The sequence below is a fragment of the Lemur catta genome, chromosome 6 (genome assembly GCF_020740605.2).
Source record: "Lemur catta isolate mLemCat1 chromosome 6, mLemCat1.pri, whole genome shotgun sequence".
Classification (NCBI taxonomy): Eukaryota; Metazoa; Chordata; class Mammalia; order Primates; family Lemuridae; genus Lemur; species Lemur catta.
Window position 1 is genome coordinate 70516710 of NC_059133.1, and position 72089 is coordinate 70588798.

A 72089-nucleotide genomic window follows, 5' to 3' on the forward strand; every position below is an offset into this window, starting at 1 on the left:
CCTCAACTACCAGGCAGGATTCTTATGCTAATGCGAGAACCCTGCTCAGGTTCTGAAAATAATGCTGAAACCACAAAGGAATAATGCTTATAAGAACACTTTCTTGGTAGTCTCTAGGACCAACTATTGGAAATGCCAAGATTACTGGGCCTCAGCCTGTTTCGTCTGTGAAGACTCTGGTATTATTAAGGATGCAGAGACCAACCTTATGACAATTACGGTGAAAAGTGCTTCGGAAAAATACCAAATAGTTCTCCTCTTAGCGGTTCTTTCAATAGTTGGGCCACACACCACTTGGAAACATCGAGTTACTTTGGCCTAGCCTTCGATTGGTCTGGTGAAGCAATCGCCATTCCTAGCTGATGAATCAAATGATTCTGAAAGGAACGGTGAAAAGTGCGGATCCTGTTTCAGTCTTTAGACTGAAACAGGATCCGCACTATTCACCTGTCCCACAAAGGCGCACTTCTCATGTCTGGCGCTAGTCCAACAAACCCAGGACTGACAGAGGCCCTGCACTTGCCACCCCAGAAAAATATCTCATCTCCAAAGAAGGATTCTTCCACTAACGGTTGAAAAGGGCTCCCGTTCTTGAAACAGTGGTGAAAGAATGGTGAAATAATGCTGAAAACAATCCTATCATCCAAGGCTCCTGTGCCAGCTATGGAAATAGCAAGTTACCTGGGCCTCAGCAGAGGTTTCTCTGCAAAAAGCATCATAGGCTTCAGGATGCAGAGACCGACCTCATGACTATTTCTGTGCCAAACGCCATGGAAATGCAAATAATTACCAACACACTGGTCATTTCAAAGTGTCAGGATGAAATCTGAAGCACGATCCACACTTTTCCCATCTCACGCAAATATGCACTTTCCAACTCTGGAGGTAAACAAATCAAAGGCAGGGGTGACAGAAGCCCCTCACTTACACCCCACCCAGACATCTCAACTACCAGGCAGGATTCTTATGCTAATGCGAGAACTCTGCTCGGGTACTGAAAATAATGCTGAAACCACAAAGGAATAATGCTTATAAGAACACTTTCTTGGTAGTCTCTAGGACCAACCATTGGAAATGCCAAGATTACTGGGCCTCAGCCTGTTTCGTCTGTGAAGACTCTGGTATGCTTAAGGATGCAGAGACCAACCTTCTGACAATTACGGTGAAAAGTGCTTCGGAAAAATACCAAATAGTTCTCCACTTAGCGGTTCTTTCAATAGTTGGGCCACACACCTCTTGGAAACATCGAGTTACTTTGGCCTAGCCTTCGATTGGTCTGGAGAAGGAATCGCCATTCCTAGCTGATGAATCAAATGATTCTGAAAGGAACGGTGAAAAGTGCGGATCCTGTTTCAGTCTTTAGACTGAAACAGGATCCGCACTATTCACCTGTCCCACAAAGGCGCACTTCTCATGTCTGGCGCTAGTCCAACAAACCCAGGACTGACAGAGGCCCTGCACTTGCCACCCCAGAAAAATATCTCATCTCCAAAGAAGGATTCTTCCACTAACGGTTGAAAAGGGCTCCCGTTCTTGAAACAGTGGTGAAAGGATGGTGAAATAATACTGAAAACAATCCTATCTTCCAAGGCTCCTGTGCCAGCTATGGGAAATAGCAAGTTACCTGGGCCTCAGCAGAGGTTTCTCTGCAAAAAGCATCATAGGCTTCAGGATGCAGAGACCGACCTCATGACTATTTCTGTGCCAAACGCCATGGAAATGCAAATAATTACCAACACACTGGTCATTTCAAAGTGTCAGGATGAAATCTGAAGCACGATCCACACTTTTCCCATCTCACGCAAATATGCACTTTCCAACTCTGGAGGTAAACAAATCAAAGGCAGGGCTGACAGAAGCCCCGCACTTACACCCCACCCAGACATCTCAACTACCAGGCAGGATTCTTATGCTAATGCGAGAACCCTGCTCGGGTTCTGAAAATAATGCTGAAACCACAACGGAATAATACTTAAAAGAACACTTTCTTGGTAGTCTCTAGGACCAACTATTGGAAATGCCAAGATTACTGGGCCTCAGCCTGTTTCGTCTGTGAAGACTCTGGTATGCTTAAGGATGCAGAGACCAACCTTATGACAATTACGGTGAAAAGTGCTTCGGAAAAATACCAAATAGTTCTCCACTTAGCGGTTCTTTCAATAGTTGGGCCACACACCTCTTGGAAACATCGAGTTACTTTGGCCTAGCCTTTGATTGGTCTGGTGAAGCAATCGCCATTCCTAGCTGATGAATCAAATGATTCTGAAAGGAACGGTGAAAAGTGCGGATCCTGTTTCAGTCTTTAGACTGAAACAGGATCCGCACTATTCACCTGTCCCACAAAGGCGCACTTCTCATGTCTGGCGCTAGTCCAACAAACCCAGGACTGACAGAGGCCCTGCACTTGCCACCCCAGAAAAATATCTCATCTCCAAAGAAGGATTCTTCCACTAACGGTTGAAAAGGGCTCCCGTTCTTGAAACAGTGGTGAAAGGATGGTGAAATAATGCTGAAAACAATCCTATCTTCCAAGGCTCCTGTGCCAGCTATGGGAAATAGCAAGTTACCTGGGCCTCAGCAGAGGTTTCTCTGCAAAAAGCATCATAGGCCTCAGGATGCAGAGACCGACCTCATGACTATTTCTGTGCCAAACGCCATGGAAATGCAAATAATTACCAACACACTGGTCATTTCAAAGTGTCACGATGAAATCTCAAGCACGATCCACACTTTTCCCATCTCACGCAAATATGCACTTTCCAACTCTGGAGGTAAACAAATCAAAGGCAGGGCTGACAGAAGCCGCGCACTTACACCCCACCCATAAACCTCAACTACCAGGCAGGATTCTTATGCTAATGCGAGAACCCTGCTCAGGTTCTGAAAATAATGCTGAAACCACAAAGGAATAATGCTTATAAGAACACTTTCTTGGTAGTCTCTAGGACCAACTATTGGAAATGCCAAGATTACTGGGCCTCAGCCTGTTTCGTCTGTGAAGACTCTGGTATGCTTAAGGATGCAGAGACCAACCTTATGACAATTACGGTGAAAAGTGCTTCGGAAAAATACCAAATAGTTCTCCTCTTAGCGGTTCTTTCAATAGTTGGGCCACACACCACTTGGAAACATCGAGTTACTTTGGCCTAGCCTTCGATTGGTCTGGTGAAGCAATCGCCATTCCTAGCTGATGAATCAAATGATTCTGAAAGGAACGGTGAAAAGTGCGGATCCTGTTTCAGTCTTTAGACTGAAACAGGATCCGCACTATTCACCTGTCCCACAAAGGCGCACTTCTCATGTCTGGCGCTAGTCCAACAAACCCAGGACTGACAGAGGCCCTGCACTTGCCACCCCAGAAAAATATCTCATCTCCAAAGAAGGATTCTTCCACTAACGGTTGAAAAGGGCTCCCGTTCTTGAAACAGTGGTGAAAGGATGGTGAAATAATGCTGAAAACAATCCTATCTTCCAAGGCTCCTGTGCCAGCTATGGGAAATAGCAAGTTACCTGGGCCTCAGCAGAGGTTTCTCTGCAAAAAGCATCATAGGCTTCAGGATGCAGAGACCGACCTCATGACTATTTCTGTGCCAAACGCCATGGAAATGCAAATAATTACCAACACACTGGTCATTTCAAAGTGTCAGGATGAAATCTGAAGCACGATCCACACTTTTCCCATCTCACGCAAATATGCACTTTCCAACTCTGGAGGTAAACAAATCAAAGGCAGGGCTGACAGAAGCCCCGCACTTACACCCCACCAAGACATCTCAACTACCAGGCAGGATTCTTATGCTAATGCGAGAACCCTGCTCGGGTTCTGAAAATAATGCTGAAACCACAACGGAATAATACTTAAAAGAACACTTTCTTGGTAGTCTCTAGGACCAACTATTGGAAATGCCAAGATTACTGGGCCTCAGCCTGTTTCGACTGTGAAGACTCTGGTATGCTTAAGGATGCAGAGACCAACCTTATGACAATTACGGTGAAAAGTGCTTCGGAAAAATACCAAATAGTTCTCCACTTAGCGGTTCTTTCAATAGTTGGGCCACACACCTCTTGGAAACATCGAGTTACTTTGGCCTAGCCTTTGATTGGTCTGGTGAAGCAATCGCCATTCCTAGCTGATGAATCAAATGATTCTGAAAGGAACGGTGAAAAGTGCGGATCCTGTTTCAGTCTTTAGACTGAAACAGGATCCGCACTATTCACCTGTCCCACAAAGGCGCACTTCTCATGTCTGGCGCTAGTCCAACAAACCCAGGACTGACAGAGGCCCTGCACTTGCCACCCCAGAAAAATATCTCATCTCCAAAGAAGGATTCTTCCACTAACGGTTGAAAAGGGCTCCCGTTCTTGAAACAGTGGTGAAAGGATGGTGAAATAATGCTGAAAACAATCCTATCTTCCAAGGCTCCTGTGCCAGCTATGGGAAATAGCAAGTTACCTGGGCCTCAGCAGAGGTTTCTCTGCAAAAAGCATCATAGGCTTCAGGATGCAGAGACCGACCTCATGACTATTTCTGTGCCAAACGCCATGGAAATGCAAATAATTACCAACACACTGGTCATTTCAAAGTGTCAGGATGAAATCTCAAGCACGATCCACACTTTTCCCATCTCACGCAAATATGCACTTTCCAACTCTGGAGGTAAACAAATCAAAGGCAGGGCTGACAGAAGCCGCGCACTTACACCCCACCCATAAACCTCAACTACCAGGCAGGATTCTTATGCTAATGCGAGAACCCTGCTCAGGTTCTGAAAATAATGCTGAAACCACAAAGGAATAATGCTTATAAGAACACTTTCTTGGTAGTCTCTAGGACCAACTATTGGAAATGCCAAGATTACTGGGCCTCAGCCTGTTTGGTCTGTGAAGACTCTGGTATGCTTAAGGATGCAGAGACCAACCTTATGACAATTACGGTGAAAAGTGCTTCGGAAAAATACCAAATAGTTCTCCTCTTAGCGGTTCTTTCAATAGTTGGGCCACCCACCACTTGGAAACATCGAGTTACTTTGGCCTAGCCTTCGATTGGTCTGGTGAAGCAATCGCCATTCCTAGCTGATGAATCAAATGATTCTGAAAGGAACGGTGAAAAGTGCGGATCCTGTTTCAGTCTTTAGACTGAAACAGGATCCGCACTATTCACCTGTCCCACAAAGGCGCACTTCTCATGTTTGGCGCTAGTCCAACAAACCCAGGACTGACAGAGGCCCTGCACTTGCCACCCCAGAAAAATATCTCATCTCCAAAGAAGGATTCTTCCACTAACGGTTGAAAAGGGCTCCCGTTCTTGAAACAGTGGTGAAAGGATGGTGAAATAATGCTGAAAACAATCCTATCATCCAAGGCTCCTGTGCCAGCTATGGAAATAGCAAGTTACCTGGGCCTCAGCAGAGGTTTCTCTGCAAAAAGCATCATAGGCTTCAGGATGCAGAGACCGACCTCATGACTATTTCTGTGCCAAACGCCATGGAAATGCAAATAATTACCAACACACTGGTCATTTCAAAGTGTCAGGATGAAATCTGAAGCACGATCCACACTTTTCCCATCTCACGCAAATATGCACTTTCCAACTCTGGAGGTAAACAAATCAAAAGCAGGGGTGACAGAAGCCCCTCACTTACACCCCACCCAGACATCTCAACTACCAGGCAGGATTCTTATGCTAATGCGAGAACCCTGCTCGGGTACTGAAAATAATGCTGAAACCACAAAGGAATAATGCTTATAAGAACACTTTCTTGGTAGTCTCTAGGACCAACCATTGGAAATGCCAAGATTACTGGGCCTCAGCCTGTTTCGTCTGTGAAGACTCTGGTATGCTTAAGGATGCAGAGACCAACCTTCTGACAATTACGGTGAAAAGTGCTTCGGAAAAATACCAAATAGTTCTCCACTTAGCGGTTCTTTCAATAGTTGGGCCACACACCTCTTGGAAACATCGAGTTACTTTGGCCTAGCCTTCGATTGGTCTGGTGAAGCAATCGCCATTCCTAGCTGATGAATCAAATGATTCTGAAAGGAACGGTGAAAAGTGCGGATCCTGTTTCAGTCTTTAGACTGAAACAGGATCCGCACTATTCACCTGTCCCACAAAGGCGCACTTCTCATGTCTGGCGCTAGTCCAACAAACCCAGGACTGACAGAGGCCCTGCACTTGCCACCCCAGAAAAATATCTCATCTCCAAAGAAGGATTCTTCCACTAACGGTTGAAAAGGGCTCCCGTTCTTGAAACAGTGGTGAAAGGATGGTGAAATAATACTGAAAACAATCCTATCTTCCAAGGCTCCTGTGCCAGCTATGGGAAATAGCAAGTTACCTGGGCCTCAGCAGAGGTTTCTCTGCAAAAAGCATCATAGGCTTCAGGATGCAGAGACCGACCTCACGACTATTTCTGTGCCAAACGCCATGGAAATGCAAATAATTACCAACACACTGGTCATTTCAAAGTGTCAGGATGAAATCTGAAGCACGATCCACACTTTTCCCATCTCACGCAAATATGCACTTTCCAACTCTGGAGGTAAACAAATCAAAGGCAGGGCTGACAGAAGCCCCGCACTTACACCCCACCCAGAAATCTCAACTACCAGGCAGGATTCTTATGCTAATGCGAGAACCCTGCTCGGGCTCTGAAAATAATGCTGAAACCACAACGGAATAATACTTAAAAGAACACTTTCTTGGTAGTCTCTAGGACCAACTATTGGAAATGCCAAGATTACTGGGCCTCAGCCTGTTTCGTCTGTGAAGACTCTGGTATGCTTAAGGATGCAGAGACCAACCTTATGACAATTACGGTGAAAAGTGCTTCGGAAAAATACCAAATAGTTCTCCACTTAGCGGTTCTTTCAATAGTTGGGCCACACACCTCTTGGAAACATCGAGTTACTTTGGCCTAGCCTTCGATTGGTCTGGTGAAGCAATCGCCATTCCTAGCTGATGAATCAAATGATTCTGAAAGGAACGGTGAAAAGTGCGGATCCTGTTTCAGTCTTTAGACTGAAACAGGATCCGCACTATTCACCTGTCCCACAAAGGCGCACTTCTCATGTCTGGCGCTAGTCCAACAAACCCAGGACTGACCGAGGCCGTGCACTTGCCACCCCAGAAAAATATCTCATCTCCAAAGAAGGATTCTTCCACTAACGGTTGAAAAGGGCTCCCGTTCTTGAAACAGTGGTGAAAGGATGGTGAAATAATGCTGAAAACAATCCTATCTTCCAAGGCTCCTGTGCCAGCTATGGGAAATAGCAAGTTACCTGGGCCTCAGCAGAGGTTTCTCTGCAAAAAGCATCATAGGCTTCAGGATGCAGAGACCGACCTCATGACTATTTCTGTGCCAAACGCCATGGAAATGCAAATAATTACCAACACACTGGTCATTTCAAAGTGTCAGGATGAAATCTCAAGCACGATCCACACTTTTCCCATCTCACGCAAATATGCACTTTCCAACTCTGGAGGTAAACAAATCAAAGGCAGGGCTGACAGAAGCCGCGCACTTACACCCCACCCATAAACCTCAACTACCAGGCAGGATTCTTATGCTAATGCGAGAACCCTGCTCAGGTTCTGAAAATAATGCTGAAACCACAAAGGAATAATGCTTATAAGAACACTTTCTTGGTAGTCTCTAGGACCAACTATTGGAAATGCCAAGATTACTGGGCCTCAGCCTGTTTCGTCTGTGAAGACTCTGGTATGCTTAAGGATGCAGAGACCAACCTTATGACAATTACGGTGAAAAGTGCTTCGGAAAAATACCAAATAGTTCTCCTCTTAGCGGTTCTTTCAATAGTTGGGCCACACACCACTTGGAAACATCGAGTTACTTTGGCCTAGCCTTCGATTGGTCTGGTGAAGCAATCGCCATTCCTAGCTGATGAATCAAATGATTCTGAAAGGAACGGTGAAAAGTGCGGATCCTGTTTCAGTCTTTAGACTGAAACAGGATCCGCACTATTCACCTGTCCCACAAAGGCGCACTTCTCATGTCTGGCGCTAGTCCAACAAACCCAGGACTGACAGAGGCCCTGCACTTGCCACCCCAGAAAAATATCTCATCTCCAAAGAAGGATTCTTCCACTAACGGTTGAAAAGGGCTCCCGTTCTTGAAACAGTGGTGAAAGGATGGTGAAATAATGCTGAAAACAATCCTATCATCCAAGGCTCCTGTGCCAGCTATGGAAATAGCAAGTTACCTGGGCCTCAGCAGAGGTTTCTCTGCAAAAAGCATCATAGGCTTCAGGATGCAGAGACCGACCTCATGACTATTTCTGTGCCAAACGCCATGGAAATGCAAATAATTACCAACACACTGGTCATTTCAAAGTGTCAGGATGAAATCTGAAGCACGATCCACACTTTTCCCATCTCACGCAAATATGCACTTTCCAACTCTGGAGGTAAACAAATCAAAGGCAGACGTGACAGAAGCCCCTCACTTACACCCCACCCAGACATCTCAACTACCAGGCAGGATTCTTATGCTAATGCGAGAACCCTGCTGGGGTACTGAAAATAATGCTGAAACCACAAAGGAATAATGCTTATAAGAACACTTTCTTGGTAGTCTCTAGGACCAACCATTGGAAATGCCAAGATTACTGGGCCTCAGCCTGTTTCGTCTGTGAAGACTCTGGTATGCTTAAGGATGCAGAGACCAACCTTCTGACAATTACGGTGAAAAGTGCTTCGGAAAAATACCAAATAGTTCTCCACTTAGCGGTTCTTTCAATAGTTGGGCCACACACCTCTTGGAAACATCGAGTTACTTTGGCCTAGCCTTCGATTGGTCTGGTGAAGCAATCGCCATTCCTAGCTGATGAATCAAATGATTCTGAAAGGAACGGTGAAAAGTGCGGATCCTGTTTCAGTCTTTAGACTGAAACAGGATCCGCACTATTCACCTGTCCCACAAAGGCGCACTTCTCATGTCTGGCGCTAGTCCAACAAACCCAGGACTGACAGAGGCCCTGCACTTGCCACCCCAGAAAAATATCTCATCTCCAAAGAAGGATTCTTCCACTAACGGTTGAAAAGGGCTCCCGTTCTTGAAACAGTGGTGAAAGGATGGTGAAATAATACTGAAAACAATCCTATCTTCCAAGGCTCCTGTGCCAGCTATGGGAAATAGCAAGTTACCTGGGCCTCAGCAGAGGTTTCTCTGCAAAAAGCATCATAGGCTTCAGGATGCAGAGACCGACCTCATGACTATTTCTGTGCCAAACGCCATGGAAATGCAAATAATTACCAACACACTGGTCATTTCAAAGTGTCAGGATGAAATCTGAAGCACGATCCACACTTTTCCCATCTCACGCAAATATGCACTTTCCAACTCTGGAGGTAAACAAATCAAAGGCAGGGCTGACAGAAGCCCCGCACTTACACCCCACCCAGACATCTCAACTACCAGGCAGGATTCTTATGCTAATGCGAGAACCCTGCTCGGGTTCTGAAAATAATGCTGAAACCACAACGGAATAATACTTAAAAGAACACTTTCTTGGTAGTCTCTAGGACCAACTATTGGAAATGCCAAGATTACTGGGCCTCAGCCTGTTTCGTCTGTGAAGACTCTGGTATGCTTAAGGATGCAGAGACCAACCTTATGACAATTACGGTGAAAAGTGCTTCGGAAAAATACCAAATAGTTCTCCACTTAGCGGTTCTTTCAATAGTTGGGCCACACACCTCTTGGAAACATCGAGTTACTTTGGCCTAGCCTTTGATTGGTCTGGTGAAGCAATCGCCATTCCTAGCTGATGAATCAAATGATTCTGAAAGGAACGGTGAAAAGTGCGGATCCTGTTTCAGTCTTTAGACTGAAACAGGATCCGCACTATTCACCTGTCCCACAAAGGCGCACTTCTCATGTCTGGCGCTAGTCCAACAAACCCAGGACTGACAGAGGCCCTGCACTTGCCACCCCAGAAAAATATCTCATCTCCAAAGAAGGATTCTTCCACTAACGGTTGAAAAGGGCTCCCGTTCTTGAAACAGTGGTGAAAGGATGGTGAAATAATGCTGAAAACAATCCTATCTTCCAAGGCTCCTGTGCCAGCTATGGGAAATAGCAAGTTACCTGGGCCTCAGCAGAGGTTTCTCTGCAAAAAGCATCATAGGCTTCAGGATGCAGAGACCGACCTCATGACTATTTCTGTGCCAAACGCCATGGAAATGCAAATAATTACCAACACACTGGTCATTTCAAAGTGTCAGGATGAAATCTCAAGCACGATCCACACTTTTCCCATCTCACGCAAATATGCACTTTCCAACTCTGGAGGTAAACAAATCAAAGGCAGGGCTGACAGAAGCCGCGCACTTACACCCCACCCATAAACCTCAACTACCAGGCAGGATTCTTATGCTAATGCGAGAACCCTGCTCAGGTTCTGAAAATAATGCTGAAACCACAAAGGAATAATGCTTATAAGAACACTTTCTTGGTAGTCTCTAGGACCAACTATTGGAAATGCCAAGATTACTGGGCCTCAGCCTGTTTCGTCTGTGAAGACTCTGGTATGCTTAAGGATGCAGAGACCAACCTTATGACAATTACGGTGAAAAGTGCTTCGGAAAAATACCAAATAGTTCTCCTCTTAGCGGTTCTTTCAATAGTTGGGCCACCCACCACTTGGAAACATCGAGTTACTTTGGCCTAGCCTTCGATTGGTCTGGTGAAGCAATCGCCATTCCTAGCTGATGAATCAAATGATTCTGAAAGGAACGGTGAAAAGTGCGGATCCTGTTTCAGTCTTTAGACTGAAACAGGATCCGCACTATTCACCTGTCCCACAAAGGCGCACTTCTCATGTCTGGCGCTAGTCCAACAAACCCAGGACTGACAGAGGCCCTGCACTTGCCACCCCAGAAAAATATCTCATCTCCAAAGAAGGATTCTTCCACTAACGGTTGAAAAGGGCTCCCGTTCTTGAAACAGTGGTGAAAGGATGGTGAAATAATACTGAAAACAATCCTATCTTCCAAGGCTCCTGTGCCAGCTATGGGAAATAGCAAGTTACCTGGGCCTCAGCAGAGGTTTCTCTGCAAAAAGCATCATAGGCTTCAGGATGCAGAGACCGACCTCATGACTATTTCTGTGCCAAACGCCATGGAAATGCAAATAATTACCAACACACTGGTCATTTCAAAGTGTCAGGATGAAATCTGAAGCACGATCCACACTTTTCCCATCTCACGCAAATATGCACTTTCCAACTCTGGAGGTAAACAAATCAAAGGCAGGGGTGACAGAAGCCCCTCACTTACACCCCACCCAGACATCTCAACTACCAGGCAGGATTCTTATGCTAATGCGAGAACCCTGCTCGGGCTCTGAAAATAATGCTGAAACCACAACGGAATAATACTTAAAAGAACACTTTCTTGGTAGTCTCTAGGACCAACTATTGGAAATGCCAAGATTACTGGGCCTCAGCCTGTTTCGTCTGTGAAGACTCTGGTATGCTTAAGGATGCAGAGACCAACCTTATGACAATTACGGTGAAAAGTGCTTCGGAAAAATACCAAATAGTTCTCCACTTAGCGGTTCTTTCAATAGTTGGGCCACACACCTCTTGGAAACATCGAGTTACTTTGGCCTAGCCTTTGATTGGTCTGGTGAAGCAATCGCCATTCCTAGCTGATGAATCAAATGATTCTGAAAGGAACGGTGAAAAGTGCGGATCCTGTTTCAGTCTTTAGACTGAAACAGGATCCGCACTATTCACCTGTCCCACAAAGGCGCACTTCTCATGTCTGGCGCTAGTCCAACAAACCCAGGACTGACAGAGGCCGTGCACTTGCCACCCCAGAAAAATATCTCATCTCCAAAGAAGGATTCTTCCACTAACGGTTGAAAAGGGCTCCCGTTCTTGAAACAGTGGTGAAAGGATGGTGAAATAATGCTGAAAACAATCCTATCTTCCAAGGCTCCTGTGCCAGCTATGGGAAATAGCAAGTTACCTGGGCCTCAGCAGAGGTTTCTCTGCAAAAAGCATCATAGGCTTCAGGATGCAGAGACCGACCTCATGACTATTTCTGTGCCAAACGCCATGGAAATGCAAATAATTACCAACACACTGGTCATTTCAAAGTGTCAGGATGAAATCTCAAGCACGATCCACACTTTTCCCATCTCACGCAAATATGCACTTTCCAACTCTGGAGGTAAACAAATCAAAGGCAGGGCTGACAGAAGCCCCGCACTTACACCCCACCCATAAACCTCAACTACCAGGCAGGATTCTTATGCTAATGCGAGAACCCTGCTCAGGTTCTGAAAATAATGCTGAAACCACAAAGGAATAATGCTTATAAGAACACTTTCTTGGTAGTCTCTAGGACCAACTATTGGAAATGCCAAGATTACTGGGCCTCAGCCTGTTTCGTCTGTGAAGACTCTGGTATGCTTAAGGATGCAGAGACCAACCTTATGACAATTACGGTGAAAAGTGCTTCGGAAAAATACCAAATAGTTCTCCTCTTAGCGGTTCTTTCAATAGTTGGGCCACACACCACTTGGAAACATCGAGTTACTTTGGCCTAGCCTTCGATTGGTCTGGTGAAGCAATCGCCATTCCTAGCTGATGAATCAAATGATTCTGAAAGGAACGGTGAAAAGTGCGGATCCTGTTTCAGTCTTTAGACTGAAACAGGATCCGCACTATTCACCTGTCCCACAAAGGCGCACTTCTCATGTCTGGCGCTAGTCCAACAAACCCAGGACTGACAGAGGCCCTGCACTTGCCACCCCAGAAAAATATCTCATCTCCAAAGAAGGATTCTTCCACTAACGGTTGAAAAGGGCTCCCGTTCTTGAAACAGTGGTGAAAGGATGGTGAAATAATGCTGAAAACAATCCTATCATCCAAGGCTCCTGTGCCAGCTATGGAAATAGCAAGTTACCTGGGCCTCAGCAGAGGTTTCTCTGCAAAAAGCATCATAGGCTTCAGGATGCAGAGACCGACCTCATGACTATTTCTGTGCCAAACGCCATGGAAATGCAAATAATTACCAACACACTGGTCATTTCAAAGTGTCAGGATGAAATCTGAAGCACGATCCACACTTTTCCCATCTCACGCAAATATGCACTTTCCAACTCTGGAGGTAAACAAATCAAAGGCAGGGGTGACAGAAGCCCCTCACTTACACCCCACCCAGACATCTCAACTACCAGGCAGGATTCTTATGCTAATGCGAGAACCCTGCTCGGGTACTGAAAATAATGCTGAAACCACAAAGGAATAATGCTTATAAGAACACTTTCTTGGTAGTCTCTAGGACCAACCATTGGAAATGCCAAGATTACTGGGCCTCAGCCTGTTTCGTCTGTGAAGACTCTGGTATGCTTAAGGATGCAGAGACCAACCTTCTGACAATTACGGTGAAAAGTGCTTCGGAAAAATACCAAATAGTTCTCCACTTAGCGGTTCTTTCAATAGTTGGGCCACACACCTCTTGGAAACATCGAGTTACTTTGGCCTAGCCTTCGATTGGTCTGGTGAAGCAATCGCCATTCCTAGCTGATGAATCAAATGATTCTGAAAGGAACGGTGAAAAGTGCGGATCCTGTTTCAGTCTTTAGACTGAAACAGGATCCGCACTATTCACCTGTCCCACAAAGGCGCACTTCTCATGTCTGGCGCTAGTCCAACAAACCCAGGACTGACAGAGGCCCTGCACTTGCCACCCCAGAAAAATATCTCATCTCCAAAGAAGGATTCTTCCACTAACGGTTGAAAAGGGCTCCCGTTCTTGAAACAGTGGTGAAAGGATGGTGAAATAATACTGAAAACAATCCTATCTTCCAAGGCTCCTGTGCCAGCTATGGGAAATAGCAAGTTACCTGGGCCTCAGCAGAGGTTTCTCTGCAAAAAGCATCATAGGCTTCAGGATGCAGAGACCGACCTCATGACTATTTCTGTGCCAAACGCCATGGAAATGCAAATAATTACCAACACACTGGTCATTTCAAAGTGTCAGGATGAAATCTCAAGCACGATCCACACTTTTCCCATCTCACGCAAATATGCACTTTCCAACTCTGGAGGTAAACAAATCAAAGGCAGGGCTGACAGAAGCCCCGCACTTACACCCCACCCATAAACCTCAACTACCAGGCAGGATTCTTATGCTAATGCGAGAACCCTGCTCGGGCTCTGAAAATAATGCTGAAACCACAACGGAATAATACTTAAAAGAACACTTTCTTGGTAGTCTCTAGGACCAACTATTGGAAATGCCAAGATTACTGGGCCTCAGCCTGTTTCGTCTGTGAAGACTCTGGTATGCTTAAGGATGCAGAGACCAACCTTATGACAATTACGGTGAAAAGTGCTTCGGAAAAATACCAAATAGTTCTCCACTTAGCGGTTCTTTCAATAGTTGGGCCACACACCTCTTGGAAACATCGAGTTACTTTGGCCTAGCCTTTGATTGGTCTGGTGAAGCAATCGCCATTCCTAGCTGATGAATCAAATGATTCTGAAAGGAACGGTGAAAAGTGCGGATCCTGTTTCAGTCTTTAGACTGAAACAGGATCCGCACTATTCACCTGTCCCACAAAGGCGCACTTCTCATGTCTGGCGCTAGTCCAACAAACCCAGGACTGACAGAGGCCCTGCACTTGCCACCCCAGAAAAATATCTCATCTCCAAAGAAGGATTCTTCCACTAACGGTTGAAAAGGGCTCCCGTTCTTGAAACAGTGGTGAAAGGATGGTGAAATAATGCTGAAAACAATCCTATCTTCCAAGGCTCCTGTGCCAGCTATGGGAAATAGCAAGTTACCTGGGCCTCAGCAGAGGTTTCTCTGCAAAAAGCATCATAGGCTTCAGGATGCAGAGACCGACCTCATGACTATTTCTGTGCCAAACGCCATGGAAATGCAAATAATTACCAACACACTGGTCATTTCAAAGTGTCAGGATGAAATCTCAAGCACGATCCACACTTTTCCCATCTCACGCAAATATGCACTTTCCAACTCTGGAGGTAAACAAATCAAAGGCAGGGCTGACAGAAGCCGCGCACTTACACCCCACCCATAAACCTCAACTACCAGGCAGGATTCTTATGCTAATGCGAGAACCCTGCTCAGGTTCTGAAAATAATGCTGAAACCACAAAGGAATAATGCTTATAAGAACACTTTCTTGGTAGTCTCTAGGACCAACTATTGGAAATGCCAAGATTACTGGGCCTCAGCCTGTTTCGTCTGTGAAGACTCTGGTATGCTTAAGGATGCAGAGACCAACCTTATGACAATTACGGTGAAAAGTGCTTCGGAAAAATACCAAATAGTTCTCCTCTTAGCGGTTCTTTCAATAGTTGGGCCACCCACCACTTGGAAACATCGAGTTACTTTGGCCTAGCCTTCGATTGGTCTGGTGAAGCAATCGCCATTCCTAGCTGATGAATCAAATGATTCTGAAAGGAACGGTGAAAAGTGCGGATCCTGTTTCAGTCTTTAGACTGAAACAGGATCCGCACTATTCACCTGTCCCACAAAGGCGCACTTCTCATGTCTGGCGCTAGTCCAACAAACCCAGGACTGACAGAGGCCCTGCACTTGCCACCCCAGAAAAATATCTCATCTCCAAAGAAGGATTCTTCCACTAACGGTTGAAAAGGGCTCCCGTTCTTGAAACAGTGGTGAAAGGATGGTGAAATAATACTGAAAACAATCCTATCTTCCAAGGCTCCTGTGCCAGCTATGGGAAATAGCAAGTTACCTGGGCCTCAGCAGAGGTTTCTCTGCAAAAAGCATCATAGGCTTCAGGATGCAGAGACCGACCTCATGACTATTTCTGTGCCAAACGCCATGGAAATGCAAATAATTACCAACACACTGGTCATTTCAAAGTGTCAGGATGAAATCTGAAGCACGATCCACACTTTTCCCATCTCACGCAAATATGCACTTTCCAACTCTGGAGGTAAACAAATCAAAGGCAGGGGTGACAGAAGCCCCTCACTTACACCCCACCCAGACATCTCAACTACCAGGCAGGATTCTTATGCTAATGCGAGAACCCTGCTCGGGCTCTGAAAATAATGCTGAAACCACAACGGAATAATACTTAAAAGAACACTTTCTTGGTAGTCTCTAGGACCAACTATTGGAAATGCCAAGATTACTGGGCCTCAGCCTGTTTCGTCTGTGAAGACTCTGGTATGCTTAAGGATGCAGAGACCAACCTTATGACAATTACGGTGAAAAGTGCTTCGGAAAAATACCAAATAGTTCTCCACTTAGCGGTTCTTTCAATAGTTGGGCCACACACCTCTTGGAAACATCGAGTTACTTTGGCCTAGCCTTTGATTGGTCTGGTGAAGCAATCGCCATTCCTAGCTGATGAATCAAATGATTCTGAAAGGAACGGTGAAAAGTGCGGATCCTGTTTCAGTCTTTAGACTGAAACAGGATCCGCACTATTCACCTGTCCCACAAAGGCGCACTTCTCATGTCTGGCGCTAGTCCAACAAACCCAGGACTGACAGAGGCCGTGCACTTGCCACCCCAGAAAAATATCTCATCTCCAAAGAAGGATTCTTCCACTAACGGTTGAAAAGGGCTCCCGTTCTTGAAACAGTGGTGAAAGGATGGTGAAATAATGCTGAAAACAATCCTATCTTCCAAGGCTCCTGTGCCAGCTATGGGAAATAGCAAGTTACCTGGGCCTCAGCAGAGGTTTCTCTGCAAAAAGCATCATAGGCTTCAGGATGCAGAGACCGACCTCATGACTATTTCTGTGCCAAACGCCATGGAAATGCAAATAATTACCAACACACTGGTCATTTCAAAGTGTCAGGATGAAATCTCAAGCACGATCCACACTTTTCCCATCTCACGCAAATATGCACTTTCCAACTCTGGAGGTAAACAAATCAAAGGCAGGGCTGACAGAAGCCCCGCACTTACACCCCACCCATAAACCTCAACTACCAGGCAGGATTCTTATGCTAATGCGAGAACCCTGCTCAGGTTCTGAAAATAATGCTGAAACCACAAAGGAATAATGCTTATAAGAACACTTTCTTGGTAGTCTCTAGGACCAACTATTGGAAATGCCAAGATTACTGGGCCTCAGCCTGTTTCGTCTGTGAAGACTCTGGTATGCTTAAGGATGCAGAGACCAACCTTATGACAATTACGGTGAAAAGTGCTTCGGAAAAATACCAAATAGTTCTCCTCTTAGCGGTTCTTTCAATAGTTGGGCCACACACCACTTGGAAACATCGAGTTACTTTGGCCTAGCCTTCGATTGGTCTGGTGAAGCAATCGCCATTCCTAGCTGATGAATCAAATGATTCTGAAAGGAACGGTGAAAAGTGCGGATCCTGTTTCAGTCTTTAGACTGAAACAGGATCCGCACTATTCACCTGTCCCACAAAGGCGCACTTCTCATGTCTGGCGCTAGTCCAACAAACCCAGGACTGACAGAGGCCCTGCACTTGCCACCCCAGAAAAATATCTCATCTCCAAAGAAGGATTCTTCCACTAACGGTTGAAAAGGGCTCCCGTTCTTGAAACAGTGGTGAAAGGATGGTGAAATAATGCTGAAAACAATCCTATCATCCAAGGCTCCTGTGCCAGCTATGGAAATAGCAAGTTACCTGGGCCTCAGCAGAGGTTTCTCTGCAAAAAGCATCATAGGCTTCAGGATGCAGAGACCGACCTCATGACTATTTCTGTGCCAAACGCCATGGAAATGCAAATAATTACCAACACACTGGTCATTTCAAAGTGTCAGGATGAAATCTGAAGCACGATCCACACTTTTCCCATCTCACGCAAATATGCACTTTCCAACTCTGGAGGTAAACAAATCAAAGGCAGGGGTGACAGAAGCCCCTCACTTACACCCCACCCAGACATCTCAACTACCAGGCAGGATTCTTATGCTAATGCGAGAACCCTGCTCGGGTACTGAAAATAATGCTGAAACCACAAAGGAATAATGCTTATAAGAACACTTTCTTGGTAGTCTCTAGGACCAACCATTGGAAATGCCAAGATTACTGGGCCTCAGCCTGTTTCGTCTGTGAAGACTCTGGTATGCTTAAGGATGCAGAGACCAACCTTCTGACAATTACGGTGAAAAGTGCTTCGGAAAAATACCAAATAGTTCTCCACTTAGCGGTTCTTTCAATAGTTGGGCCACACACCTCTTGGAAACATCGAGTTACTTTGGCCTAGCCTTCGATTGGTCTGGTGAAGCAATCGCCATTCCTAGCTGATGAATCAAATGATTCTGAAAGGAACGGTGAAAAGTGCGGATCCTGTTTCAGTCTTTAGACTGAAACAGGATCCGCACTATTCACCTGTCCCACAAAGGCGCACTTCTCATGTCTGGCGCTAGTCCAACAAACCCAGGACTGACAGAGGCCCTGCACTTGCCACCCCAGAAAAATATCTCATCTCCAAAGAAGGATTCTTCCACTAACGGTTGAAAAGGGCTCCCGTTCTTGAAACAGTGGTGAAAGGATGGTGAAATAATACTGAAAACAATCCTATCTTCCAAGGCTCCTGTGCCAGCTATGGGAAATAGCAAGTTACCTGGGCCTCAGCAGAGGTTTCTCTGCAAAAAGCATCATAGGCTTCAGGATGCAGAGACCGACCTCATGACTATTTCTGTGCCAAACGCCATGGAAATGCAAATAATTACCAACACACTGGTCATTTCAAAGTGTCAGGATGAAATCTCAAGCACGATCCACACTTTTCCCATCTCACGCAAATATGCACTTTCCAACTCTGGAGGTAAACAAATCAAAGGCAGGGCTGACAGAAGCCCCGCACTTACACCCCACCCATAAACCTCAACTACCAGGCAGGATTCTTATGCTAATGCGAGAACCCTGCTCGGGTTCTGAAAATAATGCTGAAACCACAAAGGAATAATGCTTATAAGAACACTTTCTTGGTAGTCTCTAGGACCAACTATTGGAAATGCCAAGATTACTGGGCCTCAGCCTGTTTCGTCTGTGAAGACTCTGGTATGCTTAAGGATGCAGAGACCAACCTTCTGACAATTACGGTGAAAAGTGCTTCGGAAAAATACCAAATAGTTCTCCACTTAGCGGTTCTTTCAATAGTTGGGCCACACACCACTTGGAAACATCGAGTTACTTTGGCCTAGCCTTCGATTGGTCTGGTGAAGCAATCGCCATTCCTAGCTGATGAATCAAATGATTCTGAAAGGAACGGTGAAAAGTGCGGATCCTGTTTCAGTCTTTAGACTGAAACAGGATCCGCACTATTCACCTGTCCCACAAAGGCGCACTTCTCATGTCTGGCGCTAGTCCAACAAACCCAGGACTGACAGAGGCCCTGCACTTGCCACCCCAGAAAAATATCTCATCTCCAAAGAAGGATTCTTCCACTAACGGTTGAAAAGGGCTCCCGTTCTTGAAACAGTGGTGAAAGGATGGTGAAATAATGCTGAAAACAATCCTATCATCCAAGGCTCCTGTGCCAGCTATGGAAATAGCAAGTTACCTGGGCCTCAGCAGAGGTTTCTCTGCAAAAAGCATCATAGGCTTCAGGATGCAGAGACCGACCTCATGACTATTTCTGTGCCAAACGCCATGGAAATGCAAATAATTACCAACACACTGGTCATTTCAAAGTGTCAGGATGAAATCTGAAGCACGATCCACACTTTTCCCATCTCACGCAAACATGCACTTTCCAACTCTGGAGGTAAACAAATCAAAGGCAGAGGTGACAGAAGCCCCTCACTTACACCCCACCCAGACATCTCAACTACCAGGCAGGATTCTTATGCTAATGCGAGAACCCTGCTCGGGTACTGAAAATAATGCTGAAACCACAAAGGAATAATGCTTATAAGAACACTTTCTTGGTAGTCTCTAGGACCAACCATTGGAAATGCCAAGATTACTGGGCCTCAGCCTGTTTCGTCTGTGAAGACTCTGGTATGCTTAAGGATGCAGAGACCAACCTTCTGACAATTACGGTGAAAAGTGCTTCGGAAAAATACCAAATAGTTCTCCACTTAGCGGTTCTTTCAATAGTTGGGCCACACACCTCTTGGAAACATCGAGTTACTTTGGCCTAGCCTTCGATTGGTCTGGTGAAGCAATCGCCATTCCTAGCTGATGAATCAAATGATTCTGAAAGGAACGGTGAAAAGTGCGGATCCTGTTTCAGTCTTTAGACTGAAACAGGATCCGCACTATTCACCTGTCCCACAAAGGCGCACTTCTCATGTCTGGCGCTAGTCCAACAAACCCAGGACTGACAGAGGCCCTGCACTTGCCACCCCAGAAAAATATCTCATCTCCAAAGAAGGATTCTTCCACTAACGGTTGAAAAGGGCTCCCGTTCTTGAAACAGTGGTGAAAGGATGGTGAAATAATACTGAAAACAATCCTATCTTCCAAGGCTCCTGTGCCAGCTATGGGAAATAGCAAGTTACCTGGGCCTCAGCAGAGGTTTCTCTGCAAAAAGCATCATAGGCTTCAGGATGCAGAGACCGACCTCATGACTATTTCTGTGCCAAACGCCATGGAAATGCAAATAATTACCAACACACTGGTCATTTCAAAGTGTCAGGATGAAATCTGAAGCACGATCCACACTTTTCCCATCTCACGCAAATATGCACTTTCCAACTCTGGAGGTAAACAAATCAAAGGCAGGGCTGACAGAAGCCCCGCACTTACACCCCACCCAGACATCTCAACTACCAGGCAGGATTCTTATGCTAATGCGAGAACCCTGCTCGGGTTCTGAAAATAATGCTGAAACCACAACGGAATAATACTTAAAAGAACACTTTCTTGGTAGTCTCTAGGACCAACTATTGGAAATGCCAAGATTACTGGGCCTCAGCCTGTTTCGTCTGTGAAGACTCTGGTATGCTTAAGGATGCAGAGACCAACCTTATGACAATTACGGTGAAAAGTGCTTCGGAAAAATACCAAATAGTTCTCCACTTAGCGGTTCTTTCAAAAGTTGGGCCACACACCTCTTGGAAACATCGAGTTACTTTGGCCTAGCCTTTGATTGGTCTGGTGAAGCAATCGCCATTCCTAGCTGATGAATCAAATGATTCTGAAAGGAACGGTGAAAAGTGCGGATCCTGTTTCAGTCTTTAGACTGAAACAGGATCCGCACTATTCACCTGTCCCACAAAGGCGCACTTCTCATGTCTGGCGCTAGTCCAACAAACCCAGGACTGACAGAGGCCCTGCACTTGCCACCCCAGAAAAATATCTCATCTCCAAAGAAGGATTCTTCCACTAACGGTTGAAAAGGGCTCCCGTTCTTGAAACAGTGGTGAAAGGATGGTGAAATAATGCTGAAAACAATCCTATCTTCCAAGGCTCCTGTGCCAGCTATGGGAAATAGCAAGTTACCTGGGCCTCAGCAGAGGTTTCTCTGCAAAAAGCATCATAGGCTTCAGGATGCAGAGACCGACCTCATGACTATTTCTGTGCCAAACGCCATGGAAATGCAAATAATTACCAACACACTGGTCATTTCAAAGTGTCAGGATGAAATCTCAAGCACGATCCACACTTTTCCCATCTCACGCAAATATGCACTTTCCAACTCTGGAGGTAAACAAATCAAAGGCAGGGCTGACAGAAGCCGCGCACTTACACCCCACCCATAAACCTCAACTACCAGGCAGGATTCTTATGCTAATGCGAGAACCCTGCTCAGGTTCTGAAAATAATGCTGAAACCACAAAGGAATAATGCTTATAAGAACACTTTCTTGGTAGTCTCTAGGACCAACTATTGGAAATGCCAAGATTACTGGGCCTCAGCCTGTTTCGTCTGTGAAGACTCTGGTATGCTTAAGGATGCAGAGACCAACCTTATGACAATTACGGTGAAAAGTGCTTCGGAAAAATACCAAATAGTTCTCCTCTTAGCGGTTCTTTCAATAGTTGGGCCACCCACCACTTGGAAACATCGAGTTAATTTGGCCTAGCCTTCGATTGGTCTGGTGAAGCAATCGCCATTCCTAGCTGATGAATCAAATGATTCTGAAAGGAACGGTGAAAAGTGCGGATCCTGTTTCAGTCTTTAGACTGAAACAGGATCCGCACTATTCACCTGTCCCACAAAGGCGCACTTCTCATGTTTGGCGCTAGTCCAACAAACCCAGGACTGACAGAGGCCCTGCACTTGCCACCCCAGAAAAATATCTCATCTCCAAAGAAGGATTCTTCCACTAACGGTTGAAAAGGGCTCCCGTTCTTGAAACAGTGGTGAAAGGATGGTGAAATAATGCTGAAAACAATCCTATCATCCAAGGCTCCTGTGCCAGCTATGGAAATAGCAAGTTACCTGGGCCTCAGCAGAGGTTTCTCTGCAAAAAGCATCATAGGCTTCAGGATGCAGAGACCGACCTCATGACTATTTCTGTGCCAAACGCCATGGAAATGCAAATAATTACCAACACACTGGTCATTTCAAAGTGTCAGGATGAAATCTGAAGCACGATCCACACTTTTCCCATCTCACGCAAATATGCACTTTCCAACTCTGGAGGTAAACAAATCAAAGGCAGGGGTGACAGAAGCCCCTCACTTACACCCCACCCAGACATCTCAACTACCAGGCAGGATTCTTATGCTAATGCGAGAACCCTGCTCGGGTACTGAAAATAATGCTGAAACCACAAAGGAATAATGCTTATAAGAACACTTTCTTGGTAGTCTCTAGGACTAACCATTGGAAATGCCAAGATTACTGGGCCTCAGCCTGTTTCGTCTGTGAAGACTCTGGTATGCTTAAGGATGCAGAGACCAACCTTATGACAATTACGGTGAAAAGTGCTTCGGAAAAATACCAAATAGTTCTCCACTTAGCGGTTCTTTCAATAGTTGGGCCACACACCTCTTGGAAACATCGAGTTACTTTGGCCTAGCCTTCGATTGGTCTGGTGAAGCAATCGCCATTCCTAGCTGATGAATCAAATGATTCTGAAAGGAACGGTGAAAAGTGCGGATCCTGTTTCAGTCTTTAGACTGAAACAGGATCCGCACTATTCACCTGTCCCACAAAGGCGCACTTCTCATGTCTGGCGCTAGTCCAACAAACCCAGGACTGACAGAGGCCCTGCACTTGCCACCCCAGAAAAATATCTCATCTCCAAAGAAGGATTCTTCCACTAACGGTTGAAAAGGGCTCCCGTTCTTGAAACAGTGGTGAAAGGATGGTGAAATAATACTGAAAACAATCCTATCTTCCAAGGCTCCTGTGCCAGCTATGGGAAATAGCAAGTTACCTGGGCCTCAGCAGAGGTTTCTCTGCAAAAAGCATCATAGGCTTCAGGATGCAGAGACCGACCTCATGACTATTTCTGTGCCAAACGCCATGGAAATGCAAATAATTACCAACACACTGGTCATTTCAAAGTGTCAGGATGAAATCTGAAGCACGATCCACACTTTTCCCATCTCACGCAAATATGCACTTTCCAACTCTGGAGGTAAACAAATCAAAGGCAGGGCTGACAGAAGCCCCGCACTTACACCCCACCCAGAAATCTCAACTACCAGGCAGGATTCTTATGCTAATGCGAGAACCCTGCTCAGGTTCTGAAAATAATGCTGAAACCACAAAGGAATAATGCTTATAAGAACACTTTCTTGGTAGTCTCTAGGACCAACTATTGGAAATGCCAAGATTACTGGGCCTCAGCCTGTTTCGTCTGTGAAGACTCTGGTATGCTTAAGGATGCAGAGACCAACCTTATGACAATTACGGTGAAAAGTGCTTCGGAAAAATACCAAATAGTTCTCCTCTTAGCGGTTCTTTCAATAGTTGGGCCACACACCACTTGGAAACATCGAGTTACTTTGGCCTAGCCTTCGATTGGTCTGGTGAAGCAATCGCCATTCCTAGCTGATGAATCAAATGATTCTGAAAGGAACGGTGAAAAGTGCGGATCCTGTTTCAGTCTTTAGACTGAAACAGGATCCGCACTATTCACCTGTCCCACAAAGGCGCACTTCTCATGTTTGGCGCTAGTCCAACAAACCCAGGACTGACAGAGGCCCTGCACTTGCCACCCCAGAAAAATATCTCATCTCCAAAGAAGGATTCTTCCACTAACGGTTGAAAAGGGCTCCCGTTCTTGAAACAGTGGTGAAAGGATGGTGAAATAATGCTGAAAACAATCCTATCATCCAAGGCTCCTGTGCCAGCTATGGAAATAGCAAGTTACCTGGGCCTCAGCAGAGGTTTCTCTGCAAAAAGCATCATAGGCTTCAGGATGCAGAGACCGACCTCATGACTATTTCTGTGCCAAACGCCATGGAAATGCAAATAATTACCAACACACTGGTCATTTCAAAGTGTCAGGATGAAATCTGAAGCACGATCCACACTTTTCCCATCTCACGCAAATATGCACTTTCCAACTCTGGAGGTAAACAAATCAAAGGCAGGGGTGACAGAAGCCCCTCACTTACACCCCACCCAGACATCTCAACTACCAGGCAGGATTCTTATGCTAATGCGAGAACCCTGCTCGGGTTCTGAAAATAATGCTGAAACCACAACGGAATAATACTTAAAAGAACACTTTCTTGGTAGTCTCTAGGACCAACTATTGGAAATGCCAAGATTACTGGGCCTCAGCCTGTTTCGTCTGTGAAGACTCTGGTATGCTTAAGGATGCAGAGACCAACCTTATGACAATTACGGTGAAAAGTGCTTCGGAAAAATACCAAATAGTTCTCCACTTAGCGGTTCTTTCAATAGTTGGGCCACACACCTCTTGGAAACATCGAGTTACTTTGGCCTAGCCTTTGATTGGTCTGGTGAAGCAATCGCCATTCCTAGCTGATGAATCAAATGATTCTGAAAGGAACGGTGAAAAGTGCGGATCCTGTTTCAGTCTTTAGACTGAAACAGGATCCGCACTATTCACCTGTCCCACAAAGGCGCACTTCTCATGTCTGGCGCTAGTCCAACAAACCCAGGACTGACAGAGGCCCTGCACTTGCCACCCCAGAAAAATATCTCATCTCCAAAGAAGGATTCTTCCACTAACGGTTGAAAAGGGCTCCCGTTCTTGAAACAGTGGTGAAAGGATGGTGAAATAATACTGAAAACAATCCTATCTTCCAAGGCTCCTGTGCCAGCTATGGGAAATAGCAAGTTACCTGGGCCTCAGCAGAGGTTTCTCTGCAAAAAGCATCATAGGCTTCAGGATGCAGAGACCGACCTCATGACTATTTCTGTGCCAAACGCCATGGAAATGCAAATAATTACCAACACACTGGTCATTTCAAAGTGTCAGGATGAAATCTGAAGCACGATCCACACTTTTCCCATCTCACGCAAATATGCACTTTCCAACTCTGGGGGTAAACAAATCAAAGGCAGGGCTGACAGAAGCCGCGCACTTACACCCCACCTAGAAATCTCTACTACCAGGCAGGATTCTTATGCTAATGCGAGAACCCTGCTCAGGTTCTGAAAATAATGCTGAAACCACAAAGGAATAATGCTTATAAGAACACTTTCTTGGTAGTCTCTAGGACCAACTATTGGAAATGCCAAGATTACTGGGCCTCAGCCTGTTTCGTCTGTGAAGTCTCTGGTATGCTTAAGGATGCAGATACCAACCTTATGGCAATTACGGTGAAAAGTGCTTCGGAAAAATACCAAATAGTTCTCCACTTAGCGGTTCTTTCAAAAGTTGGGCCACACACCTCTTGGAAACATCGAGTTACTTTGGCCTAGCCTTCGATTGGTCTGGTGAAGCAATCGCCATTCCTAGCTGATGAATCAAATGATTGTGAAAGGAACGGTGAAAAGTGCGGATCCTGTTTCAGTCTTTAGACTGAAACAGGATCCGCACTATTCACCTGTCCCACAAAGGCGCACTTCTCATGTCTGGCGCTAGTCCAACAAACCCAGGACTGACAGAGGCCCTGCACTTGCCACCCCAGAAAAATATCTCATCTCCAAAGAGGGATTCTTCCACTAACGGTTGAAAAGGGCTCCCGTTCTTGAAACAGTGGTGAAAGGATGGTGAAATAATACTGAAAACAATCCTATCTTCCAAGGCTCCTGTGCCAGCTATGGGAAATAGCAAGTTACCTGGGCCTCAGCAGAGGTTTCTCTGCAAAAAGCATCATAGGCTTCAGGATGCAGAGACCGACCTCATGACTATTTCTGTGCCAAACGCCATGGAAATGCAAATAATTACCAACACACTGGTCATTTCAAAGTGTCAGGATGAAATCTGAAGCACGATCCACACTTTTCCCATCTCACGCAAATATGCACTTTCCAACTCTGGAGGTAAACAAATCAAAGGCAGGGCTGACAGAAGTCCTCCACGTACACCCCACCCAGACATCTCAACTACCAGGCAGGATTCTTATGCTAATGCAAGAACCCTGCTCGGGTTCTGAAAATAATGCTGAAACCACAACGGAATAATACTTAAAAGAACACTTTCTTGGTAGTCTCTAGGACCAACTATTGGAAATGCCAAGATTACTGGGCCTCAGCCTGTTTCGTCTGTGAAGACTCTGGTATGCTTAAGGATGCAGAGACCAACCTTATGACAATTACGGTGAAAAGTGCTTCGGAAAAATACCAAATAGTTCTCCACTTAGCGGTTCTTTCAATAGTTGGGCCACACACCTCTTGGAAACATCGAGTTACTTTGGCCTAGCCTTTGATTGGTCTGGTGAAGCAATCGCCATTCCTAGCTGATGAATCAAATGATTCTGAAAGGAACGGTGAAAAGTGCGGATCCTGTTTCAGTCTTTAGACTGAAACAGGATCCGCACTATTCACCTGTCCCACAAAGGCGCACTTCTCATGTCTGGCGCTAGTCCAACAAACCCAGGACTGACAGAGGCCCTGCACTTGCCACCCCAGAAAAATATCTCATCTCCAAAGAAGGATTCTTCCACTAACGGTTGAAAAGGGCTCCCGTTCTTGAAACAGTGGTGAAAGGATGGTGAAATAATGCTGAAAACAATCCTATCATCCAAGGCTCCTGTGCCAGCTATGGAAATAGCAAGTTACCTGGGCCTAAGCAGAGGTTTCTCTGCAAAAAGCATCATAGGCTTCAGGATGCAGAGACCGACCTCATGACTATTTCTGTGCCAAACGCCATGGAAATGCAAATAATTACCAACACACTGGTCATTTCAAAGTGTCAGGATGAAATCTCAAGCACGATCCACACTTTTCCCATCTCACGCAAATATGCACTTTCCAACTCTGGAGGTAAACAAATCAAAGGCAGGGGTGACAGAAGCCCCTCACTTACACCCCACCCAGACATCTCAACTACCAGGCAGGATTCTTATGCTAATGCCAGAACCCTGCTCGGGTACTGAAAATAATGCTGAAACCACAAAGGAATAATGCTTATAAGAACACTTTCTTGGTAGTCTCTAGGACCAACTATTGGAAATGCCAAGATTACTGGGCCTCAGCCTGTTTCGTCTGTGAAGACTCTGGTATGCTTAAGGATGCAGAGACCAACCTTATGACAATTACGGTGAAAAGTGCTTCGGAAAAATACCAAATAGTTCTCCACTTAGCGGTTCTTTCAAAAGTTGGGCCACACACCTCTTGGAAACATCGAGTTACTTTGGCCTAGCCTTCGATTGGTCTGGTGAAGCAATCGCCATTCCTAGCTGATGAATCAAATGATTCTGAAAGGAACGGTGAAAAGTACAGATCCTGTTTCAGTCTTTAGACTGAAACAGGATCCCCTGTTTCAGTCTTTAGACTGAAACAGGATCCGCACTATTCACCTATCCCACAAAGGCGCACTTCTCATGTCTGGCGCTAGTCCAACAAACCCAGGACTGACAGAGGCCCTGCACTTGCCACCCCAGAAAAATATCTCATATCCAAAGAAGGATTCTTCCACTAACGTTTGAAAAGGGCTCCTGTTCTTGAAACAGTGGTGAAAGGATGGTGAAATAATGCTGAAAACAATCCTATCTTCCAAGGCTCCTGTGCCAGCTATGGGAAATAGCAAGTTACCTGGGCCTCAGCAGAGGTTTCTCTGCAAAAAGCATCATAGGATTCAGGATGCAGAGACCGACCTCATGACTATTTCTGTGCCAAACGCCATGGAAATGGCAAATAACTACCAACACACTGGTCATTTCAAAGTGTCAGGTTGAAATCTGAAGCACCATCCACACTTTTCCCATCTCACGCAAATATGCACTTTCCAACTCTGGAGGTAAACAAATCAAAGGCAGGGCTGACAGAAGCCCCGCACTTACACCCCACCCATAAACCTCAACTACCAGGCAGGATTCTTATGCTAATGCGAGAACCCTGCTCAGGTTCTGAAAATAATGCTGAAACCACAACAGAATAATACTTAAAAGAACACTTTCTTGGTAGTCTCTAGGACCAACTATTGGAAATGCCAAGATTACTGGGCCTCAGCCTGTTTCGTCTGTGAAGACTCTGGTATGCTTAAGGATGCAGAGACCAACCTTATGACAATTACGGTGAAAAGTGCTTCGGAAAAATACCAAATAGTTCTCCACTTAGCCGTTCTTTCAAAAGTTGGGCCACACACCTCTTGGAAACATCGAGTTAGTTTGGCCTAGCCTTCGATTGGTCTGGTGAAGCAATCGCCATTCCTAGCTGATGAATCAAATGATTCTGAAAGGAACGGTGAAAAGTGCGGATCCTGTTTCAGTCTTTAGACTGAAACAGGATCCGCACTATTCACCTGTCCCACAAAGGCGCACTTCTCATGTCTGGCGCTAGTCCAACAAACCCAGGACTGACAGAGGCCCTGCACTTGCCACCCCAGAAAAATACCTCATCTCCAAAGAAGGATTCTTCCACTAACGGTTGAAAAAGGCTCCCGTTCTTGAAACAGTGGTGAAAGGATGGTGAAATAATACTGAAAACAATCCTATCTTCCAAGGCTCCTGTGCCAGCTATGGGAAATAGCAAGTTACTTGGGCCTCAGCAGAGGTTTCTCTGCAACAAGCATCATAGGCTTCAGGATGCAGAGACCGACCTCATGACTATTTCTGTGCCAAGCGCCATGGAAATGCAAATAATTACCAACACACTGGTCATTTCAAAGTGTCAGGATGAAATCTGAAGCACGATCCACACTTTTCCCATCTCACGCAAATATGCACTTTCCAACTCTGGAGGTAAACAAATCAAAGGCAGGGCTGACAGAAGTCCTCCACGTACACCCCACCCAGAAATCTCAACTACCAGGCAGGATTCTTATGCTAATGCGAGAACCCTGCTCGGGTTCTGAAAATAATGCTGAAACCACAACGGAATAATACTTAAAAGAACACTTTCTTGGTAGTCTCTAGGACCAACTATTGGAAATGCCAAGATTACTGGGCCTCAGCCTGTTTCGTCTGTGAAGACTCTGGTATGCTTAAGGATGCAGAGACCAACCTTATGACAATTACGGTGAAAAGTGCTTCGGAAAAATACCAAATAGTTCTCCACTTAGCGGTTCTTTCAAAAGTTGGGCCACACACCTCTTGGAAACATCGAGTTACTGTGGCCTAGCCTCCGGTTGGTCTGGTGAAGCAATCGCCATTCCTAGCTGATGAATCAAATGATTCTGAAAGGAACGGTGAAAAGTGCGGATCCTGTTTCAGTCTTTAGACTGAAACAGGATCCGCACTATTCACCTGTCCCACAAAGGCGCACTTCTCATGTCTGGCGCTAGTCCAACAAACCCAGGACTGACAGAGGCCCTGCACTTGCCACCCCAGAAAAATATCTCATCTCCAAAGAAGGATTCTTCCACTAACGGTTGAAAAGGGCTCCCGTTCTTGAAACAGTGGTGAAAGGATGGTGAAATAATACTGAAAACAATCCTATCTTCCAAGGCTCCTGTGCCAGCTATGGGAAATAGCAAGTTACCTGGGCCTCAGCAGAGGTTTCTCTGCAAAAAGCATCATAGGCTTCAGGATGCAGAGACCGACCTCATGACTATTTCTGTGCCAAACGCCATGGAAATGCAAATAATTACCAACACACTGGTCATTTCAAAGTGTCAGGATGAAATCTGAAGCACGATCCACACTTTTCCCATCTCACGCAAATATGCACTTTCCAACTCTGGAGGTAAACAAATCAAAGGCAGGGCTGACAGAAGCCCCTCACTTACACCCCACCCAGAAATCTCAACTACCAGGCAGGATTCTTATGCTAACGCGAGAACCCTGCTGGGGTTCTGAAAATAATGCTGAAACCACAAGGGAATAATACTTAAAAGAACACTTCCTTGGTAGTCTCTAGGACCAACTATTGGAAATGCCAAGATTACTGGGCCTCAGCCTGTTTCGTCTGTGAAGACTCTGGTATGCTTAAGGATGCAGAGACCAACCTTCTGACAATTACGTTGAAAAGTGCTTCGGAAAAATACCAAATAGTTCTCCACTTAGCGGTTCTTTCAAAAGTTGGGCCACACACCTCTTGGAAACATCGAGTTACTTTGGCCTAACCTTCGATTGGTCTGGTGAAGCAATCGCCATTCCTAGCTGATGAATCAAATGATTGTGAAAGGAACGGTGAAAAGTGCGGATCCTGTTTCAGTCTTTAGACTGAAACAGGATCCGCACTATTCACCTGTCCCACAAAGGCGCACTTCTCATGTCTGACGCTAGTCCAACAAACCCAGGACTGACAGAGGCCCTGCACTTGCCACCCCAGAAAAATATCTCATCTCCAAAGCAGGATTCTTCCACTAACGGTTGAAAAGCGCTCCCGTTCTTGAAACAGTGGTGAAAGGATGGTGAAATAATACTGAAAACAATCCTATCTTCCAAGGCTCCTGTGCCAGCTATGGGAAATAGCAAGTTACCTGGGCCTCAGCAGAGGTTTCTCTGCAAAAAGCATCATAGGCTTCAGGATGCAGAGACCGACCTCATGACTATTTCTGTGCCAAACGCCATGGAAATGCAAATAATTACCAACACACTGGTCATTTCAAAGTGTCAGGATGAAATCTGAAGCACGATCCACACTTTTCCCATCTCACGCAAATATGCACTTTCCAACTCTGGAGGTAAACAAATCAAAGGCAGGGCTGACAGAAGCCCCGCACTTACACCCCACCCAGAAATCTCAACTACCAGGCAGGATTCTTATGCTAATGCGAGAACCCTGCTCGGGCTCTGAAAATAATGCTGAAACCACAACAGAATAATACTTAAAAGAACACTTTCTTGGTAGTCTCTAGGACCAACTATTGGAAATGCCAAGATTACTGGGCCTCAGCCTGTTTCGTCTGTGAAGACTCTGGTATGCTTAAGGATGCAGAGACCAACCTTCTGATAATTACGGTGAAAAGTGCTTCGGAAAAATACCAAATAGTTCTCCACTTAGCCGTTCTTTCAAAAGTTGGGCCACACACCTCTTGGAAACATCGAGTTAGTTTGGCCTAGCCTTCGATTGGTCTGGTGAAGCAATCGCCATTCCTAGCTGATGAATCAAATGATTCTGAAAGGAACGGTGAAAAGTGCGGATCCTGTTTCAGTCTTTAGACTGAAACAGGATCCGCACTATTCACCTGTCCCACAAAGGCGCACTTCTCATGTCTGGCGCTAGTCCAACAAACCCAGGACTGACAGAGGCCCTGCACTTGCCACCCCAGAAAAATATCTCATCTCCAAAGAAGGATTCTTCCACTAACGGTTGAAAAGGGCTCCCGTTCTTGAAACAGTGGTGAAAGGATGGTGAAATAATGCTGAAAACAATCCTATCTTCCAAGGCTCCTGTGCCAGCTATGGGAAATAGCAAGTTACCTGGGCCTCAGCAGAGGTTTCTCTGCAAAAAGCATCATAGGCTTCAGGATGCAGAGACCGACCTCATGACTATTTCTGTGCCAAACGCCATGGAAATGCAAATAATTACCAACACACTGGTCATTTCAAAGTGTCAGAATGAGATCTGAAGCACGATCCACACTTTTCCCATCTCACGCAAATATGCACTTTCCAACTCTGGAGGTAAACAAATCAAAGGCAGGGCTGACAGAAGCCTCACACTTACACCCCACGCAGAAATCTCAACTACCAGGCAGGATTCTTATGCTAATGCGAGAACCCTGCTCGGGTTCTGAAAATAATGCTGAAACCACAACGGAATAATACTTAAAAGAACACTTTCTTGGTAGTCTCTAGGACCAACTATTGGAAATGCCAAGATTACTGGGCCTCAGCCTGTTTCATCTGTGAAGACTCTGGTATGCTTAAGGATGCAGAGACCAACCTTATGACAATTACGGTGAAAAGTGCTTCGGAAAAATACCAAATAGTTCTCCACTTAGCGGTTCTTTCAAAAGTTGGGCCACACACCTCTTGGAAACATCGAGTTACTGTGGCCTAGCCTCCGGTTGGTCTGGTGAAGCAATCGCCATTCCTAGCTGATGAATCAAATGATTCTGAAAGGAACGGTGAAAAGTGCGGATCCTGTTTCAGTCTTTAGACTGAAACAGGATCCGCACTATTCACCTGTCCCACAAAGGCGCACTTCTCATGTCTGGCGCTAGTCCAACAAACCCAGGACTGACAGAGGCCCTGCACTTGCCACCCCACAAAAATATCTCATCTCCAAAGAAGGATTCTTCCACTAACGGTTGAAAAGGGCTCCCGTTCTTGAAACAGTGGTGAAAGGATGGTGAAATAATGCTGAAAACAATCCTATCTTCCAAGGCTCCTGTGCCAGCTATGGGAAATAGCAAGTTACCTGGGCCTCAGCAGAGGTTTCTCTGCAAAAAGCATCATAGGCTTCAGGATGCAGAGACCGACCTCATGACTATTTCTGTGCCAAACGCCATGGAAATGCAAATAATTACCAACACACTGGTCATTTCAAAGTGTCAGAATGAGATCTGAAGCACGATCCACACTTTTCCCATCTCACGCAAATATGCACTTTCCAACTCTGGAGGTAAACAAATCAAAGGCAGGGCTGACAGAAGCCTCACACTTACACCCCACCCAGAAATCTCAACTACCAGGCAGGATTCTTATGCTAATGCGAGAACCCTGCTCGGGTTCTGAAAATAATGCTGAAACCACAACGGAATAATACTTAAAAGAACACTTTCTTGGTAGTCTCTAGGACCAACTATTGGAAATGCCAAGATTACTGGGCCTCAGCCTGTTTCATCTGTGAAGACTCTGGTATGCTTAAGGATGCAGAGACCAACCTTATGACAATTACGGTGAAAAGTGCTTCGGAAAAATACCAAATAGTTCTCCACTTAGCGGTTCTTTCAAAAGTTGGGCCACACACCTCTTGGAAACATCGAGTTACTGTGGCCTAGCCTCCGGTTGGTCTGGTGAAGCAATCGCCATTCCTAGCTGATGAATCAAATGATTCTGAAAGGAACGGTGAAAAGTGCGGATCCTGTTTCAGTCTTTAGACTGAAACAGGATCCGCACTATTCACCTGTCCCACAAAGGCGCACTTCTCATGTCTGGCGCTAGTCCAACAAACCCAGGACTGACAGAGGCCCTGCACTTGCCACCCCAGAAAAATATCTCATCTCCAAAGAAGGATTCTTCCACTAACGGTTGAAAAGGGCTCCCGTTCTTGAAACAGTGGTGAAAGGATGGTGAAATAATACTGAAAACAATCCTATCTTCCAAGGCTCCTGTGCCAGCTATGGGAAATAGCAAGTTACCTGGGCCTCAGCAGAGGTTTCTCTGCAAAAAGCATCATAGGCTTCAGGATGCAGAGACCGACCTCATGACTATTTCTGTGCCAAACGCCATGGAAATGCAAATAATTACCAACACACTGGTCATTTCAAAGTGTCAGGATGAAATCTGAAGCACGATCCACACTTTTCCCATCTCACGCAAATATGCACTTTCCAACTCTGGGGGTAAACAAATCAAAGGCAGGGCTGACAGAAGCCGCGCACTTACACCCCACCTAGAAATCTCTACTACCAGGCAGGATTCTTATGCTAATGCGAGAACCCTGCTCAGGTTCTGAAAATAATGCTGAAACCACAAAGGAATAATGCTTATAAGAACACTTTCTTGGTAGTCTCTAGGACCAACTATTGGAAATGCCAAGATTACTGGGCCTCAGCCTGTTTCGTCTGTGAAGTCTCTGGTATGCTTAAGGATGCAGATACCAACCTTATGGCAATTACGGTGAAAAGTGCTTCGGAAAAATACCAAATAGTTCTCCACTTAGCGGTTCTTTCAAAAGTTGGGCCACACACCTCTTGGAAACATCGAGTTACTTTGGCCTAGCCTTCGATTGGTCTGGTGAAGCAATCGCCATTCCTAGCTGATGAATCAAATGATTGTGAAAGGAACGGTGAAAAGTGCGGATCCTGTTTCAGTCTTTAGACTGAAACAGGATCCGCACTATTCACCTGTCCCACAAAGGCGCACTTCTCATGTCTGGCGCTAGTCCAACAAACCCAGGACTGACAGAGGCCCTGCACTTGCCACCCCAGAAAAATATCTCATCTCCAAAGAGGGATTCTTCCACTAACGGTTGAAAAGGGCTCCCGTTCTTGAAACAGTGGTGAAAGGATGGTGAAATAATACTGAAAACAATCCTATCTTCCAAGGCTCCTGTGCCAGCTATGGGAAATAGCAAGTTACCTGGGCCTCAGCAGAGGTTTCTCTGCAAAAAGCATCATAGGCTTCAGGATGCAGAGACCGACCTCATGACTATTTCTGTGCCAAACGCCATGGAAATGCAAATAATTACCAACACACTGGTCATTTCAAAGTGTCAGGATGAAATCTGAAGCACGATCCACACTTTTCCCATCTCACGCAAATATGCACTTTCCAACTCTGGAGGTAAACAAATCAAAGGCAGGGCTGACAGAAGTCCTCCACGTACACCCCACCCAGACATCTCAACTACCAGGCAGGATTCTTATGCTAATGCAAGAACCCTGCTCGGGTTCTGAAAATAATGCTGAAACCACAACGGAATAATACTTAAAAGAACACTTTCTTGGTAGTCTCTAGGACCAACTATTGGAAATGCCAAGATTACTGGGCCTCAGCCTGTTTCGTCTGTGAAGACTCTGGTATGCTTAAGGATGCAGAGACCAACCTTATGACAATTACGGTGAAAAGTGCTTCGGAAAAATACCAAATAGTTCTCCACTTAGCGGTTCTTTCAATAGTTGGGCCACACACCTCTTGGAAACATCGAGTTACTTTGGCCTAGCCTTTGATTGGTCTGGTGAAGCAATCGCCATTCCTAGCTGATGAATCAAATGATTCTGAAAGGAACGGTGAAAAGTGCGGATCCTGTTTCAGTCTTTAGACTGAAACAGGATCCGCACTATTCACCTGTCCCACAAAGGCGCACTTCTCATGTCTGGCGCTAGTCCAACAAACCCAGGACTGACAGAGGCCCTGCACTTGCCACCCCAGAAAAATATCTCATCTCCAAAGAAGGATTCTTCCACTAACGGTTGAAAAGGGCTCCCGTTCTTGAAACAGTGGTGAAAGGATGGTGAAATAATGCTGAAAACAATCCTATCATCCAAGGCTCCTGTGCCAGCTATGGAAATAGCAAGTTACCTGGGCCTAAGCAGAGGTTTCTCTGCAAAAAGCATCATAGGCTTCAGGATGCAGAGACCGACCTCATGACTATTTCTGTGCCAAACGCCATGGAAATGCAAATAATTACCAACACACTGGTCATTTCAAAGTGTCAGGATGAAATCTCAAGCACGATCCACACTTTTCCCATCTCACGCAAATATGCACTTTCCAACTCTGGAGGTAAACAAATCAAAGGCAGGGGTGACAGAAGCCCCTCACTTACACCCCACCCAGACATCTCAACTACCAGGCAGGATTCTTATGCTAATGCCAGAACCCTGCTCGGGTACTGAAAATAATGCTGAAACCACAAAGGAATAATGCTTATAAGAACACTTTCTTGGTAGTCTCTAGGACCAACTATTGGAAATGCCAAGATTACTGGGCCTCAGCCTGTTTCGTCTGTGAAGACTCTGGTATGCTTAAGGATGCAGAGACCAACCTTATGACAATTACGGTGAAAAGTGCTTCGGAAAAATACCAAATAGTTCTCCACTTAGCGGTTCTTTCAAAAGTTGGGCCACACACCTCTTGGAAACATCGAGTTACTTTGGCCTAGCCTTCGATTGGTCTGGTGAAGCAATCGCCATTCCTAGCTGATGAATCAAATGATTCTGAAAGGAACGGTGAAAAGTACAGATCCTGTTTCAGTCTTTAGACTGAAACAGGATCCCCTGTTTCAGTCTTTAGACTGAAACAGGATCCGCACTATTCACCTATCCCACAAAGGCGCACTTCTCATGTCTGGCGCTAGTCCAACAAACCCAGGACTGACAGAGGCCCTGCACTTGCCACCCCAGAAAAATATCTCATATCCAAAGAAGGATTCTTCCACTAACGTTTGAAAAGGGCTCCTGTTCTTGAAACAGTGGTGAAAGGATGGTGAAATAATGCTGAAAACAATCCTATCTTCCAAGGCTCCTGTGCCAGCTATGGGAAATAGCAAGTTACCTGGGCCTCAGCAGAGGTTTCTCTGCAAAAAGCATCATAGGATTCAGGATGCAGAGACCGACCTCATGACTATTTCTGTGCCAAACGCCATGGAAATGGCAAATAACTACCAACACACTGGTCATTTCAAAGTGTCAGGTTGAAATCTGAAGCACCATCCACACTTTTCCCATCTCACGCAAATATGCACTTTCCAACTCTGGAGGTAAACAAATCAAAGGCAGGGCTGACAGAAGCCCCGCACTTACACCCCACCCATAAACCTCAACTACCAGGCAGGATTCTTATGCTAATGCGAGAACCCTGCTCAGGTTCTGAAAATAATGCTGAAACCACAACAGAATAATACTTAAAAGAACACTTTCTTGGTAGTCTCTAGGACCAACTATTGGAAATGCCAAGATTACTGGGCCTCAGCCTGTTTCGTCTGTGAAGACTCTGGTATGCTTAAGGATGCAGAGACCAACCTTATGACAATTACGGTGAAAAGTGCTTCGGAAAAATACCAAATAGTTCTCCACTTAGCCGTTCTTTCAAAAGTTGGGCCACACACCTCTTGGAAACATCGAGTTAGTTTGGCCTAGCCTTCGATTGGTCTGGTGAAGCAATCGCCATTCCTAGCTGATGAATCAAATGATTCTGAAAGGAACGGTGAAAAGTGCGGATCCTGTTTCAGTCTTTAGACTGAAACAGGATCCGCACTATTCACCTGTCCCACAAAGGCGCACTTCTCATGTCTGGCGCTAGTCCAACAAACCCAGGACTGACAGAGGCCCTGCACTTGCCACCCCAGAAAAATACCTCATCTCCAAAGAAGGATTCTTCCACTAACGGTTGAAAAAGGCTCCCGTTCTTGAAACAGTGGTGAAAGGATGGTGAAATAATACTGAAAACAATCCTATCTTCCAAGGCTCCTGTGCCAGCTATGGGAAATAGCAAGTTACTTGGGCCTCAGCAGAGGTTTCTCTGCAACAAGCATCATAGGCTTCAGGATGCAGAGACCGACCTCATGACTATTTCTGTGCCAAGCGCCATGGAAATGCAAATAATTACCAACACACTGGTCATTTCAAAGTGTCAGGATGAAATCTGAAGCACGATCCACACTTTTCCCATCTCACGCAAATATGCACTTTCCAACTCTGGAGGTAAACAAATCAAAGGCAGGGCTGACAGAAGTCCTCCACGTACACCCCACCCAGAAATCTCAACTACCAGGCAGGATTCTTATGCTAATGCGAGAACCCTGCTCGGGTTCTGAAAATAATGCTGAAACCACAACGGAATAATACTTAAAAGAACACTTTCTTGGTAGTCTCTAGGACCAACTATTGGAAATGCCAAGATTACTGGGCCTCAGCCTGTTTCGTCTGTGAAGACTCTGGTATGCTTAAGGATGCAGAGACCAACCTTATGACAATTACGGTGAAAAGTGCTTCGGAAAAATACCAAATAGTTCTCCACTTAGCGGTTCTTTCAAAAGTTGGGCCACACACCTCTTGGAAACATCGAGTTACTGTGGCCTAGCCTCCGGTTGGTCTGGTGAAGCAATCGCCATTCCTAGCTGATGAATCAAATGATTCTGAAAGGAACGGTGAAAAGTGCGGATCCTGTTTCAGTCTTTAGACTGAAACAGGATCCGCACTATTCACCTGTCCCACAAAGGCGCACTTCTCATGTCTGGCGCTAGTCCAACAAACCCAGGACTGACAGAGGCCCTGCACTTGCCACCCCAGAAAAATATCTCATCTCCAAAGAAGGATTCTTCCACTAACGGTTGAAAAGGGCTCCCGTTCTTGAAACAGTGGTGAAAGGATGGTGAAATAATACTGAAAACAATCCTATCTTCCAAGGCTCCTGTGCCAGCTATGGGAAATAGCAAGTTACCTGGGCCTCAGCAGAGGTTTCTCTGCAAAAAGCATCATAGGCTTCAGGATGCAGAGACCGACCTCATGACTATTTCTGTGCCAAACGCCATGGAAATGCAAATAATTACCAACACACTGGTCATTTCAAAGTGTCAGGATGAAATCTGAAGCACGATCCACACTTTTCCCATCTCACGCAAATATGCACTTTCCAACTCTGGAGGTAAACAAATCAAAGGCAGGGCTGACAGAAGCCCCTCACTTACACCCCACCCAGAAATCTCAACTACCAGGCAGGATTCTTATGCTAACGCGAGAACCCTGCTGGGGTTCTGAAAATAATGCTGAAACCACAAGGGAATAATACTTAAAAGAACACTTCCTTGGTAGTCTCTAGGACCAACTATTGGAAATGCCAAGATTACTGGGCCTCAGCCTGTTTCGTCTGTGAAGACTCTGGTATGCTTAAGGATGCAGAGACCAACCTTCTGACAATTACGTTGAAAAGTGCTTCGGAAAAATACCAAATAGTTCTCCACTTAGCGGTTCTTTCAAAAGTTGGGCCACACACCTCTTGGAAACATCGAGTTACTTTGGCCTAACCTTCGATTGGTCTGGTGAAGCAATCGCCATTCCTAGCTGATGAATCAAATGATTGTGAAAGGAACGGTGAAAAGTGCGGATCCTGTTTCAGTCTTTAGACTGAAACAGGATCCGCACTATTCACCTGTCCCACAAAGGCGCACTTCTCATGTCTGACGCTAGTCCAACAAACCCAGGACTGACAGAGGCCCTGCACTTGCCACCCCAGAAAAATATCTCATCTCCAAAGCAGGATTCTTCCACTAACGGTTGAAAAGCGCTCCCGTTCTTGAAACAGTGGTGAAAGGATGGTGAAATAATACTGAAAACAATCCTATCTTCCAAGGCTCCTGTGCCAGCTATGGGAAATAGCAAGTTACCTGGGCCTCAGCAGAGGTTTCTCTGCAAAAAGCATCATAGGCTTCAGGATGCAGAGACCGACCTCATGACTATTTCTGTGCCAAACGCCATGGAAATGCAAATAATTACCAACACACTGGTCATTTCAAAGTGTCAGGATGAAATCTGAAGCACGATCCACACTTTTCCCATCTCACGCAAATATGCACTTTCCAACTCTGGAGGTAAACAAATCAAAGGCAGGGCTGACAGAAGCCCCGCACTTACACCCCACCCAGAAATCTCAACTACCAGGCAGGATTCTTATGCTAATGCGAGAACCCTGCTCGGGCTCTGAAAATAATGCTGAAACCACAACAGAATAATACTTAAAAGAACACTTTCTTGGTAGTCTCTAGGACCAACTATTGGAAATGCCAAGATTACTGGGCCTCAGCCTGTTTCGTCTGTGAAGACTCTGGTATGCTTAAGGATGCAGAGACCAACCTTCTGATAATTACGGTGAAAAGTGCTTCGGAAAAATACCAAATAGTTCTCCACTTAGCCGTTCTTTCAAAAGTTGGGCCACACACCTCTTGGAAACATCGAGTTAGTTTGGCCTAGCCTTCGATTGGTCTGGTGAAGCAATCGCCATTCCTAGCTGATGAATCAAATGATTCTGAAAGGAACGGTGAAAAGTGCGGATCCTGTTTCAGTCTTTAGACTGAAACAGGATCCGCACTATTCACCTGTCCCACAAAGGCGCACTTCTCATGTCTGGCGCTAGTCCAACAAACCCAGGACTGACAGAGGCCCTGCACTTGCCACCCCAGAAAAATATCTCATCTCCAAAGAAGGATTCTTCCACTAACGGTTGAAAAGGGCTCCCGTTCTTGAAACAGTGGTGAAAGGATGGTGAAATAATGCTGAAAACAATCCTATCTTCCAAGGCTCCTGTGCCAGCTATGGGAAATAGCAAGTTACCTGGGCCTCAGCAGAGGTTTCTCTGCAAAAAGCATCATAGGCTTCAGGATGCAGAGACCGACCTCATGACTATTTCTGTGCCAAACGCCATGGAAATGCAAATAATTACCAACACACTGGTCATTTCAAAGTGTCAGAATGAGATCTGAAGCACGATCCACACTTTTCCCATCTCACGCAAATATGCACTTTCCAACTCTGGAGGTAAACAAATCAAAGGCAGGGCTGACAGAAGCCTCACACTTACACCCCACGCAGAAATCTCAACTACCAGGCAGGATTCTTATGCTAATGCGAGAACCCTGCTCGGGTTCTGAAAATAATGCTGAAACCACAACGGAATAATACTTAAAAGAACACTTTCTTGGTAGTCTCTAGGACCAACTATTGGAAATGCCAAGATTACTGGGCCTCAGCCTGTTTCATCTGTGAAGACTCTGGTATGCTTAAGGATGCAGAGACCAACCTTATGACAATTACGGTGAAAAGTGCTTCGGAAAAATACCAAATAGTTCTCCACTTAGCGGTTCTTTCAAAAGTTGGGCCACACACCTCTTGGAAACATCGAGTTACTGTGGCCTAGCCTCCGGTTGGTCTGGTGAAGCAATCGCCATTCCTAGCTGATGAATCAAATGATTCTGAAAGGAACGGTGAAAAGTGCGGATCCTGTTTCAGTCTTTAGACTGAAACAGGATCCGCACTATTCACCTGTCCCACAAAGGCGCACTTCTCATGTCTGGCGCTAGTCCAACAAACCCAGGACTGACAGAGGCCCTGCACTTGCCACCCCACAAAAATATCTCATCTCCAAAGAAGGATTCTTCCACTAACGGTTGAAAAGGGCTCCCGTTCTTGAAACAGTGGTGAAAGGATGGTGAAATAATGCTGAAAACAATCCTATCTTCCAAGGCTCCTGTGCCAGCTATGGGAAATAGCAAGTTACCTGGGCCTCAGCAGAGGTTTCTCTGCAAAAAGCATCATAGGCTTCAGGATGCAGAGACCGACCTCATGACTATTTCTGTGCCAAACGCCATGGAAATGCAAATAATTACCAACACACTGGTCATTTCAAAGTGTCAGAATGAGATCTGAAGCACGATCCACACTTTTCCCATCTCACGCAAATATGCACTTTCCAACTCTGGAGGTAAACAAATCAAAGGCAGGGCTGACAGAAGCCTCACACTTACACCCCACCCAGAAATCTCAACTACCAGGCAGGATTCTTATGCTAATGCGAGAACCCTGCTCGGGTTCTGAAAATAATGCTGAAACCACAACGGAATAATACTTAAAAGAACACTTTCTTGGTAGTCTCTAGGACCAACTATTGGAAATGCCAAGATTACTGGGCCTCAGCCTGTTTCATCTGTGAAGACTCTGGTATGCTTAAGGATGCAGAGACCAACCTTATGACAATTACGGTGAAAAGTGCTTCGGAAAAATACCAAATAGTTCTCCACTTAGCGGTTCTTTCAAAAGTTGGGCCACACACCTCTTGGAAACATCGAGTTACTGTGGCCTAGCCTCCGGTTGGTCTGGTGAAGCAATCGCCATTCCTAGCTGATGAATCAAATGATTCTGAAAGGAACGGTGAAAAGTGCGGATCCTGTTTCAGTCTTTAGACTGAAACAGGATCCGCACTATTCACCTGTCCCACAAAGGCGCACTTCTCATGTCTGGCGCTAGTCCAACAAACCCAGGACTGACAGAGGCCCTGCACTTGCCACCCCAGAAAAATATCTCATCTCCAAAGAAGGATTCTTCCACTAACGGTTGAAAAGGGCTCCCGTTCTTGAAACAGTGGTGAAAGGATGGTGAAATAATACTGAAAACAATCCTATCTTCCAAGGCTCCTGTGCCAGCTATGGGAAATAGCAAGTTACCTGGGCCTCAGCAGAGGTTTCTCTGCAAAAAGCATCATAGGCTTCAGGATGCAGAGACCGACCTCATGACTATTTCTGTGCCAAACGCCATGGAAATGCAAATAATTACCAACACACTGGTCATTTCAAAGTGTCAGGATGAAATCTGAAGCACGATCCACACTTTTCCCATCTCACGCAAATATGCACTTTCCAACTCTGGAGGTAAACAAATCAAAGGCAGGGCTGACAGAAGCCCCGCACTTACACCCCACCCAGAAATCTCAACTACCAGGCAGGATTCTTATGCTAATGCGAGAACCCTGCTCGGGTTCTGAAAATAATGCTGAAACCACAACGGAATAATACTTAAAAGAACACTTCCTTGGTAGTCTCAAGGACCAACTATTGGAAATGCCAAGATTACTGGGCCTCAGCCTGTTTCGTCTGTGAAGACTCTGGTATGCTTAAGGATGCAGAGACCAACCTTCTGACAATTACGGTGAAAAGTGCTTCGGAAAAATACCAAATAGTTCTCCACTTAGCGGTTCTTTCAAAAGTTGGGCCACACACCTCTTGGAAACATCGAGTTACTTTGGCCTAGCCTTCGATTGGTCTGGTGAAGCAATCGCCATTCCTAGCTGATGAATCAAATGATTCTGAAAGGAACGGTGAAAAGTGCGGATCCTGTTTCAGTCTTTAGACTGAAACAGGATCCGCACTATTCACCTGTCCCACAAAGGCGCACTTCTCATGTCTGGCGCTAGTCCAACAAACCCAGGACTGACAGAGGCCCTGCACTTGCCACCCCAGAAAAATATCTCATCTCCAAAGAAGGATTCTTCCACTAACGGTTGAAAAGGGCTCCCGTTCTTGAAACAGTGGTGAAAGGATGGTGAAATAATACTGAAAACAATCCTATCTTCCAAGGCTCCTGTGCCAGCTATGGGAAATAGCAAGTTACCTGGGCCTCAGCAGAGGTTTCTCTGCAAAAAGCATCATAGGCTTCAGGATGCAGAGACCGACCTCATGACTATTTCTGTGCCAAACGCCATGGAAATGCAAATAATTACCAACACACTGGTCATTTCAAAGTGTCAGGATGAAATCTGAAGCACGATCCACACTTTTCCCATCTCACGCAAATATGCACTTTCCAACTCTGGAGGTAAACAAATCAAAGGCAGGGCTGACAGAAGCCCCGCACTTACACCCCACCCAGACATCTCAACTACCAGGCAGGATTCTTATGCTAATGCGAGAACCCTGCTCGGGTTCTGAAAATAATGCTGAAACCACAACGGAATAATACTTAAAAGAACACTTTCTTGGTAGTCTCTAGGACCAACTATTGGAAATGCCAAGATTACTGGGCCTCAGCCTGTTTCGTCTGTGAAGACTCTGGTATGCTTAAGGATGCAGAGACCAACCTTATGACAATTACGGTGAAAAGTGCTTCGGAAAAATACCAAATAGTTCTCCACTTAGCGGTTCTTTCAAAAGTTGGGCCACACACCTCTTGGAAACATCGAGTTACTTTGGCCTAGCCTTTGATTGGTCTGGTGAAGCAATCGCCATTCCTAGCTGATGAATCAAATGATTCTGAAAGGAACGGTGAAAAGTGCGGATCCTGTTTCAGTCTTTAGACTGAAACAGGATCCGCACTATTCACCTGTCCCACAAAGGCGCACTTCTCATGTCTGGCGCTAGTCCAACAAACCCAGGACTGACAGAGGCCCTGCACTTGCCACCCCAGAAAAATATCTCATCTCCAAAGAAGGATTCTTCCACTAACGGTTGAAAAGGGCTCCCGTTCTTGAAACAGTGGTGAAAGGATGGTGAAATAATGCTGAAAACAATCCTATCTTCCAAGGCTCCTGTGCCAGCTATGGGAAATAGCAAGTTACCTGGGCCTCAGCAGAGGTTTCTCTGCAAAAAGCATCATAGGCTTCAGGATGCAGAGACCGACCTCATGACTATTTCTGTGCCAAACGCCATGGAAATGCAAATAATTACCAACACACTGGTCATTTCAAAGTGTCAGGATGAAATCTCAAGCACGATCCACACTTTTCCCATCTCACGCAAATATGCACTTTCCAACTCTGGAGGTAAACAAATCAAAGGCAGGGCTGACAGAAGCCGCGCACTTACACCCCACCCATAAACCTCAACTACCAGGCAGGATTCTTATGCTAATGCGAGAACCCTGCTCAGGTTCTGAAAATAATGCTGAAACCACAAAGGAATAATGCTTATAAGAACACTTTCTTGGTAGTCTCTAGGACCAACTATTGGAAATGCCAAGATTACTGGGCCTCAGCCTGTTTCGTCTGTGAAGACTCTGGTATGCTTAAGGATGCAGAGACCAACCTTATGACAATTACGGTGAAAAGTGCTTCGGAAAAATACCAAATAGTTCTCCTCTTAGCGGTTCTTTCAATAGTTGGGCCACCCACCACTTGGAAACATCGAGTTAATTTGGCCTAGCCTTCGATTGGTCTGGTGAAGCAATCGCCATTCCTAGCTGATGAATCAAATGATTCTGAAAGGAACGGTGAAAAGTGCGGATCCTGTTTCAGTCTTTAGACTGAAACAGGATCCGCACTATTCACCTGTCCCACAAAGGCGCACTTCTCATGTTTGGCGCTAGTCCAACAAACCCAGGACTGACAGAGGCCCTGCACTTGCCACCCCAGAAAAATATCTCATCTCCAAAGAAGGATTCTTCCACTAACGGTTGAAAAGGGCTCCCGTTCTTGAAACAGTGGTGAAAGGATGGTGAAATAATACTGAAAACAATCCTATCTTCCAAGGCTCCTGTGCCAGCTATGGGAAATAGCAAGTTACCTGGGCCTCAGCAGAGGTTTCTCTGCAAAAAGCATCATAGGCTTCAGGATGCAGAGACCGACCTCATGACTATTTCTGTGCCAAACGCCATGGAAATGCAAATAATTACCAACACACTGGTCATTTCAAAGTGTCAGGATGAAATCTGAAGCACGATCCACACTTTTCCCATCTCACGCAAATATGCACTTTCCAACTCTGGAGGTAAACAAATCAAAGGCAGGGCTGACAGAAGCCCCGCACTTACACCCCACCCAGACATCTCAACTACCAGGCAGGATTCTTATGCTAATGCGAGAACCCTGCTCGGGTTCTGAAAATAATGCTGAAACCACAACGGAATAATACTTAAAAGAACACTTTCTTGGTAGTCTCTAGGACCAACTATTGGAAATGCCAAGATTACTGGGCCTCAGCCTGTTTCGTCTGTGAAGACTCTGGTATGCTTAAGGATGCAGAGACCAACCTTATGACAATTACGGTGAAAAGTGCTTCGGAAAAATACCAAATAGTTCTCCACTTAGCGGTTCTTTCAAAAGTTGGGCCACACACCTCTTGGAAACATCGAGTTACTTTGGCCTAGCCTTTGATTGGTCTGGTGAAGCAATCGCCATTCCTAGCTGATGAATCAAATGATTCTGAAAGGAACGGTGAAAAGTGCGGATCCTGTTTCAGTCTTTAGACTGAAACAGGATCCGCACTATTCACCTGTCCCACAAAGGCGCACTTCTCATGTCTGGCGCTAGTCCAACAAACCCAGGACTGACAGAGGCCCTGCACTTGCCACCCCAGAAAAATATCTCATCTCCAAAGAAGGATTCTTCCACTAACGGTTGAAAAGGGCTCCCGTTCTTGAAACAGTGGTGAAAGGATGGTGAAATAATGCTGAAAACAATCCTATCTTCCAAGGCTCCTGTGCCAGCTATGGGAAATAGCAAGTTACCTGGGCCTCAGCAGAGGTTTCTCTGCAAAAAGCATCATAGGCTTCAGGATGCAGAGACCGACCTCATGACTATTTCTGTGCCAAACGCCATGGAAATGCAAATAATTACCAACACACTGGTCATTTCAAAGTGTCAGGATGAAATCTCAAGCACGATCCACACTTTTCCCATCTCACGCAAATATGCACTTTCCAACTCTGGAGGTAAACAAATCAAAGGCAGGGCTGACAGAAGCCGCGCACTTACACCCCACCCATAAACCTCAACTACCAGGCAGGATTCTTATGCTAATGCGAGAACCCTGCTCAGGTTCTGAAAATAATGCTGAAACCACAAAGGAATAATGCTTATAAGAACACTTTCTTGGTAGTCTCTAGGACCAACTATTGGAAATGCCAAGATTACTGGGCCTCAGCCTGTTTCGTCTGTGAAGTCTCTGGTATGCTTAAGGATGCAGATACCAACCTTATGGCAATTACGGTGAAAAGTGCTTCGGAAAAATACCAAATAGTTCTCCACTTAGCGGTTCTTTCAAAAGTTGGGCCACACACCTCTTGGAAACATCGAGTTACTTTGGCCTAGCCTTCGATTGGTCTGGTGAAGCAATCGCCATTCCTAGCTGATGAATCAAATGATTGTGAAAGGAACGGTGAAAAGTGCGGATCCTGTTTCAGTCTTTAGACTGAAACAGGATCCGCACTATTCACCTGTCCCACAAAGGCGCACTTCTCATGTCTGGCGCTAGTCCAACAAACCCAGGACTGACAGAGGCCCTGCACTTGCCACCCCAGAAAAATATCTCATCTCCAAAGAGGGATTCTTCCACTAACGGTTGAAAAGGGCTCCCGTTCTTGAAACAGTGGTGAAAGGATGGTGAAATAATACTGAAAACAATCCTATCTTCCAAGGCTCCTGTGCCAGCTATGGGAAATAGCAAGTTACCTGGGCCTCAGCAGAGGTTTCTCTGCAAAAAGCATCATAGGCTTCAGGATGCAGAGACCGACCTCATGACTATTTCTGTGCCAAACGCCATGGAAATGCAAATAATTACCAACACACTGGTCATTTCAAAGTGTCAGGATGAAATCTGAAGCACGATCCACACTTTTCCCATCTCACGCAAATATGCACTTTCCAACTCTGGAGGTAAACAAATCAAAGGCAGGGCTGACAGAAGTCCTCCACGTACACCCCACCCAGACATCTCAACTACCAGGCAGGATTCTTATGCTAATGCAAGAACCCTGCTCGGGTTCTGAAAATAATGCTGAAACCACAACGGAATAATACTTAAAAGAACACTTTCTTGGTAGTCTCTAGGACCAACTATTGGAAATGCCAAGATTACTGGGCCTCAGCCTGTTTCGTCTGTGAAGACTCTGGTATGCTTAAGGATGCAGAGACCAACCTTATGACAATTACGGTGAAAAGTGCTTCGGAAAAATACCAAATAGTTCTCCACTTAGCGGTTCTTTCAATAGTTGGGCCACACACCTCTTGGAAACATCGAGTTACTTTGGCCTAGCCTTTGATTGGTCTGGTGAAGCAATCGCCATTCCTAGCTGATGAATCAAATGATTCTGAAAGGAACGGTGAAAAGTGCGGATCCTGTTTCAGTCTTTAGACTGAAACAGGATCCGCACTATTCACCTGTCCCACAAAGGCGCACTTCTCATGTCTGGCGCTAGTCCAACAAACCCAGGACTGACAGAGGCCCTGCACTTGCCACCCCAGAAAAATATCTCATCTCCAAAGAAGGATTCTTCCACTAACGGTTGAAAAGGGCTCCCGTTCTTGAAACAGTGGTGAAAGGATGGTGAAATAATGCTGAAAACAATCCTATCATCCAAGGCTCCTGTGCCAGCTATGGAAATAGCAAGTTACCTGGGCCTAAGCAGAGGTTTCTCTGCAAAAAGCATCATAGGCTTCAGGATGCAGAGACCGACCTCATGACTATTTCTGTGCCAAACGCCATGGAAATGCAAATAATTACCAACACACTGGTCATTTCAAAGTGTCAGGATGAAATCTCAAGCACGATCCACACTTTTCCCATCTCACGCAAATATGCACTTTCCAACTCTGGAGGTAAACAAATCAAAGGCAGGGGTGACAGAAGCCCCTCACTTACACCCCACCCAGACATCTCAACTACCAGGCAGGATTCTTATGCTAATGCCAGAACCCTGCTCGGGTACTGAAAATAATGCTGAAACCACAAAGGAATAATGCTTATAAGAACACTTTCTTGGTAGTCTCTAGGACCAACTATTGGAAATGCCAAGATTACTGGGCCTCAGCCTGTTTCGTCTGTGAAGACTCTGGTATGCTTAAGGATGCAGAGACCAACCTTATGACAATTACGGTGAAAAGTGCTTCGGAAAAATACCAAATAGTTCTCCACTTAGCGGTTCTTTCAAAAGTTGGGCCACACACCTCTTGGAAACATCGAGTTACTTTGGCCTAGCCTTCGATTGGTCTGGTGAAGCAATCGCCATTCCTAGCTGATGAATCAAATGATTCTGAAAGGAACGGTGAAAAGTACAGATCCTGTTTCAGTCTTTAGACTGAAACAGGATCCCCTGTTTCAGTCTTTAGACTGAAACAGGATCCGCACTATTCACCTATCCCACAAAGGCGCACTTCTCATGTCTGGCGCTAGTCCAACAAACCCAGGACTGACAGAGGCCCTGCACTTGCCACCCCAGAAAAATATCTCATATCCAAAGAAGGATTCTTCCACTAACGTTTGAAAAGGGCTCCTGTTCTTGAAACAGTGGTGAAAGGATGGTGAAATAATGCTGAAAACAATCCTATCTTCCAAGGCTCCTGTGCCAGCTATGGGAAATAGCAAGTTACCTGGGCCTCAGCAGAGGTTTCTCTGCAAAAAGCATCATAGGATTCAGGATGCAGAGACCGACCTCATGACTATTTCTGTGCCAAACGCCATGGAAATGGCAAATAACTACCAACACACTGGTCATTTCAAAGTGTCAGGTTGAAATCTGAAGCACCATCCACACTTTTCCCATCTCACGCAAATATGCACTTTCCAACTCTGGAGGTAAACAAATCAAAGGCAGGGCTGACAGAAGACCTCCACGTACACCCCACCCATAAACCTCAACTACCAGGCAGGATTCTTATGCTAATGCGAGAACCCTGCTCAGGTTCTGAAAATAATGCTGAAACCACAACAGAATAATACTTAAAAGAACACTTTCTTGGTAGTCTCTAGGACCAACTATTGGAAATGCCAAGATTACTGGGCCTCAGCCTGTTTCGTCTGTGAAGACTCTGGTATGCTAAAGGATGCAGAGACCAACCTTCTGACAATTACGGTGAAAAGTGCTTCGGAAAAAAAGCAAATAGTTCTCCACTTAGCGGTTCTTTCAAAAGTTGGGCCACACACCTCTTGGAAACATCGAGTTACCTTGGCCTAGCCTTCGATTTGTCTGGTGAAGCAATCGCCATTCCTAGCTGATGAATCAAATGATTGTGAAAGGAACGGTGAAAAGTGCGGATCCTGTTTCAGTCTTTAGACTGAAACAGGATCCGTACTATTCACCTGTCCCACAAAGGCGCACTTCTCATGTCTGGCGCTAGTCCAACAAACCCAGGACTTACAGAGGCCCTGCCCTTGCCACCCCAGAAAAATACCTCATCTCCAAAGAAGGATTCTTCCACTAACGGTTGAAAAGGGCTCCAGTTCTTGAAACAGTGGTGAAAGGATGGTGAAATAATACTGAAAACAATCCTATCTTCCAAGGCTCCTGTGCCAGCTACGGGAAATAGCAAGTTACCTGGGCCTCAGCAGAGGTTTCTCTGCAAAAAGCATCATAGGCTTCAGGATGCAGAGACCGACCTCATGACTATTTCTGTGCCAAACGCCATGGAAATGCAAATAATTACCAACACACTGGTCATTTCAAAGTGTCAGGATGAAATCTCAAGCACGATCCACACTTTTCCCATCTCACGCAAATATGCACTTTCCAACTCTGGAGGTAAACAAATCAAAGGCAGGGCTGACAGTAGTCCTCCACGTACACCCCACCCAGACATCTCAACTACCAGGCAGGATTCTTATGCTCATGCGAGAACCCTGCTCGGGTTCTGAAAATAATGCTGAAACCACAACGGAATAATACTTAAAAGAACACTTTCTTGGTAGTCTCTAGGACCAACTATTGGAAATGCCAAGATTACTGGGCCTCAGCCTGTTTCGTCTGTGAAGACTCTGGTATGCTTAAGGATGCAGAGACCAACCTTATGACAATTACGGTGAAAAGTGCTTCGGAAAAATACCAAATAGTTCTCCACTTAGCCGTTCTTTCAAAAGTTGGGCCACACACCTCTTGGAAACATCGAGTTAGTTTGGCCTAGCCTTCGATTGGTCTGGTGAAGCAATCGCCATTCCTAGCTGATGAATCAAATGATTCTGAAAGGAACGGTGAAAAGTGCGGATCCTGTTTCAGTCTTTAGACTGAAACAGGATCCGCACTATTCACCTGTCCCACAAAGGCGCACTTCTCATGTCTGGCGCTAGTCCAACAAACCCAGGACTGACAGAGGCCCTGCACTTGCCACCCCAGAAAAATACCTCATCTCCAAAGAAGGATTCTTCCACTAACGGTTGAAAAAGGCTCCCGTTCTTGAAACAGTGGTGAAAGGATGGTGAAATAATACTGAAAACAATCCTATCTTCCAAGGCTCCTGTGCCAGCTATGGGAAATAGCAAGTTACTTGGGCCTCAGCAGAGGTTTCTCTGCAACAAGCATCATAGGCTTCAGGATGCAGAGACCGACCTCATGACTATTTCTGTGCCAAGCGCCATGGAAATGCAAATAATTACCAACACACTGGTCATTTCAAAGTGTCAGGATGAAATCTGAAGCACGATCCACACTTTTCCCATCTCACGCAAATATGCACTTTCCAACTCTGGAGGTAAACAAATCAAAGGCAGGGCTGACAGAAGTCCTCCACGTACACCCCACCCAGAAATCTCAACTACCAGGCAGGATTCTTATGCTAATGCGAGAACCCTGCTCGGGTTCTGAAAATAATGCTGAAACCACAACGGAATAATACTTAAAAGAACACTTTCTTGGTAGTCTCTAGGACCAACTATTGGAAATGCCAAGATTACTGGGCCTCAGCCTGTTTCGTCTGTGAAGACTCTGGTATGCTTAAGGATGCAGAGACCAACCTTATGACAATTACGGTGAAAAGTGCTTCGGAAAAATACCAAATAGTTCTCCACTTAGCGGTTCTTTCAAAAGTTGGGCCACACACCTCTTGGAAACATCGAGTTACTGTGGCCTAGCCTCCGGTTGGTCTGGTGAAGCAATCGCCATTCCTAGCTGATGAATCAAATGATTCTGAAAGGAACGGTGAAAAGTGCGGATCCTGTTTCAGTCTTTAGACTGAAACAGGATCCGCACTATTCACCTGTCCCACAAAGGCGCACTTCTCATGTCTGGCGCTAGTCCAACAAACCCAGGACTGACAGAGGCCCTGCACTTGCCACCCCAGAAAAATATCTCATCTCCAAAGAAGGATTCTTCCACTAACGGTTGAAAAGGGCTCCCGTTCTTGAAACAGTGGTGAAAGGATGGTGAAATAATACTGAAAACAATCCTATCTTCCAAGGCTCCTGTGCCAGCTATGGGAAATAGCAAGTTACCTGGGCCTCAGCAGAGGTTTCTCTGCAAAAAGCATCATAGGCTTCAGGATGCAGAGACCGACCTCATGACTATTTCTGTGCCAAACGCCATGGAAATGCAAATAATTACCAACACACTGGTCATTTCAAAGTGTCAGGATGAAATCTGAAGCACGATCCACACTTTTCCCATCTCACGCAAATATGCACTTTCCAACTCTGGAGGTAAACAAATCAAAGGCAGGGCTGACAGAAGCCCCTCACTTACACCCCACCCAGAAATCTCAACTACCAGGCAGGATTCTTATGCTAATGCGAGAACCCTGCTGGGGTTCTGAAAATAATGCTGAAACCACAAGGGAATAATACTTAAAAGAACACTTCCTTGGTAGTCTCTAGGACCAACTATTGGAAATGCCAAGATTACTGGGCCTCAGCCTGTTTCGTCTGTGAAGACTCTGGTATGCTTAAGGATGCAGAGACCAACCTTCTGACAATTACGTTGAAAAGTGCTTCGGAAAAATACCAAATAGTTCTCCACTTAGCGGTTCTTTCAAAAGTTGGGCCACACACCTCTTGGAAACATCGAGTTACTTTGGCCTAACCTTCGATTGGTCTGGTGAAGCAATCGCCATTCCTAGCTGATGAATCAAATGATTGTGAAAGGAACGGTGAAAAGTGCGGATCCTGTTTCAGTCTTTAGACTGAAACAGGATCCGCACTATTCACCTGTCCCACAAAGGCGCACTTCTCATGTCTGACGCTAGTCCAACAAACCCAGGACTGACAGAGGCCCTGCACTTGCCACCCCAGAAAAATATCTCATCTCCAAAGCAGGATTCTTCCACTAACGGTTGAAAAGCGCTCCCGTTCTTGAAACAGTGGTGAAAGGATGGTGAAATAATACTGAAAACAATCCTATCTTCCAAGGCTCCTGTGCCAGCTATGGGAAATAGCAAGTTACCTGGGCCTCAGCAGAGGTTTCTCTGCAAAAAGCATCATAGGCTTCAGGATGCAGAGACCGACCTCATGACTATTTCTGTGCCAAACGCCATGGAAATGCAAATAATTACCAACACACTGGTCATTTCAAAGTGTCAGGATGAAATCTGAAGCACGGTCCACACTTTTCCCATCTCACGCAAATATGCACTTTCCAACTCTGGAGGTAAACAAATCAAAGGCAGGGCTGACAGAAGCCCCGCACTTACACCCCACCCAGAAATCTCAACTACCAGGCAGGATTCTTATGCTAATGCGAGAACCCTGCTCGGGCTCTGAAAATAATGCTGAAACCACAACAGAATAATACTTAAAAGAACACTTTCTTGGTAGTCTCTAGGACCAACTATTGGAAATGCCAAGATTACTGGGCCTCAGCCTGTTTCGTCTGTGAAGACTCTGGTATGCTTAAGGATGCAGAGACCAACCTTCTGATAATTACGGTGAAAAGTGCTTCGGAAAAATACCAAATAGTTCTCCACTTAGCCGTTCTTTCAAAAGTTGGGCCACACACCTCTTGGAAACATCGAGTTAGTTTGGCCTAGCCTTCGATTGGTCTGGTGAAGCAATCGCCATTCCTAGCTGATGAATCAAATGATTCTGAAAGGAACGGTGAAAAGTGCGGATCCTGTTTCAGTCTTTAGACTGAAACAGGATCCGCACTATTCACCTGTCCCACAAAGGCGCACTTCTCATGTCTGGCGCTAGTCCAACAAACCCAGGACTGACAGAGGCCCTGCACTTGCCACCCCAGAAAAATATCTCATCTCCAAAGAAGGATTCTTCCACTAACGGTTGAAAAGGGCTCCCGTTCTTGAAACAGTGGTGAAAGGATGGTGAAATAATGCTGAAAACAATCCTATCTTCCAAGGCTCCTGTGCCAGCTATGGGAAATAGCAAGTTACCTGGGCCTCAGCAGAGGTTTCTCTGCAAAAAGCATCATAGGCTTCAGGATGCAGAGACCGACCTCATGACTATTTCTGTGCCAAACGCCATGGAAATGCAAATAATTACCAACACACTGGTCATTTCAAAGTGTCAGAATGAGATCTGAAGCACGATCCACACTTTTCCCATCTCACGCAAATATGCACTTTCCAACTCTGGAGGTAAACAAATCAAAGGCAGGGCTGACAGAAGTCCTCCACGTACACCCCACCCAGAAATCTCAACTACCAGGCAGGATTCTTATGCTAATGCGAGAACCCTGCTCGGGTTCTGAAAATAATGCTGAAACCACAACGGAATAATACTTAAAAGAACACTTTCTTGGTATTCTCTAGGACCAACTATTGGAAATGCCAAGATTACTGGGCCTCAGCCTGTTTCGTCTGTGAAGACTCTGGTATGCTTAAGGATGCAGAGACCAACCTTATGACAATTACGGTGAAAAGTGCTTCGGAAAAATACCAAATAGTTCTCCACTTAGCGGTTCTTTCAAAAGTTGGGCCACACACCTCTTGGAAACATCGAGTTACTGTGGCCTAGCCTCCGGTTGGTCTGGTGAAGCAATCGCCATTCCTAGCTGATGAATCAAATGATTCTGAAAGGAACGGTGAAAAGTGCGGATCCTGTTTCAGTCTTTAGACTGAAACAGGATCCGCACTATTCACCTGTCCCACAAAGGCGCACTTCTCATGTCTGGCGCTAGTCCAACAAACCCAGGACTGACAGAGGCCCTGCACTTGCCACCCCAGAAAAATATCTCATCTCCAAAGAAGGATTCTTCCACTAACGGTTGAAAAGGGCTCCCGTTCTTGAAACAGTGGTGAAAGGATGGTGAAATAATACTGAAAACAATCCTATCTTCCAAGGCTCCTGTGCCAGCTATGGGAAATAGCAAGTTACCTGGGCCTCAGCAGAGGTTTCTCTGCAAAAAGCATCATAGGCTTCAGGATGCAGAGACCGACCTCATGACTATTTCTGTGCCAAACGCCATGGAAATGCAAATAATTACCAACACACTGGTCATTTCAAAGTGTCAGGATGAAATCTGAAGCACGATCCACACTTTTCCCATCTCACGCAAATATGCACTTTCCAACTCTGGAGGTAAACAAATCAAAGGCAGGGCTGACAGAAGCCCCTCACTTACACCCCACCCAGAAATCTCAACTACCAGGCAGGATTCTTATGCTAATGCGAGAACCCTGCTGGGGTTCTGAAAATAATGCTGAAACCACAAGGGAATAATACTTAAAAGAACACTTCCTTGGTAGTCTCTAGGACCAACTATTGGAAATGCCAAGATTACTGGGCCTCAGCCTGTTTCGTCTGTGAAGACTCTGGTATGCTTAAGGATGCAGAGACCAACCTTCTGACAATTACGTTGAAAAGTGCTTCGGAAAAATACCAAATAGTTCTCCACTTAGCGGTTCTTTCAAAAGTTGGGCCACACACCTCTTGGAAACATCGAGTTACTTTGGCCTAACCTTCGATTGGTCTGGTGAAGCAATCGCCATTCCTAGCTGATGAATCAAATGATTGTGAAAGGAACGGTGAAAAGTGCGGATCCTGTTTCAGTCTTTAGACTGAAACAGGATCCGCACTATTCACCTGTCCCACAAAGGCGCACTTCTCATGTCTGACGCTAGTCCAACAAACCCAGGACTGACAGAGGCCCTGCACTTGCCACCCCAGAAAAATATCTCATCTCCAAAGCAGGATTCTTCCACTAACGGTTGAAAAGCGCTCCCGTTCTTGAAACAGTGGTGAAAGGATGGTGAAATAATACTGAAAACAATCCTATCTTCCAAGGCTCCTGTGCCAGCTATGGGAAATAGCAAGTTACCTGGGCCTCAGCAGAGGTTTCTCTGCAAAAAGCATCATAGGCTTCAGGATGCAGAGACCGACCTCATGACTATTTCTGTGCCAAACGCCATGGAAATGCAAATAATTACCAACACACTGGTCATTTCAAAGTGTCAGGATGAAATCTGAAGCACGATCCACACTTTTCCCATCTCACGCAAATATGCACTTTCCAACTCTGGAGGTAAACAAATCAAAGGCAGGGCTGACAGAAGCCCCGCACTTACACCCCACCCAGAAATCTCAACTACCAGGCAGGATTCTTATGCTAATGCGAGAACCCTGCTCGGGCTCTGAAAATAATGCTGAAACCACAACAGAATAATACTTAAAAGAACACTTTCTTGGTAGTCTCTAGGACCAACTATTGGAAATGCCAAGATTACTGGGCCTCAGCCTGTTTCGTCTGTGAAGACTCTGGTATGCTTAAGGATGCAGAGACCAACCTTCTGATAATTACGGTGAAAAGTGCTTCGGAAAAATACCAAATAGTTCTCCACTTAGCCGTTCTTTCAAAAGTTGGGCCACACACCTCTTGGAAACATCGAGTTAGTTTGGCCTAGCCTTCGATTGGTCTGGTGAAGCAATCGCCATTCCTAGCTGATGAATCAAATGATTCTGAAAGGAACGGTGAAAAGTGCGGATCCTGTTTCAGTCTTTAGACTGAAACAGGATCCGCACTATTCACCTGTCCCACAAAGGCGCACTTCTCATGTCTGGCGCTAGTCCAACAAACCCAGGACTGACAGAGGCCCTGCACTTGCCACCCCAGAAAAATATCTCATCTCCAAAGAAGGATTCTTCCACTAACGGTTGAAAAGGGCTCCCGTTCTTGAAACAGTGGTGAAAGGATGGTGAAATAATGCTGAAAACAATCCTATCTTCCAAGGCTCCTGTGCCAGCTATGGGAAATAGCAAGTTACCTGGGCCTCAGCAGAGGTTTCTCTGCAAAAAGCATCATAGGCTTCAGGATGCAGAGACCGACCTCATGACTATTTCTGTGCCAAACGCCATGGAAATGCAAATAATTACCAACACACTGGTCATTTCAAAGTGTCAGAATGAGATCTGAAGCACGATCCACACTTTTCCCATCTCACGCAAATATGCACTTTCCAACTCTGGAGGTAAACAAATCAAAGGCAGGGCTGACAGAAGCCTCACACTTACACCCCACGCAGAAATCTCAACTACCAGGCAGGATTCTTATGCTAATGCGAGAACCCTGCTCGGGTTCTGAAAATAATGCTGAAACCACAACGGAATAATACTTAAAAGAACACTTTCTTGGTAGTCTCTAGGACCAACTATTGGAAATGCCAAGATTACTGGGCCTCAGCCTGTTTCATCTGTGAAGACTCTGGTATGCTTAAGGATGCAGAGACCAACCTTATGACAATTACGGTGAAAAGTGCTTCGGAAAAATACCAAATAGTTCTCCACTTAGCGGTTCTTTCAAAAGTTGGGCCACACACCTCTTGGAAACATCGAGTTACTGTGGCCTAGCCTCCGGTTGGTCTGGTGAAGCAATCGCCATTCCTAGCTGATGAATCAAATGATTCTGAAAGGAACGGTGAAAAGTGCGGATCCTGTTTCAGTCTTTAGACTGAAACAGGATCCGCACTATTCACCTGTCCCACAAAGGCGCACTTCTCATGTCTGGCGCTAGTCCAACAAACCCAGGACTGACAGAGGCCCTGCACTTGCCACCCCACAAAAATATCTCATCTCCAAAGAAGGATTCTTCCACTAACGGTTGAAAAGGGCTCCCGTTCTTGAAACAGTGGTGAAAGGATGGTGAAATAATGCTGAAAACAATCCTATCTTCCAAGGCTCCTGTGCCAGCTATGGGAAATAGCAAGTTACCTGGGCCTCAGCAGAGGTTTCTCTGCAAAAAGCATCATAGGCTTCAGGATGCAGAGACCGACCTCATGACTATTTCTGTGCCAAACGCCATGGAAATGCAAATAATTACCAACACACTGGTCATTTCAAAGTGTCAGAATGAGATCTGAAGCACGATCCACACTTTTCCCATCTCACGCAAATATGCACTTTCCAACTCTGGAGGTAAACAAATCAAAGGCAGGGCTGACAGAAGCCTCACACTTACACCCCACCCAGAAATCTCAACTACCAGGCAGGATTCTTATGCTAATGCGAGAACCCTGCTCGGGTTCTGAAAATAATGCTGAAACCACAACGGAATAATACTTAAAAGAACACTTTCTTGGTAGTCTCTAGGACCAACTATTGGAAATGCCAAGATTACTGGGCCTCAGCCTGTTTCATCTGTGAAGACTCTGGTATGCTTAAGGATGCAGAGACCAACCTTATGACAATTACGGTGAAAAGTGCTTCGGAAAAATACCAAATAGTTCTCCACTTAGCGGTTCTTTCAAAAGTTGGGCCACACACCTCTTGGAAACATCGAGTTACTGTGGCCTAGCCTCCGGTTGGTCTGGTGAAGCAATCGCCATTCCTAGCTGATGAATCAAATGATTCTGAAAGGAACGGTGAAAAGTGCGGATCCTGTTTCAGTCTTTAGACTGAAACAGGATCCGCACTATTCACCTGTCCCACAAAGGCGCACTTCTCATGTCTGGCGCTAGTCCAACAAACCCAGGACTGACAGAGGCCCTGCACTTGCCACCCCAGAAAAATATCTCATCTCCAAAGAAGGATTCTTCCACTAACGGTTGAAAAGGGCTCCCGTTCTTGAAACAGTGGTGAAAGGATGGTGAAATAATACTGAAAACAATCCTATCTTCCAAGGCTCCTGTGCCAGCTATGGGAAATAGCAAGTTACCTGGGCCTCAGCAGAGGTTTCTCTGCAAAAAGCATCATAGGCTTCAGGATGCAGAGACCGACCTCATGACTATTTCTGTGCCAAACGCCATGGAAATGCAAATAATTACCAACACACTGGTCATTTCAAAGTGTCAGGATGAAATCTGAAGCACGATCCACACTTTTCCCATCTCACGCAAATATGCACTTTCCAACTCTGGAGGTAAACAAATCAAAGGCAGGGCTGACAGAAGCCCCGCACTTACACCCCACCCAGAAATCTCAACTACCAGGCAGGATTCTTATGCTAATGCGAGAACCCTGCTCGGGTTCTGAAAATAATGCTGAAACCACAACGGAATAATACTTAAAAGAACACTTCCTTGGTAGTCTCAAGGACCAACTATTGGAAATGCCAAGATTACTGGGCCTCAGCCTGTTTCGTCTGTGAAGACTCTGGTATGCTTAAGGATGCAGAGACCAACCTTCTGACAATTACGGTGAAAAGTGCTTCGGAAAAATACCAAATAGTTCTCCACTTAGCGGTTCTTTCAAAAGTTGGGCCACACACCTCTTGGAAACATCGAGTTACTTTGGCCTAGCCTTCGATTGGTCTGGTGAAGCAATCGCCATTCCTAGCTGATGAATCAAATGATTCTGAAAGGAACGGTGAAAAGTGCGGATCCTGTTTCAGTCTTTAGACTGAAACAGGATCCGCACTATTCACCTGTCCCACAAAGGCGCACTTCTCATGTCTGGCGCTAGTCCAACAAACCCAGGACTGACAGAGGCCCTGCACTTGCCACCCCAGAAAAATATCTCATCTCCAAAGAAGGATTCTTCCACTAACGGTTGAAAAGGGCTCCCGTTCTTGAAACAGTGGTGAAAGGATGGTGAAATAATACTGAAAACAATCCTATCTTCCAAGGCTCCTGTGCCAGCTATGGGAAATAGCAAGTTACCTGGGCCTCAGCAGAGGTTTCTCTGCAAAAAGCATCATAGGCTTCAGGATGCAGAGACCGACCTCATGACTATTTCTGTGCCAAACGCCATGGAAATGCAAATAATTACCAACACACTGGTCATTTCAAAGTGTCAGGATGAAATCTGAAGCACGATCCACACTTTTCCCATCTCACGCAAATATGCACTTTCCAACTCTGGAGGTAAACAAATCAAAGGCAGGGCTGACAGAAGCCCCGCACTTACACCCCACCCAGACATCTCAACTACCAGGCAGGATTCTTATGCTAATGCGAGAACCCTGCTCGGGTTCTGAAAATAATGCTGAAACCACAACGGAATAATACTTAAAAGAACACTTTCTTGGTAGTCTCTAGGACCAACTATTGGAAATGCCAAGATTACTGGGCCTCAGCCTGTTTCGTCTGTGAAGACTCTGGTATGCTTAAGGATGCAGAGACCAACCTTATGACAATTACGGTGAAAAGTGCTTCGGAAAAATACCAAATAGTTCTCCACTTAGCGGTTCTTTCAAAAGTTGGGCCACACACCTCTTGGAAACATCGAGTTACTTTGGCCTAGCCTTTGATTGGTCTGGTGAAGCAATCGCCATTCCTAGCTGATGAATCAAATGATTCTGAAAGGAACGGTGAAAAGTGCGGATCCTGTTTCAGTCTTTAGACTGAAACAGGATCCGCACTATTCACCTGTCCCACAAAGGCGCACTTCTCATGTCTGGCGCTAGTCCAACAAACCCAGGACTGACAGAGGCCCTGCACTTGCCACCCCAGAAAAATATCTCATCTCCAAAGAAGGATTCTTCCACTAACGGTTGAAAAGGGCTCCCGTTCTTGAAACAGTGGTGAAAGGATGGTGAAATAATGCTGAAAACAATCCTATCTTCCAAGGCTCCTGTGCCAGCTATGGGAAATAGCAAGTTACCTGGGCCTCAGCAGAGGTTTCTCTGCAAAAAGCATCATAGGCTTCAGGATGCAGAGACCGACCTCATGACTATTTCTGTGCCAAACGCCATGGAAATGCAAATAATTACCAACACACTGGTCATTTCAAAGTGTCAGGATGAAATCTCAAGCACGATCCACACTTTTCCCATCTCACGCAAATATGCACTTTCCAACTCTGGAGGTAAACAAATCAAAGGCAGGGCTGACAGAAGCCGCGCACTTACACCCCACCCATAAACCTCAACTACCAGGCAGGATTCTTATGCTAATGCGAGAACCCTGCTCAGGTTCTGAAAATAATGCTGAAACCACAAAGGAATAATGCTTATAAGAACACTTTCTTGGTAGTCTCTAGGACCAACTATTGGAAATGCCAAGATTACTGGGCCTCAGCCTGTTTCGTCTGTGAAGACTCTGGTATGCTTAAGGATGCAGAGACCAACCTTATGACAATTACGGTGAAAAGTGCTTCGGAAAAATACCAAATAGTTCTCCTCTTAGCGGTTCTTTCAATAGTTGGGCCACCCACCACTTGGAAACATCGAGTTAATTTGGCCTAGCCTTCGATTGGTCTGGTGAAGCAATCGCCATTCCTAGCTGATGAATCAAATGATTCTGAAAGGAACGGTGAAAAGTGCGGATCCTGTTTCAGTCTTTAGACTGAAACAGGATCCGCACTATTCACCTGTCCCACAAAGGCGCACTTCTCATGTTTGGCGCTAGTCCAACAAACCCAGGACTGACAGAGGCCCTGCACTTGCCACCCCAGAAAAATATCTCATCTCCAAAGAAGGATTCTTCCACTAACGGTTGAAAAGGGCTCCCGTTCTTGAAACAGTGGTGAAAGGATGGTGAAATAATACTGAAAACAATCCTATCTTCCAAGGCTCCTGTGCCAGCTATGGGAAATAGCAAGTTACCTGGGCCTCAGCAGAGGTTTCTCTGCAAAAAGCATCATAGGCTTCAGGATGCAGAGACCGACCTCATGACTATTTCTGTGCCAAACGCCATGGAAATGCAAATAATTACCAACACACTGGTCATTTCAAAGTGTCAGGATGAAATCTGAAGCACGATCCACACTTTTCCCATCTCACGCAAATATGCACTTTCCAACTCTGGAGGTAAACAAATCAAAGGCAGGGCTGACAGAAGCCCCGCACTTACACCCCACCCAGACATCTCAACTACCAGGCAGGATTCTTATGCTAATGCGAGAACCCTGCTCGGGTTCTGAAAATAATGCTGAAACCACAACGGAATAATACTTAAAAGAACACTTTCTTGGTAGTCTCTAGGACCAACTATTGGAAATGCCAAGATTACTGGGCCTCAGCCTGTTTCGTCTGTGAAGACTCTGGTATGCTTAAGGATGCAGAGACCAACCTTATGACAATTACGGTGAAAAGTGCTTCGGAAAAATACCAAATAGTTCTCCACTTAGCGGTTCTTTCAAAAGTTGGGCCACACACCTCTTGGAAACATCGAGTTACTTTGGCCTAGCCTTTGATTGGTCTGGTGAAGCAATCGCCATTCCTAGCTGATGAATCAAATGATTCTGAAAGGAACGGTGAAAAGTGCGGATCCTGTTTCAGTCTTTAGACTGAAACAGGATCCGCACTATTCACCTGTCCCACAAAGGCGCACTTCTCATGTCTGGCGCTAGTCCAACAAACCCAGGACTGACAGAGGCCCTGCACTTGCCACCCCAGAAAAATATCTCATCTCCAAAGAAGGATTCTTCCACTAACGGTTGAAAAGGGCTCCCGTTCTTGAAACAGTGGTGAAAGGATGGTGAAATAATGCTGAAAACAATCCTATCTTCCAAGGCTCCTGTGCCAGCTATGGGAAATAGCAAGTTACCTGGGCCTCAGCAGAGGTTTCTCTGCAAAAAGCATCATAGGCTTCAGGATGCAGAGACCGACCTCATGACTATTTCTGTGCCAAACGCCATGGAAATGCAAATAATTACCAACACACTGGTCATTTCAAAGTGTCAGGATGAAATCTCAAGCACGATCCACACTTTTCCCATCTCACGCAAATATGCACTTTCCAACTCTGGAGGTAAACAAATCAAAGGCAGGGCTGACAGAAGCCGCGCACTTACACCCCACCCATAAACCTCAACTACCAGGCAGGATTCTTATGCTAATGCGAGAACCCTGCTCAGGTTCTGAAAATAATGCTGAAACCACAAAGGAATAATGCTTATAAGAACACTTTCTTGGTAGTCTCTAGGACCAACTATTGGAAATGCCAAGATTACTGGGCCTCAGCCTGTTTCGTCTGTGAAGACTCTGGTATGCTTAAGGATGCAGAGACCAACCTTATGACAATTACGGTGAAAAGTGCTTCGGAAAAATACCAAATAGTTCTCCTCTTAGCGGTTCTTTCAATAGTTGGGCCACCCACCACTTGGAAACATCGAGTTAATTTGGCCTAGCCTTCGATTGGTCTGGTGAAGCAATCGCCATTCCTAGCTGATGAATCAAATGATTCTGAAAGGAACGGTGAAAAGTGCGGATCCTGTTTCAGTCTTTAGACTGAAACAGGATCCGCACTATTCACCTGTCCCACAAAGGCGCACTTCTCATGTTTGGCGCTAGTCCAACAAACCCAGGACTGACAGAGGCCCTGCACTTGCCACCCCAGAAAAATATCTCATCTCCAAAGAAGGATTCTTCCACTAACGGTTGAAAAGGGCTCCCGTTCTTGAAACAGTGGTGAAAGGATGGTGAAATAATGCTGAAAACAATCCTATCATCCAAGGCTCCTGTGCCAGCTATGGAAATAGCAAGTTACCTGGGCCTCAGCAGAGGTTTCTCTGCAAAAAGCATCATAGGCTTCAGGATGCAGAGACCGACCTCATGACTATTTCTGTGCCAAACGCCATGGAAATGCAAATAATTACCAACACACTGGTCATTTCAAAGTGTCAGGATGAAATCTGAAGCACGATCCACACTTTTCCCATCTCACGCAAATATGCACTTTCCAACTCTGGAGGTAAACAAATCAAAGGCAGGGGTGACAGAAGCCCCTCACTTACACCCCACCCAGACATCTCAACTACCAGGCAGGATTCTTATGCTAATGCGAGAACCCTGCTCGGGTACTGAAAATAATGCTGAAACCACAAAGGAATAATGCTTATAAGAACACTTTCTTGGTAGTCTCTAGGACTAACCATTGGAAATGCCAAGATTACTGGGCCTCAGCCTGTTTCGTCTGTGAAGACTCTGGTATGCTTAAGGATGCAGAGACCAACCTTATGACAATTACGGTGAAAAGTGCTTCGGAAAAATACCAAATAGTTCTCCACTTAGCGGTTCTTTCAATAGTTGGGCCACACACCTCTTGGAAACATCGAGTTACTTTGGCCTAGCCTTCGATTGGTCTGGTGAAGCAATCGCCATTCCTAGCTGATGAATCAAATGATTCTGAAAGGAACGGTGAAAAGTGCGGATCCTGTTTCAGTCTTTAGACTGAAACAGGATCCGCACTATTCACCTGTCCCACAAAGGCGCACTTCTCATGTCTGGCGCTAGTCCAACAAACCCAGGACTGACAGAGGCCCTGCACTTGCCACCCCAGAAAAATATCTCATCTCCAAAGAAGGATTCTTCCACTAACGGTTGAAAAGGGCTCCCGTTCTTGAAACAGTGGTGAAAGGATGGTGAAATAATACTGAAAACAATCCTATCTTCCAAGGCTCCTGTGCCAGCTATGGGAAATAGCAAGTTACCTGGGCCTCAGCAGAGGTTTCTCTGCAAAAAGCATCATAGGCTTCAGGATGCAGAGACCGACCTCATGACTATTTCTGTGCCAAACGCCATGGAAATGCAAATAATTACCAACACACTGGTCATTTCAAAGTGTCAGGATGAAATCTGAAGCACGATCCACACTTTTCCCATCTCACGCAAATATGCACTTTCCAACTCTGGAGGTAAACAAATCAAAGGCAGGGCTGACAGAAGCCCCGCACTTACACCCCACCCAGAAATCTCAACTACCAGGCAGGATTCTTATGCTAATGCGAGAACCCTGCTCGGGTTCTGAAAATAATGCTGAAACCACAACGGAATAATACTTAAAAGAACACTTTCTTGGTAGTCTCTAGGACCAACTATTGGAAATGCCAAGATTACTGGGCCTCAGCCTGTTTCGTCTGTGAAGACTCTGGTATGCTTAAGGATGCAGAGACCAACCTTATGACAATTACGGTGAAAAGTGCTTCGGAAAAATACCAAATAGTTCTCCACTTAGCGGTTCTTTCAATAGTTGGGCCACACACCTCTTGGAAACATCGAGTTACTTTGGCCTAGCCTTTGATTGGTCTGGTGAAGCAATCGCCATTCCTAGCTGATGAATCAAATGATTCTGAAAGGAACGGTGAAAAGTGCGGATCCTGTTTCAGTCTTTAGACTGAAACAGGATCCGCACTATTCACCTGTCCCACAAAGGCGCACTTCTCATGTCTGGCGCTAGTCCAACAAACCCAGGACTGACAGAGGCCCTGCACTTGCCACCCCAGAAAAATATCTCATCTCCAAAGAAGGATTCTTCCACTAACGGTTGAAAAGGGCTCCCGTTCTTGAAACAGTGGTGAAAGGATGGTGAAATAATACTGAAAACAATCCTATCTTCCAAGGCTCCTGTGCCAGCTATGGGAAATAGCAAGTTACCTGGGCCTCAGCAGAGGTTTCTCTGCAAAAAGCATCATAGGCTTCAGGATGCAGAGACCGACCTCATGACTATTTCTGTGCCAAACGCCATGGAAATGCAAATAATTACCAACACACTGGTCATTTCAAAGTGTCAGGATGAAATCTCAAGCACGATCCACACTTTTCCCATCTCACGCAAATATGCACTTTCCAACTCTGGAGGTAAACAAATCAAAGGCAGGGCTGACAGAAGCCGCGCACTTACACCCCACCCATAAACCTCAACTACCAGGCAGGATTCTTATGCTAATGCGAGAACCCTGCTCGGGTTCTGAAAATAATGCTGAAACCACAAAGGAATAATGCTTATAAGAACACTTTCTTGGTAGTCTCTAGGACCAACTATTGGAAATGCCAAGATTACTGGGCCTCAGCCTGTTTCGTCTGTGAAGACTCTGGTATGCTTAAGGATGCAGAGACCAACCTTATGACAATTACGGTGAAAAGTGCTTCGGAAAAATACCAAATAGTTCTCCTCTTAGCGGTTCTTTCAATAGTTGGGCCACACACCACTTGGAAACATCGAGTTACTTTGGCCTAGCCTTCGATTGGTCTGGTGAAGCAATCGCCATTCCTAGCTGATGAATCAAATGATTCTGAAAGGAACGGTGAAAAGTGCGGATCCTGTTTCAGTCTTTAGACTGAAACAGGATCCGCACTATTCACCTGTCCCACAAAGGCGCACTTCTCATGTTTGGCGCTAGTCCAACAAACCCAGGACTGACAGAGGCCCTGCACTTGCCACCCCAGAAAAATATCTCATCTCCAAAGAAGGATTCTTCCACTAACGGTTGAAAAGGGCTCCCGTTCTTGAAACAGTGGTGAAAGGATGGTGAAATAATGCTGAAAACAATCCTATCATCCAAGGCTCCTGTGCCAGCTATGGAAATAGCAAGTTACCTGGGCCTCAGCAGAGGTTTCTCTGCAAAAAGCATCATAGGCTTCAGGATGCAGAGACCGACCTCATGACTATTTCTGTGCCAAACGCCATGGAAATGCAAATAATTACCAACACACTGGTCATTTCAAAGTGTCAGGATGAAATCTGAAGCACGATCCACACTTTTCCCATCTCACGCAAATATGCACTTTCCAACTCTGGAGGTAAACAAATCAAAGGCAGGGGTGACAGAAGCCCCTCACTTACACCCCACCCAGACATCTCAACTACCAGGCAGGATTCTTATGCTAATGCGAGAACCCTGCTCGGGTTCTGAAAATAATGCTGAAACCACAACGGAATAATACTTAAAAGAACACTTTCTTGGTAGTCTCTAGGACCAACTATTGGAAATGCCAAGATTACTGGGCCTCAGCCTGTTTCGTCTGTGAAGACTCTGGTATGCTTAAGGATGCAGAGACCAACCTTATGACAATTACGGTGAAAAGTGCTTCGGAAAAATACCAAATAGTTCTCCACTTAGCGGTTCTTTCAATAGTTGGGCCACACACCTCTTGGAAACATCGAGTTACTTTGGCCTAGCCTTTGATTGGTCTGGTGAAGCAATCGCCATTCCTAGCTGATGAATCAAATGATTCTGAAAGGAACGGTGAAAAGTGCGGATCCTGTTTCAGTCTTTAGACTGAAACAGGATCCGCACTATTCACCTGTCCCACAAAGGCGCACTTCTCATGTCTGGCGCTAGTCCAACAAACCCAGGACTGACAGAGGCCCTGCACTTGCCACCCCAGAAAAATATCTCATCTCCAAAGAAGGATTCTTCCACTAACGGTTGAAAAGGGCTCCCGTTCTTGAAACAGTGGTGAAAGGATGGTGAAATAATACTGAAAACAATCCTATCTTCCAAGGCTCCTGTGCCAGCTATGGGAAATAGCAAGTTACCTGGGCCTCAGCAGAGGTTTCTCTGCAAAAAGCATCATAGGCTTCAGGATGCAGAGACCGACCTCATGACTATTTCTGTGCCAAACGCCATGGAAATGCAAATAATTACCAACACACTGGTCATTTCAAAGTGTCAGGATGAAATCTGAAGCACGATCCACACTTTTCCCATCTCACGCAAATATGCACTTTCCAACTCTGGGGGTAAACAAATCAAAGGCAGGGCTGACAGAAGCCGCGCACTTACACCCCACCTAGAAATCTCTACTACCAGGCAGGATTCTTATGCTAATGCGAGAACCCTGCTCAGGTTCTGAAAATAATGCTGAAACCACAAAGGAATAATGCTTATAAGAACACTTTCTTGGTAGTCTCTAGGACCAACTATTGGAAATGCCAAGATTACTGGGCCTCAGCCTGTTTCGTCTGTGAAGTCTCTGGTATGCTTAAGGATGCAGATACCAACCTTATGGCAATTACGGTGAAAAGTGCTTCGGAAAAATACCAAATAGTTCTCCACTTAGCGGTTCTTTCAAAAGTTGGGCCACACACCTCTTGGAAACATCGAGTTACTTTGGCCTAGCCTTCGATTGGTCTGGTGAAGCAATCGCCATTCCTAGCTGATGAATCAAATGATTGTGAAAGGAACGGTGAAAAGTGCGGATCCTGTTTCAGTCTTTAGACTGAAACAGGATCCGCACTATTCACCTGTCCCACAAAGGCGCACTTCTCATGTCTGGCGCTAGTCCAACAAACCCAGGACTGACAGAGGCCCTGCACTTGCCACCCCAGAAAAATATCTCATCTCCAAAGAGGGATTCTTCCACTAACGGTTGAAAAGGGCTCCCGTTCTTGAAACAGTGGTGAAAGGATGGTGAAATAATACTGAAAACAATCCTATCTTCCAAGGCTCCTGTGCCAGCTATGGGAAATAGCAAGTTACCTGGGCCTCAGCAGAGGTTTCTCTGCAAAAAGCATCATAGGCTTCAGGATGCAGAGACCGACCTCATGACTATTTCTGTGCCAAACGCCATGGAAATGCAAATAATTACCAACACACTGGTCATTTCAAAGTGTCAGGATGAAATCTGAAGCACGATCCACACTTTTCCCATCTCACGCAAATATGCACTTTCCAACTCTGGAGGTAAACAAATCAAAGGCAGGGCTGACAGAAGTCCTCCACGTACACCCCACCCAGACATCTCAACTACCAGGCAGGATTCTTATGCTAATGCAAGAACCCTGCTCGGGTTCTGAAAATAATGCTGAAACCACAACGGAATAATACTTAAAAGAACACTTTCTTGGTAGTCTCTAGGACCAACTATTGGAAATGCCAAGATTACTGGGCCTCAGCCTGTTTCGTCTGTGAAGACTCTGGTATGCTTAAGGATGCAGAGACCAACCTTATGACAATTACGGTGAAAAGTGCTTCGGAAAAATACCAAATAGTTCTCCACTTAGCGGTTCTTTCAATAGTTGGGCCACACACCTCTTGGAAACATCGAGTTACTTTGGCCTAGCCTTTGATTGGTCTGGTGAAGCAATCGCCATTCCTAGCTGATGAATCAAATGATTCTGAAAGGAACGGTGAAAAGTGCGGATCCTGTTTCAGTCTTTAGACTGAAACAGGATCCGCACTATTCACCTGTCCCACAAAGGCGCACTTCTCATGTCTGGCGCTAGTCCAACAAACCCAGGACTGACAGAGGCCCTGCACTTGCCACCCCAGAAAAATATCTCATCTCCAAAGAAGGATTCTTCCACTAACGGTTGAAAAGGGCTCCCGTTCTTGAAACAGTGGTGAAAGGATGGTGAAATAATGCTGAAAACAATCCTATCATCCAAGGCTCCTGTGCCAGCTATGGAAATAGCAAGTTACCTGGGCCTAAGCAGAGGTTTCTCTGCAAAAAGCATCATAGGCTTCAGGATGCAGAGACCGACCTCATGACTATTTCTGTGCCAAACGCCATGGAAATGCAAATAATTACCAACACACTGGTCATTTCAAAGTGTCAGGATGAAATCTCAAGCACGATCCACACTTTTCCCATCTCACGCAAATATGCACTTTCCAACTCTGGAGGTAAACAAATCAAAGGCAGGGGTGACAGAAGCCCCTCACTTACACCCCACCCAGACATCTCAACTACCAGGCAGGATTCTTATGCTAATGCCAGAACCCTGCTCGGGTACTGAAAATAATGCTGAAACCACAAAGGAATAATGCTTATAAGAACACTTTCTTGGTAGTCTCTAGGACCAACTATTGGAAATGCCAAGATTACTGGGCCTCAGCCTGTTTCGTCTGTGAAGACTCTGGTATGCTTAAGGATGCAGAGACCAACCTTATGACAATTACGGTGAAAAGTGCTTCGGAAAAATACCAAATAGTTCTCCACTTAGCGGTTCTTTCAAAAGTTGGGCCACACACCTCTTGGAAACATCGAGTTACTTTGGCCTAGCCTTCGATTGGTCTGGTGAAGCAATCGCCATTCCTAGCTGATGAATCAAATGATTCTGAAAGGAACGGTGAAAAGTACAGATCCTGTTTCAGTCTTTAGACTGAAACAGGATCCCCTGTTTCAGTCTTTAGACTGAAACAGGATCCGCACTATTCACCTATCCCACAAAGGCGCACTTCTCATGTCTGGCGCTAGTCCAACAAACCCAGGACTGACAGAGGCCCTGCACTTGCCACCCCAGAAAAATATCTCATATCCAAAGAAGGATTCTTCCACTAACGTTTGAAAAGGGCTCCTGTTCTTGAAACAGTGGTGAAAGGATGGTGAAATAATGCTGAAAACAATCCTATCTTCCAAGGCTCCTGTGCCAGCTATGGGAAATAGCAAGTTACCTGGGCCTCAGCAGAGGTTTCTCTGCAAAAAGCATCATAGGATTCAGGATGCAGAGACCGACCTCATGACTATTTCTGTGCCAAACGCCATGGAAATGGCAAATAACTACCAACACACTGGTCATTTCAAAGTGTCAGGTTGAAATCTGAAGCACCATCCACACTTTTCCCATCTCACGCAAATATGCACTTTCCAACTCTGGAGGTAAACAAATCAAAGGCAGGGCTGACAGAAGCCCCGCACTTACACCCCACCCATAAACCTCAACTACCAGGCAGGATTCTTATGCTAATGCGAGAACCCTGCTCAGGTTCTGAAAATAATGCTGAAACCACAACAGAATAATACTTAAAAGAACACTTTCTTGGTAGTCTCTAGGACCAACTATTGGAAATGCCAAGATTACTGGGCCTCAGCCTGTTTCGTCTGTGAAGACTCTGGTATGCTAAAGGATGCAGAGACCAACCTTCTGACAATTACGGTGAAAAGTGCTTCGGAAAAAAAGCAAATAGTTCTCCACTTAGCGGTTCTTTCAAAAGTTGGGCCACACACCTCTTGGAAACATCGAGTTACCTTGGCCTAGCCTTCGATTTGTCTGGTGAAGCAATCGCCATTCCTAGCTGATGAATCAAATGATTGTGAAAGGAACGGTGAAAAGTGCGGATCCTGTTTCAGTCTTTAGACTGAAACAGGATCCGTACTATTCACCTGTCCCACAAAGGCGCACTTCTCATGTCTGGCGCTAGTCCAACAAACCCAGGACTTACAGAGGCCCTGCCCTTGCCACCCCAGAAAAATACCTCATCTCCAAAGAAGGATTCTTCCACTAACGGTTGAAAAGGGCTCCAGTTCTTGAAACAGTGGTGAAAGGATGGTGAAATAATACTGAAAACAATCCTATCTTCCAAGGCTCCTGTGCCAGCTACGGGAAATAGCAAGTTACCTGGGCCTCAGCAGAGGTTTCTCTGCAAAAAGCATCATAGGCTTCAGGATGCAGAGACCGACCTCATGACTATTTCTGTGCCAAACGCCATGGAAATGCAAATAATTACCAACACACTGGTCATTTCAAAGTGTCAGGATGAAATCTCAAGCACGATCCACACTTTTCCCATCTCACGCAAATATGCACTTTCCAACTCTGGAGGTAAACAAATCAAAGGCAGGGCTGACAGTAGTCCTCCACGTACACCCCACCCAGACATCTCAACTACCAGGCAGGATTCTTATGCTCATGCGAGAACCCTGCTCGGGTTCTGAAAATAATGCTGAAACCACAACGGAATAATACTTAAAAGAACACTTTCTTGGTAGTCTCTAGGACCAACTATTGGAAATGCCAAGATTACTGGGCCTCAGCCTGTTTCGTCTGTGAAGACTCTGGTATGCTTAAGGATGCAGAGACCAACCTTATGACAATTACGGTGAAAAGTGCTTCGGAAAAATACCAAATAGTTCTCCACTTAGCCGTTCTTTCAAAAGTTGGGCCACACACCTCTTGGAAACATCGAGTTAGTTTGGCCTAGCCTTCGATTGGTCTGGTGAAGCAATCGCCATTCCTAGCTGATGAATCAAATGATTCTGAAAGGAACGGTGAAAAGTGCGGATCCTGTTTCAGTCTTTAGACTGAAACAGGATCCGCACTATTCACCTGTCCCACAAAGGCGCACTTCTCATGTCTGGCGCTAGTCCAACAAACCCAGGACTGACAGAGGCCCTGCACTTGCCACCCCAGAAAAATACCTCATCTCCAAAGAAGGATTCTTCCACTAACGGTTGAAAAAGGCTCCCGTTCTTGAAACAGTGGTGAAAGGATGGTGAAATAATACTGAAAACAATCCTATCTTCCAACGCTCCTGTGCCAGCTATGGGAAATAGCAAGTTACTTGGGCCTCAGCAGAGGTTTCTCTGCAACAAGCATCATAGGCTTCAGGATGCAGAGACCGACCTCATGACTATTTCTGTGCCAAGCGCCATGGAAATGCAAATAATTACCAACACACTGGTCATTTCAAAGTGTCAGGATGAAATCTGAAGCACGATCCACACTTTTCCCATCTCACGCAAATATGCACTTTCCAACTCTGGAGGTAAACAAATCAAAGGCAGGGCTGACAGAAGTCCTCCACGTACACCCCACCCAGAAATCTCAACTACCAGGCAGGATTCTTATGCTAATGCGAGAACCCTGCTCGGGTTCTGAAAATAATGCTGAAACCACAACGGAATAATACTTAAAAGAACACTTTCTTGGTAGTCTCTAGGACCAACTATTGGAAATGCCAAGATTACTGGGCCTCAGCCTGTTTCGTCTGTGAAGACTCTGGTATGCTTAAGGATGCAGAGACCAACCTTATGACAATTACGGTGAAAAGTGCTTCGGAAAAATACCAAATAGTTCTCCACTTAGCGGTTCTTTCAAAAGTTGGGCCACACACCTCTTGGAAACA